General features: G+C 67.6%; 1 protein-coding gene across 2 annotated transcripts; it reads right to left on the bottom strand.

The window, feature by feature from the left end:
- Positions 1–5,342: 5,342 nt before the first annotated feature.
- CCDC136 (coiled-coil domain containing 136) lies at positions 5,343–44,932 on the bottom strand. Of its 2 annotated transcripts, XM_075924911.1 has the most exons (9): positions 44,673–44,932; positions 39,408–39,602; positions 39,038–39,112; positions 22,117–22,437; positions 13,589–13,706; positions 13,106–13,367; positions 12,880–13,023; positions 9,354–9,456; positions 5,343–6,713 (listed from the first exon to the last, which is right to left on the bottom strand). In XM_075924911.1, exons 1-8 carry the CDS (start codon positions 44,707–44,709, stop codon positions 9,364–9,366), a joined length of 1,245 nt encoding a protein of 414 aa, XP_075781026.1. In that variant the 5' UTR covers positions 44,710–44,932; the 3' UTR covers positions 5,343–6,713; positions 9,354–9,363. The 2 variants fall into 2 exon arrangements, with proteins under 2 accessions (XP_075781026.1, XP_075781018.1); XM_075924903.1 differs by lacking the exon at positions 9,354–9,456 and having other exon boundaries at positions 5,344–6,713; positions 44,673–44,928.
- Between the last annotated feature and the right edge of the window lie 17,312 nt (positions 44,933–62,244).

Raw genomic sequence — 62,244 nt, 5'->3', positions numbered from 1 at the left:
ACAGGCCAGGCCTGAGCCAGCCGCCGGGCGTGGGAAGAGGCTGCCCGGGCGGGAGAGCTGGCCACCCAGGGTTCCTGCCGCTCCTCTGCTTGGCAAGGCCTGTGAGCCCTGCACGGGCGAGGGAGGGGGCCCGGGTGCGGGGCGTGGGGCAGGGCTCAGGTGTCCCCGTCAGTTCCGGTCTCTCACTCAGCGGCTCGGATTGAAAGCGGCTCCGATGTCCGGGCCATGAATCATCCCCCGGTCATGCCTCGTTACCCGGCCTCTCCGGGCTCGCCGCCAGCCCCTGGAACCTTCCGCGCCACGGAGAGGCAGCGTGCGCAGCCGGCAGGGCAGGGGGCCGGCGGGGGTCAGCCCTGGGAGTGCCAAGGCGGGATAGGATGGGGGAGGGTTAGGAAGCAATGCAGGCGTGGGGGGAGGAGGCAGCGTAGAGGAGTGGTGAGAGCAGCGTTTTGCTGGGCTCTACCCGGGCTTGGGGAGGCGAGTGGTGTCCTATGGGGGGCCCAGCTCAGGATGCCTGGGTCCTATTCTCCACTCTCCCTCTGGGCAACTCCCCTGCCCGCTCGCTCTGCCTTGGTTTCCCCTGCAGGGATCCATCCGGCTGCCGCCCTTGCCCGGGCAGCGGATTGGTGACCCGGGGGGCCGAGCCCCTCTCTGGCGGGCGCCGGGGGCAGCCTGTCGTCTGTCAGAGCCAAGGTGACTCTCCCGCTGGTGCTACCAGCTCCATCGACCCAGCCGAGCACGGAGCCGGAACAAATCGGCAGCCGGCGGAGCACGCGGCCGGAGCGCCCGGCTCCGGGTGGAGGGGCAGCCCTGGGCGCGGGGCGAGAGCACCACCGGCTCCCCAGGCACACGCCAGATGCACAGGTGCTTAGCTCCCGGGCTATCAGCCAGCACTGCACTGGGGGTGGCCACCAGGGGCAGGCCGGGAGCAGACATGGTGACCAGGCAGGTGCTAGAGGAGCTGGGGAGCATCTGCCCAGAGGCCTCCCTGCCCTGGGCGAGAGATGCGCTGCCTCCCAGCCATGCCAGAACCGCGGAGCCTGCATCCTGCCCCGGCCCAGAGCAAGGGGGGCTGCCTGGGCGAAGGCCAAGGCTGGGGCTGGTCCTAGCCCTGGCCAGCGTGTACACAGAAGACCCTGCAGTAATCAGCCGGTGCCCCAAAGCCTGGGCAGGGACGGTTAGTGGGCTACACAGGTGAGCAGGGTGTCCCATGCCTGGCTTGCTGGGTGTCTTCCCGCAGGTCACCTCCCGGCCATGCCTCAGTTTCCCCCTCAGTAGTGGAGAGCTTGGCCTGAGCACCCCTGTCCAGGGATGACTATTGAGGGGGGGGGGGCTTTCTGTGGGAGGGGGGTGGGCAGGGAGGCACCAGGAGGCTGGACCGGGTCCCATGGAGCCACCCCACCAGGCCGCGTTACTTCCAGGCTGCCGTCCCAGCCCTGGCAGTGGGGGAGGGGGCGGGCCTCGGCTGCCTGGCTGCCTGGGATTCCTGAATGGCCGGGAAGAGAGGGAACTCGAGCCGGGGCCGCTATTAATACAGGGCCGAGTCAGAGCCGGCCAGGCATCAGCAGCCAGAAATACTCTGCGCCCTTTGCACATTCCCGCCAGGCACTGGGGACCGTCACCCCACAGGCTGCTGCGGCCTGTGGGCCGGAGCCGCGCCGGGCGTGCCCAGCCCCCTGCCTGCTGGGTGGAAACGTGCCCGGGTATCCCGCCGCGAGGGAGAGGGGGACAGGCGCAAGGAGAGTTCATGCAGCACCGTGCGGAGGTAGATGGGACAGACACTCAGCTGGGGTCTGTCTTGGCTTCCCTACGGCGTTTGACCCAGACAGCGTTTCCCGCGTGGCGTCCCGTGGAAGCCCGGGGTTCCACCAGAAAATTCCATTGGGGGCGTAGTGGGGGGGCTGTCTGCTCTGTAACCCGGGGTCCCCCTGCGCGGCGATGGGAGATTCCCACCGACTCACCCACATGGGTATTAACCCAGCCTCCCAGGGAGAGAGACAAAGGGAGACCAGCACGGGGCTGGGGGGAGGCCTTGGGGGGAGGCAGTTGCTGTCTAGGACGCATGGAGAGAACAGGATAAGCTGGGGGTTAGGGGTGATGGACCCTAACCCTAGGGACATGAGCCATCCTGCCCCCGGTAGCCACATCCTGTCTGTGCTGTGCCTTATTCTGCAAAATCAATCCACCCCTATTCTATTCTCTATTCTCCTGGCTGGTGGAGACTGGTCTGGGGCTCTGGGGGTGCAGGATCGGGGACACCCCAACGCGCCATCACACCGTTACAATAACGTTTTCCGATGTACAAAACCGTTGTACCCATTCAGGGTGATTTTTGTTTTTAACTATGTTGCAATTAAAGTGAAGGTTGAGCTCCTGACCTCGTTTCGCATTTGTTTATTACTTATTTGTGCTCTGCTTTCTCAGCTGCAGACGGGAGGCTGTTCTGAGGGGGTTCCGCGAAATTCTTTCCCGTTGAAAAGGGATCCGTGAGCGACTAAACCGGAGAAACGCTCACGAAAACAAAGGAGGGAAACCGCCTGGACGGAGCGACTCTCCGGAGGGCGCAGAACCTCTTGGAAAACTGTTCCCGGAGAGTAGTTATTAATGGCTCCTGGTCGTGCTGGAAGAGCAGAGTCCCGCAGGGCTGCGTTCTGCTTCCAGTTCTGTTCAATAGCCTCATCAATGATTTAGATAATGGCCCAGAGAACACACTTACCAAAGTTTGCAGAGGGGGCCAAGCTGGGAGGGGTTGCGGGTGCCTTGGCGCCCCGGATTAAAATAAAGCAGGACCTGGAGAAAGGGGCTGAGTCAATGGGACATTGTCAGGAGAAATGCCAAGTGCTCCACTTAAGAAGACACAATCCATTACACACATGCTAAATGGCAAAGGCCTGCCTGGGACGGAGGCGTCAGAGCGGCTCAGGAGCTAAATATGAGTCAAGAGTGTGACGGGGTTGCTAAAAAAGCCGACCTCGTTCTGGGACCCGAGCCGTCGTTCCCCCTCTGCTCCGTGCTGACGAGGCCTCGGCTGGAGGCCTGGGTCCCGCTGCGGGGCCACGTGGAGGGAAAGAGGGGGGCAAAGTGGAGAAAGCCCAGAGGAGAGCCAGGTCTAGAACCCGCGCGCCACGGGCAAGGTTGAACCGAGGGGGGTGTCGAGTCGGGAGAAGGGAAGACGAGGCAGGCGTGAGAACGGTTTTCCGGCACCGCTGAGGCTGGAGCAAGGGGCTGACGGGAGGAAGGGTGAGGTTGGGGTGTCGGGGGGGTTAGGCACTGGAATGGATTGCCTAGGGGGGTTGTGGACTCTCCATTCTCTGAGGTTTTTAGGAGCAAGTGAGAGGGGTGGCGCTGTGCCAGTGCCCCTCTGGCGTCTGCCCCATCTGCTATGGAGTGACCGCCCCAATTCCTGCCTCCCGCTGGGGTAGCAGGCGGTTCTGCCCACCTCTCTCTCCCTCCTTGTGCCCTACAGCAGCATCCAGGTCCTGCCTTAGGCTCAGCTGCGTGCTCCTTGCGGCCGAGCCCCATCCCACCGCTGACACCATCACCTTTCCCCCAGCCCACCGCCGCCACCATCACCCTGCCCTCCCACCAGCTCCGCCAGCCCAGGAGCACCCTGCCATCCCCACTGCTGGCGACACTCCCCCCTCCGGCGTATCGGCCCCTCTGTGCGTGGGCAGCACCGGGCGCCAGGAGCCTGGCCCTGACGGGGGAGGGGAGGGGAGGAAGACGATGGCTGCAAGTCTTGTACATGCTGAGCAGGGCAGGTCCTCTGGCTTTGTGACAGTGGGGAGAGACAGAACAGGGGTAGGTGTCTGTGTGTGGCCTGGGGCGGGGTGTGCACCCTCAGCCTTGCCACGGCTCTGCCCCCACAGAACTGACCCCCCCCGCTGGCAGGGGCCCAGGCCGATCCAGGCGCTCTGCTTGCTCCTCCAGGGGCGGTTGGGGCCCAGCTCCCCAGGGGCCACCGCCACCCCCTCGGGCAGGTGCTTCCAGGGCTCCGCCTGCTCCAGCCCCTCTGGGGAGCTCACCCAGGCAGCGGGCTGGGCAAAGCATCCCTCCTCTCCGGGCAGCCCCTCCCCCAGCCCGTTAGAGAGAGTCCCAGCCGAGGGCCAGGCGGGCTCTGCCCCAGCCGCCCGGGCACAGCCCCTGCGCGGCACCAGCCTACCCACCCCCGGGGAGCCATCTCTTCACCGCTCTGGGGCCGGTATCCCCCCAGCCACCGGCCCCCACTGAGCCTCCGTGGGCAGGGTCAGGGGGCCCTCTGCTCCCCCCCCCGGCTGGGCAGCTGGCTCTGGGGCAAGCCTGGCAGGTGGGGGTGCTCTGGGGCGATTGCTCCGGCAGTGGGGCACAGAGGGAAGCGGTTCAGCCAGTGAGCGTTAGGACCAGGCTGAGAACCGAGAGCCGGTTGTGGGGGCGACGCAGCCTGGGGGGGCAGCACGGTGCGAATTCTCATCCTGGGGGGCCCCAGCCTCTCACACTCAGCCCCCCAAGCCCTGGCGTGGGGGGGGGCCCAGCCCGGGAGCCTGGCACCGTCGGACACGCCCTGTGCCTGACCCCGGCAGCTCAATATAGCAGCTGAGCGCTGGCCCAAAGCACCCGGCGGCCGCGGGCCCGGCTGAGGAACACGCTGCCTGCCAGCGGCAGAGAACACGCTGTGCTGCGTGCGGTGCCAGGCCAGGTGGGCCCTCGCCCCCGCAGGGGGGCAGAGCCCGGGAGGGGGTTGGGGCTGGCGAGAGGCACTTTGCCAGCCGGCCATCCCCTCCGCAGCTGGCCCGGCGGGGGCTCCCTGAGCAGCCTCCGGCCACGGGGGGAGGAGTAGGGAGCTGGACGGGAGCCAGCGCTTCGTAGCCCAGCTGGCCCCGGTCCCCAGGCCCGCCCGGCTCTCCGCTGCGTGAGGGGCAACTGGCCAGGACCTGGCCTTGAGTCTGCACAGGAGGGGCTGGACAAGGCCAGGCCGGGCTAGGAGCCTGGGGCTGGGGGAAGCAGTGGCGGGGGACAGTTACGCCCGGAGGGGGTGATGCCAGGGTGCCTCCAGGTAGCTCCCTAATGGGCCCAGCAACACCCCCAGCCAGGAGCTGATGCCGGGTTTGGCTTTACGCTGCCTTAGCTGGTGCCCATCCCCACGGCATCTGGGCCATCGTGGCCACAGCCCACGCTTGCAGTTGGCAACGTTTCCCATCGACTTCCCCAGAGCAGGGTGCTGGCCCAGGGCTTCGGAGCAGCTGGAGGCTCCCCTGAAGGACAGACCCCCTCCCCAGAGGTCTGGTTCCCCCCCCCCCCCCGGCGCAGTGTGAGTCCGGCTCGGCCCCCACCCCGCCGCGGCGACCCCCAGGACAGATCCAGGGCTCCGTGGGTTTAGAAAGTTCTTTTACTAAGTTACAACGGAACAGCCACGCAGAGGGAGCGCCCGCAGGCCCGCCACTTGGGGGGCAGCCGCGGCCCCAGCCCTGACCAGAGAGCAGGGTGGGCAGGGACGGAAGTTGGCAGCTGGGGCAGCGGGCTCCCCCCCACCCCAGAGATCCTCCTTCCCTTCATAGGCCCTGCCCTGCCCATGTGGGCCAATGGTTCATGGGCCTCGTGGCACCAGTGAGTGTGCAAACGCCACCCCCAGCCAGCAGCCACGGCTTGCATGCGGGGGCAGATGAGTGCACCAGCCTGGCCAGGGACGTGACAGGGCAGGTCTGTAGGGGGGCCCTCGGGCAAAGGGGTGGCAGCCGCTGGGAAACGGTGGGGGGGGGGGCGCTCACTTAATTAAGGAATCAGTGGAAAGAAAGACAGAAGCTCTCCAGAGGGACTGGCGCCGGGGACGCAGCGCCCGCGTGGCGAGACAGATCGCAACTCTTGCCAGCTAACAGCTCGGGCCCAGCCCTGCCCCTGCCCCAAGCACCATGTGGCCCCCGGGGGTGCCCGTTTATTGCGGTGGGTCCCGCCAAGGCCGGGGCCCTGGGGCGTGCCGCCAGCAGAGGCAGGGTTTGTGGGAGAGGGGCTAGGGGGTGGGGGTGACTGGGGAGGGGCGGGGGTCTGTGCCCAGCCCAGGACACCTGGCACCACCCCTGGCAGACTGGTGCCTGTCCCGCCCACTCCCCGTCTGGGGGCTGCTCGCCCGAGGCCATGCTGCTCTGTGGCCGTGAGGGCCTGGCAGGGGATCCCAGATGCCCCGTGGCAGGGATGGGTGGGGGGAGGTGTGTGGGTCAGGGCGGGGCCAGATCTCCATTGGAGCAGGTTGTACTTGGGGAGCTGATGTGCAGGGACCCCTTGGACAACGCTCCCCCGCACTAGCCTGGTGCCATGAGCCAAGGGGGAGCCCCACGGAGCCTGCAGCCCACCCCCTCTATCAGCCACTCCCCATCCATGCACCCACAGAACAGCAACCTGGGCCCAGCGGTGGGGGCTTGAGTCTCCCTTCCCTGCCCCACAGACTGTCCCTGCCCCAGAGCGCTGATGCATGAGGGCAGTAACCCGGGGGGAGGAGGGGTACTGCCATGGCAGGGCTGGCCAGGGTGGGAGGCCTCCAGGTGCTGGGGGGGCTAGGACAGAGGTCTCAGCCCCCCCAGTTGCAGCAGGCTGTGGGGGCAGGGAGCGGGGCCTGTGGGCCCGGGCACAGCCCCTCAGGCTGGCATGGACCTCGTGCAGGACCTCTTCAGGCAGGGGTACAGGAGCAAGGCGGCGGCAATGGCTGCGAAGAGGATGATGGGCTTCAGCCCCCCGGCCGGGACCTGTGGGGCAGAGATGGGGGTCAGTGCCGTGCCCCGCAGCCCTCCCCCGCCTCCATGGACAGCTGCCCCCGGCCCCGCCTGGCCGCTCAGCGGCTGCAGGGTGGTGCCAGGCTGGGAGGTACCTGCTGGGGCCCCCATTCCAAATGCCCCCCGGGCCAAGCCAGCAGGCAAGCGGCTAACAGCTGGGGGGCGCCTTCCCTGGGGAGACAGGGTCTCTCGCTGTCACACTCCCCCTCCCCAGAGGCGGGCTGCCCGCCCCTGCCCTCGCCCAGCCCCCTGGCTCCCCGCCCTCTGGGATGCCAACGCTCTGTCCCCCGAGCTCCGGCGGGCACAAAGGCTGAGTCCTGGGAAGCCCCCATGGAGCGGTGGGAGGATGGTGAGGGGTCTGCAGCATGCGGGGGGCTTGGCTGCTTGGCGAGGGGGCTCCCGCTGAACTTCCCCCCCACCCCGCACCGGGCACTCAGCGGGCTTTGCCAGGGATGCCAACGCCTCTCCCAAGGGCAGGGCCCCCATGCTGGGCAGCTCTACCCTCTCCCAGGCCCCGGGCTGGGGAGCGCCTGGCACGCTGGCAGCCGGGCTGAGGGCGTCACCCCTCAGTACTGATGCCCCTGGAAGGCTCCCCCTGCACAGCGCCCCCTGCTGGCCACCCGGGGCACAGGCCCTGCTCAGCCGGGCAGGAAGAGCAGGGGTGGCCGCAGGGAAATGGTTACCCCAGCACCATGCACCCCCACGCAGGGGCAGTGCCAGGCTCCCACGGGGGCACCTACTGCCCTCAGCAGCGGGGGGGGGGGGGCGCCCTGCCTGTAGGGTCAGCCTAGGGATCCGGGGGGGGGGGCACCCCGCCTGTAGGGTCAGCCTAGGGATCCGGGGGGGGGGGTGCCCCGCCTGTAGGGTCAGCGTAGGGATCTGGGGGGGGCACCCCGCCTGTAGGGTCAGCGTAGGGATCTGGGGGGGGCACCCCGCCTGTAGGGTCAGCGTAGGGATCCGGGGGGGGGGGGTGCCCCGCCTGTAGGGTCAGTGTAGGGATCTGGGGGGGGCACCCCGCCTGTAGGGTCAGCGTAGGGATCCGGGGGGGGGGTGCCCCGCCTGTAGGGTCAGCGTAGGGATCCGGGGGGGGGTGCCCCGCCTGTAGGGTCAGCGTAGGGATCCGGGGGGGGGGACCCCGCCTGTAGGGTCAGCGTAGGGATCTGGGGGGGGCACCCCGCCTGTAGGGTCAGCGTAGGGATCCGGGGGGGGGGGTGCCCCGCCTGTAGGGTCAGCGTAGGGATCCGGGGGGGGGGACCCCGCCTGTAGGGTCAGTGTAGGGATCTGGGGGGGGCACCCCGCCTGTAGGGTCAGCGTAGGGATCCGGGGGGGGGGTGCCCCGCCTGTAGGGTCAGCGTAGGGATTCGGGGGGTGCCCCACCTGTAGGGTCAGCGTAGGGATCTGGGGGGGGCGCCCCGCCTGTAGGGTCAGCGTAGGGATTCGGGGGGTGCCCCGCCTGTAGGGTCAGCGTAGGGATCCGGGGGGGGCGCCCCGCCTGTAGGGTCAGCGTAGGGATTCGGGGGGTGCCCCGCCTGTAGGGTCAGCGTAGGGATCCGGGGGGGGCACCCCGCCTGTAGGGTTAGCGTAGGGATCTGGGGGGGGCGCCCCGCCTGTAGGGTCAGCGTAGGGATTCGGGGGGTGCCCCGCCTGTAGGGTCAGCGTAGGGATCCGGGGGGGGCACCCCGCCTGTAGGGTCAGCGTAGGGATTCGGGGGGTGCCCCACCTGTAGGGTCAGCGTAGGGATCTGGGGAGGGCGCCCCGCCTGTAGGGTCAGCGTAGGGATTCGGGGGGTGCCCCACCTGTAGGGTCAGCGTAGGGATCTGGGGGGGTGCCCCGCCTGTAGGGTCAGCGTAGGGATCCGGGGAGGGTGCCCCGCCTGTAGGGTCAGCGTATGGATCTGGGGGGGTGCCCCGCCTGTAGGGTCAGCGTAGGGATCCGGGGGGGGTGCCCCGCCTGTAGGGTCAGCGTAGGGATCCGGGGAGGGTGCCCCGCCTGTAGGGTCAGCGTAGGGATTCGGGGGGGGTGCCCCGCCTGTAGGGTCAGCGTAGGGATCCGGGGGGGGTGCCCCGCCTGTAGGGTCAGCGTAGGGATCTGGGGGGGTGCCCTGCCTGTAGGGTCAGCGTAGGGATCCGGGGGGGGTGCCCCGCCTGTAGGGTCAGCGTAGGGATCCGGGGGGGGTGCCCCGCCTGTAGGGTCAGCGTAGGGATCTGGGGGGGTGCCCCGCCTGTAGGGTCAGCGTAGGGATCCGGGGGGGGGGTGCCCCGCCTGTAGGGTCAGCGTAGGGATCCGGGGGGGTGCCCCGCCTGTAGGGTCAGCGTAGGGATCTGGGGGGTGCCCCGCCTGTAGGGTCAGCGTAGGGATCCGGGGGGGGTGCCCCGCCTGTAGGGTCAGCGTAGGGATCTGGGGGGTGCCCCGCCTGTAGGGTCAGCGTAGGGATCCGGGGGGGGCGCCCCGCCTGTAGGGTCAGCGTAGGGATCCGGGGGGGCGCGTGGGGCAGATGGAGAGCGGTGGGCGGGATCAGGCACAAAGCAGCGGAGGGAGCGGAGCAGCCGGCTCTGCCATGCAGGGGAGCCAAGCGGGGCCAGGCCAGGCAGGGGGACGGCGAGGTACCCGTACCTGAGCGGCATTAGGAGGCGGTCTCGGCCCACCAGCACCAGAGCAGAGCTACTATAACCACCAGTCCTATGAGGGGCAGGGAGATCTCGGGGGCGGGGCGGCTCTGGGGGGAGAGCGGGGAATGGGATGAGGCGGCAGCCGCAGGCCGGGGGATGGATGGAGAAGAGGGGAGAGAAAAGAGAGGTTACGTGGCAGGCTGGCTGCCCTCTGCCTCCCGTCTGCCCCGGCGGGGAGCCAAGCCGCATGGCCACGCGGGGCTCCTGCGGGGGGGACTGAGGCTTTGCCGGGGTGGGGGCTCGGCCCAATCGGCACCAGATGCTTCCCGCGCATCCACACGAGCCCCAGCTCCAGCGCAACAGACCAGCCATCTCCGTCAGGGGGCCAGGCAGCTCCTGCGCCCGGCTAGCAGCTCCCACGCCAGGGGCACTGGCTCCTGCCGTGGCCCCCCTAGCGCCCCTCCTCAGCTCGCCCGCAGGCTGCCCGCGGCCGCGCCCCCTGCGACGCAGACCGGAGCCTGCCTGGAGGGGTCCAGCCGCGGACGGGGCTGTGGGAACGTGGTGGGCACGGCTACCCCAAGCCAGGCGGCAGCGTGGCCTAGTATCGCCCACGAGGCCTGGCCCACGGGAGTGCAGCGTGGCCCTGCGGCTGTCCCTGCCTGCGGGTGTGCGGCCTCGCCCTGGCCCACGGGAGTGCGGCGTGGCCCCACGGCTGTCCCTGCCTGCGGGTGTGCGGCCTCGCCCTGGCCCACGGGAGTGCGGCGTGGCCCCACGGCTGTCCCTGCCTGCGGGTTTGCGGCCTCGCCCTGGCCCACGGGAGTGCGGCGTGGCCCCACGGCTGTCCCTGCCTGCGGGTTTGCGGCCTCGCCCTGGCCCACGGGAGTGCGGCGTGGCCCCACGGCTGTCCCTGCCTGCGGGTGTGCGGCCTCGCCCTGGCCCACGGGAGTGCAGCGTGGCCCTGCGGCTGTCCCTGCCTGCGGGTGTGCGGCCTCGCCCTGGCCCACGGGAGTGCGGCGTGGCCCCACGGCTGTCCCTGCCTGCGGGTGTGCGGCCTCGCCCTGGCCCACGGGAGTGCGGTGTGGCCCCACGGCTGTCCCTGCCTGCGGGTTTGCGGCCTCGCCCTGGCCCACGGGAGTGCGGCGTGGCCCCGCGGCTGTCCCTGCCTGCGGGTGTGCGGCCTCGCCCTGGCCCACGGGAGTGCGGTGTGGCCCCGCGGCTGTCCCTGCCTGCGGGTGTGCGGCCTCGCCCTGGCCCACGGGAGTGCGGCGTGGCCCCACGGCTGTCCCTGCCTTTGGGTGTGCGGCCTCTGCCCTGGCCAACGGGAGTGCGGTGTGGCCCCACGGCTGTCCCTGCCTGCGGGTGTGCGGCCTCGCCCTGGCCCACGGGAGTGCGGCGTGGCCCCACGGCTGTCCCTGCCTGCGGGTGTGCGGCCTCGCCCTGGCCCACGGGAGTGCGGCGTGGCCCCACGGCTGTCCCTGCCTGCGGGTGTGCGGCCTCGCCCTGGCCCACGGGAGTGCGGCGTGGCCCCACGGCTGTCCCTGCCTGCGGGTGTGCGGCCTCGCCCTGGCCCACGGGAGTGCGGCGTGGCCCCGCGGCTGTCCCTGCCTTCGGGTGTGCGGCCTCGCCCTGGCCCACGGGAGTGCGGCGTGGCCCCACGGCTGTCCCTGCCTGCGGGTGTGCGGCCTCGCCCTGGCCCACGGGAGTGCGGTGTGGCCCCACGGCTGTCCCTGCCTGCGGGTGTGCGGCCTCGCCCTGGCCCACGGGAGTGCGGTGTGGCCCCGCGGCTGTCCCTGCCTGCGGGTGTGCGGCCTCGCCCTGGCCCACGGGAGTGCGGCGTGGCCCCGCGGCTGTCACTGCCTGCGGGTGTGCGGCCTCGCCCTGGCCCACGGGAGTGCGGCGTGGCCCCGCGGCTGTCCCTGCCTGCGGGTGTGCGGCCTCGCCCTGGCCCACGGGAGTGCGGCGTGGCCCCGCGGCTGTCCCTGCCTGCGGGTTTGCGGCCTCGCCCTGGCCCACGGGAGTGCGGCGTGGCCCCGCGGCTGTCCCTGCCTGCGGGTTTGCGGCCTCGCCCTGGCCCACGGGAGTGCGGCGTGGCCCCGCGGCTGTCCCTGCCTGCGGGTGTGCGGCCTCGCCCTGGCCCACGGGAGTGCGGCGTGGCCCCACGGCTGTCCCTGCCTGCGGGTGTGCGGCCTCGCCCTGGCCCACGGGAGTGCGGCGTGGCCCCACGGCTGTCCCTGCCTGCGGGTGTGCGGCCTCGCCCTGGCCCACGGGAGTGCGGCGTGGCCCCGCGGCTGTCCCTGCCTTCGGGTGTGCGGCCTCGCCCTGGCCCACGGGAGTGCGGCGTGGCCCCACGGCTGTCCCTGCCTGCGGGTTTGCGGCCTCGCCCTGGCCCACGGGAGTGCGGCGTGGCCCCGCGGCTATCCCTGCCTGCGGGTGTGCGGCCTCGCCCTGGCCCACGGGAGTGCGGCGTGGCCCCGCGGCTGTCCCTGCCTGCGGGTGTGCGGCCTCGCCCTGGCCCACGGGAGTGCGGCGTGGCCCCGCGGCTGTCCCTGCCTGCGGGTGTGCGGCCTCGCCCTGGCCCACGGGAGTGCGGTGTGGCCCCACGGCTGTCCCTGCCTGCGGGTGTGCGGCCTCGCCCTGGCCCACGGGAGTGCGGCGTGGCTCCACGGCTGTCCCTGCCTGCGGGTGTGCGGCCTCGCCCTGGCCCACGGGAGTGCGGCGTGGCCCCACGGCTGTCCCTGCCTGCGGGTGTGCGGCCTCGCCCTGGCCCACGGGAGTGCGGCGTGGCCCCACGGCTGTCCCTGCCTGCGGGTGTGCGGCCTCGCCCTGGCCCACGGGAGTGCGGCGTGGCCCCACGGCTGTCCCTGCCTGCGGGTGTGCAGCCTCTGCCCTGGCCCACGGGAGTGCGGCGTGGCCCCACGGCTGTCCCTGCCTTCGGGTGTGCGGCCTCGCCCTGGCCCACGGGAGTGCGGCGTGGCCCCACGGCTGTCCCTGCCTGCGGGTGTGCGGCCTCGCCCTGGCCCACGGGAGTGCGGTGTGGCCCCACGGCTGTCCCTGCCTGCGGGTGTGCGGCCTCGCCCTGGCCCACGGGAGTGCGGTGTGGCCCCGCGGCTGTCCCTGCCTGCGGGTGTGCGGCCTCGCCCTGGCCCACGGGAGTGCGGCGTGGCCCCGCGGCTGTCACTGCCTGCGGGTGTGCGGCCTCGCCCTGGCCCACGGGAGTGCGGCGTGGCCCCGCGGCTGTCCCTGCCTGCGGGTGTGCGGCCTCGCCCTGGCCCACGGGAGTGCGGCGTGGCCCCGCGGCTGTCCCTGCCTGCGGGTTTGCGGCCTCGCCCTGGCCCACGGGAGTGCGGCGTGGCCCCGCGGCTGTCCCTGCCTGCGGGTTTGCGGCCTCGCCCTGGCCCACGGGAGTGCGGCGTGGCCCCGCGGCTGTCCCTGCCTGCGGGTGTGCGGCCTCGCCCTGGCCCACGGGAGTGCGGCGTGGCCCCACGGCTGTCACTGCCTGCGGGTGTGCGGCCTCGCCCTGGCCCACCTACCCGGCCGTCGGCGGGGCTGCAGCCTTTGAGTCTCTGGATTTCCGCCCGGCACTGCCTCAGCTCCTCCTGCAGCTGCTGCCGCTCCCGCTGGATGGCCTGGTACTGCCGCTGCAGCTCCTGCAGCTCGCTCTGCATGCTGTCGCACTGCCGGGCAGGGAGAGGCGCATGAGCGAGGCCGGGGCGGCTGGGGACGCAGGAGCCCGCAGGCCAGGCCTGGCTCCAGTACCTTGCTCTGGGCCAGGTGCACCTTCTCCTCCTGGCTCTGGATCTGGAAGCGCAGGCTGAGCTCGGAATCGGACTCCTCCTCCTGACTCGGGGGCTCCTTGCGGGTGGGGGCTCGGATGGTTTTGATGTCGTCCTCGGTCTTGAAGGAGACGCTGCCGCTCAGGCGGGGGCTGCCGCGCCGGGGAGACAGGGTCCGGCGCACCGGGAGATGGGCCACGTCCGAATCCGTCGACTTGTGAGACTCTTCCGACCTGCTCCTGGCTCTGGAACGAGAGCCCGGGGCCGGGCAGACTGCTGAGCCGCTCCTGGCCTGGCCTGGCCCGCGGGGGCAAGCGCCTAGCCCGGCCCAGAACAGCCCAGTGCTGCTCTGATATGGGGCCTGCCCCAAGCCTCGGCCATGGGGAGGAGGCAGGGCCTGAGCCCTGCGGTCGCCTGGGGTCCGAGGCTGGGCCCCCGGCACTGCTGCCCCTCCCTGCCCCATTACCTGTATCGCTGGGCCTCCAGGTTCTCCAGCTGGTGCACCAGGACCTTGTTGCCCTCCTGCAGGGTCTGGTACTCCTCCGACAAGTCCCGGTACCGGTCCCGCAGGGACAGCAGCTCCTCTGAAAACACACAGCCAGCATGGGCTGCAGCCCCCTTGGCCCTGCCTCACAGAGACCCACAGCGCCTCCCACGACCCTGCCTCGTGCTCACCCACAGCGCCTCCCACGGCCCTGCCTCGTGCTCACCCACAGCGCCTCCCACGGCCCCGCCTCGTGCTCACCCACAGAACCTCCCACGGCCCCGCCTCGTGCTCACCCACAGCGCCTCCCACGGCCCCGCCTCGTGCTCACCCACAGAACCTCCCACGGCCCCGCCTCGTGCTCACCCACAGCGCCTCCCACGGCCCCGCCTCGTGCTCACCCACAGCGCCTCCCACGGCCCCGCCTCGTGCTCACCCACAGAGCCTCCCACGGCCCCGCCTCGTGCTCACCCACAGCGCCTCCCACGGCCCCGCCTCGTGCTCACCCACAGCGCCTCCCACGGCCCCGCCTCGTGCTCACCCACAGCGCCTCCCACGGCCCCGCCTCGTGCTCACCCACAGAGCCTCCCACGGCCCCGCCTCGTGCTCACCCACAGAGCCTCCCACGGCCCCGCCTCGTGCTCACCCACAGCGCCTCCCACGGCCCTGCCTCGTGCTCACCCACAGCGCCTCCCACGGCCCCGCCTCGTGCTCACCCACAGCGCCTCCCACGGCCCCGCCTCGTGCTCACCCACAGAGCCTCCCACGGCCCCGCCTCGTGCTCACCCACAGCGCCTCCCACGGCCCCGCCTCGTGCTCACCCACAGAGCCTCCCACGGCCCCGCCTCGTGCTCACCCACAGCGCCTCCCACGGCCCCGCCTCGTGCTCACCCACAGCGCCTCCCACGGCCCCGCCTCGTGCTCACCCACAGCGCCTCCCACGGCCCCGCCTCGTGCTCACCCACAGAGCCTCCCACGGCCCCGCCTCGTGCTCACCCACAGAGCCTCCCACGGCCCCGCCTCGTGCTCACCCACAGAGCCTCCCACGGCCCCGCCTCGTGCTCACCCACAGCGCCTCCCACGGCCCCGCCTCGTGCTCACCCACAGCGCCTTCCACGGCCCCGCCTCGTGCTCACCCACAGAGCCTCCCACGGCCCCGCCTCGTGCTCACCCACAGCGCCTCCCACGGCCCCGCCTCGTGCTCACCCACAGCGCCTCCCACGGCCCCGCCTCGTGCTCACCCACAGCGCCTCCCACGGCCCCGCCTCGTGCTCACTCACAGCGCCTCCCACGGCCCCGCCTCGTGCTCACCCACAGCGCCTCCCACGGCCCCGCCTCGTGCTCACTCACAGCGCCTCCCACGGCCCCGCCTCGTGCTCACCCACAGCGCCTCCCACGGCCCCGCCTCGTGCTCACCCACAGCGCCTCCCACGGCCCCGCCTCGTGCTCACCCACAGCGCCTCCCACGGCCCCGCCTCGTGCTCACCCACAGCGCCTCCCACGGCCCCGCCTCGTGCTCACCCACAGCGCCTCCCACGGCCCCGCCTCGTGCTCACCCACAGCGCCTCCCACGGCCCCGCCTCGTGCTCACCCACAGCGCCTCCCACGGCCCCGCCTCGTGCTCACCCACAGCGCCTCCCACGGCCCCGCCTCGTGCTCACCCACAGAGCCTCCCACGGCCCCGCCTCGTGCTCACCCACAGCGCCTCCCACGGCCCCGCCTCGTGCTCACCCACAGCGCCTCCCACGGCCCCGCCTCGTGCTCACCCACAGCGCCTCCCACGGCCCCGCCTCGTGCTCACCCACAGCGCCTCCCACGGCCCCGCCTCGTGCTCACCCACAGCGCCTCCCACGGCCCTGCCTCGTGCTCACCCACAGCGCCTCCCACGGCCCTGCCTCGTGCTCACCCACAGCGCCTCCCACGGCCCTGCCTCGTGCTCACCCACAGCGCCTCCCACGGCCCTGCCTTGTGCTCACCCACAGCGCCTCCCACGACCCTGCCTCGTGCTCACCCACAGCTCCTCCCACGGCCCTGCCTCGTGCTCACCCACAGCGCCTCCCACGGCCCTGCCTCGTGCTCACCCACAGCGCCTCCCACGGCCCTGCCTCACGGACACCCAAAGAGCCTCCCACGGCCCTGCCTCGTGCTCACCCACAGCGCCTCCCACGGCCCTGCCTCGTGCTCACCCACAGCGCCTCCTACGGCCCTGCCTCGTGCTCACCCACAGCGCCTCCCACGGCCCTGCCTCACGGACACCCAAAGAGCCTCCCACGGCCCTGCCTCACGGACACCCACAGCGCCTCCCACGGCCCTGCCTCTTGCTCACCCACAGCGCCTCCCACGGCCCTGCCTCGTGCTCACCCACAGCGCCTCCTACGGCCCTGCCTCGTGCTCACCCACAGCGCCTCCCACGGCCCTGCCTCGTGCTCACCCACAGCGCCTCCTACGGCCCCGCCTCGTGCTCACCCACAGCGCCTCCCACGGCCCCGCCTCGTGCTCACCCACAGAGCCTCCCACGGCCCCGCCTCGTGCTCACCCACAGAGCCTCCCACGGCCCCGCCTCGTGCTCACCCACAGCGCCTCCCACGGCCCCGCCTCGTGCTCACCCACAGCGCCTCCCACGGCCCCGCCTCGTGCTCACCCACAGCGCCTCCCACGGCCCCGCCTCGTGCTCACCCACAGCGCCTCCCACGGCCCTGCCTCGTGCTCACCCACAGCGCCTCCCACGGCCCTGCCTCGTGCTCACCCACAGCGCCTCCCACGGCCCTGCCTCGTGCTCACCCACAGCTCCTCCCACGGCCCTGCCTCGTGCTCACCCACAGCGCCTCCCACGGCCCTGCCTCGTGCTCACCCACAGCGCCTCCCACGGCCCTGCCTCACGGACACCCAAAGAGCCTCCCACGGCCCTGCCTCGTGCTCACCCACAGCGCCTTCCACGGCCCTGCCTCGTGCTCACCCACAACGCCTCCTACGGCCCTGCCTCGTGCTCACCCACAGCGCCTCCCACGGCCCTGCCTCACGGACACCCAAAGAGCCTCCCACGGCCCTGCCTCGTGCTCACCCACAGCGCCTCCCACGGCCCTGCCTCGTGCTCACCCACAGCGCCTCCTACGGCCCTGCCTCGTGCTCACCCACAGCGCCTCCCACGGCCCTGCCTCGTGCTCACCCACAGCGCCTCCTACGGCCCTGCCTCGTGCTCACCCACAGCGCCTCCCACGGCCCTGCCTCGTGCTCACCCACAGCGCCTCCCACGGCCCTGCCTCACGGACACCCAAAGAGCCTCCCACGGCCCCGCCTCGTGCTCACCCACAGCGCCTCCCACGGCCCCGCCTCGTGCTCACCCACAGCGCCTCCCACGGCCCCGCCTCGTGCTCACCCACAGCGCCTCCCACGGCCCTGCCTCGTGCTCACCCACAGCGCCTCCCACGGCCCTGCCTCACGGACACCCAAAGAGCCTCCCACGGCCCTGCCTCGTGCTCACCCACAGCGCCTCCCACGGCCCTGCCTCGTGCTCACCCACAGCGCCTCCTCCGGCCCTGCCTCGTGCTCACCCACAGCGCCTCCCACGGCCCTGCCTCGTGCTCACCCACAGCGCCTCCTACGGCCCTGCCTCGTGCTCACCCACAGCGCCTCCCACGGCCCTGCCTCGTGCTCACCCACAGCGCCTCCCACGGCCCTGCCTCACGGACACCCAAAGAGCCTCCCACGGCCCCGCCTCGTGCTCACCCACAGCGCCTCCCACGGCCCCGCCTCGTGCTCACCCACAGCGCCTCCCACGGCCCCGGCTCGTGCTCACCCACAGCGCCTCCCACGGCCCCGCCTCGTGCTCACCCACAGCGCCTTCCACGGCCCCGCCTCGTGCTCACCCACAGCGCCTCCCACGGCCCCGCCTCGTGCTCACCCACAGCGCCTCCCACGGCCCTGCCTCGTGCTCACCCACAGCGCCTCCCACGGCCCCGCCTCGTGCTCACCCACAGCGCCTCCCACGGCCCCGCCTCGTGCTCACCCACAGCGCCTCCCACGGCCCTGCCTCACGGACACCCAAAGAGCCTCCCACGGCCCCGCCTCGTGCTCACCCACAGCGCCTCCCACGGCCCCGCCTCGTGCTCACCCACAGCGCCTCCCACGGCCCCGCCTCGTGCTCACCCACAGCGCCTCCCACGGCCCCGCCTCGTGCTCACCCACAGCGCCTCCCACGGCCCCGCCTCGTGCTCACCCACAGCGCCTCCCACGGCCCCGCCTCGTGCTCACCCACAGCGCCTCCCACGGCCCCGCCTCGTGCTCACCCACAGCGCCTCCCACGGCCCCGCCTCGTGCTCACCCACAGCGCCTCCCACGGCCCTGCCTCGTGCTCACCCACAGCGCCTCGCACGGCCCCGCCTCGTGCTCACCCACAGCGCCTCCCACGGCCCCGCCTCGTGCTCACCCACAGCGCCTCCCACGGCCCCGCCTCGTGCTCACCCACAGCGCCTCCCACGGCCCCGCCTCGTGCTCACCCACAACGCCTCCCACGGCCCCGCCTCGTGCTCACCCACAGCGCCTCCCACGGCCCTGCCTCGTGCTCACCCACAGCGCCTCCCACGGCCCTGCCTCGTGCTCACCCACAGCGCCTCCCACGGCCCTGCCTCACGGACACCCAAAGAGCCTCCCACGGCCCTGCCTCGTGCTCACCCACAGCGCCTCCCACGGCCCCGCCTCATGCTCACCCACAGCGCCTCCCACGGCCCCGCCTCGTGCTCACCCACAGCGCCTCCCACGGCCCTGCCTCACGGACACCCACAGCACCTCCCACGGCCCTGCCTCGTGCTCACCCACAGAGCCTCCCACGGCCCTGCCTCGTGCTCACCCACAGAGCCTCCCACGGCCCTGCCTCGTGCTCACCCACAGCGCCTCCCACGGCCCCGCCTCGTGCTCACCCACAGAGCCTCCCACGGCCCTGCCTCGTGCTCACCCACAGCGCCTCCCACGGCCCTGCCTCGTGCTCACCCACAGCGCCTCCCACGGCCCTGCCTCATGCTCACCCACAGCGCCTCCCACGGCCCTGCCTCGTGCTCACCCACAGCGCCTCCCACGGCCCTGCCTCGTGCTCACCCACAGCGCCTCCTACGGCCCTGCCTCGTGCTCACCCACAGCGCCTCCCACGGCCCTGCCTCGTGCTCACCCACAGCGCCTCCCACGGCCCTGCCTCACGGACACCCAAAGAGCCTCCCACGGCCCCGCCTCGTGCTCACCCACAGCGCCTCCCACGGCCCCGCCTCGTGCTCACCCACAGCGCCTCCCACGGCCCCGGCTCGTGCTCACCCACAGCGCCTCCCACGGCCCCGCCTCGTGCTCACCCACAGCGCCTTCCACGGCCCCGCCTCGTGCTCACCCACAGCGCCTCCCACGGCCCCGCCTCGTGCTCACCCACAGCGCCTCCCACGGCCCCGCCTCGTGCTCACCCACAGCGCCTCCCACGGCCCCGCCTCGTGCTCACCCACAGCGCCTCCCACGGCCCCGCCTCGTGCTCACCCACAGCGCCTCCCACGGCCCTGCCTCACGGACACCCACAGCGCCTCCCACGGCCCCGCCTCGTGCTCACCCACAGCGCCTCCCACGGCCCCGCCTCGTGCTCACCCACAGCGCCTCCCACGGCCCCGCCTCGTGCTCACCCACAGCGCCTCCCACGGCCCCGCCTCGTGCTCACCCACAGCGCCTCCCACGGCCCCGCCTCGTGCTCACCCACAGCGCCTCCCACGGCCCCGCCTCGTGCTCACCCACAGCGCCTCCCACGGCCCCGCCTCGTGCTCACCCACAGCGCCTCCCACGGCCCCGCCTCGTGCTCACCCACAGCGCCTCGCACGGCCCCGCCTCGTGCTCACCCACAGCGCCTCCCACGGCCCCGCCTCGTGCTCACCCACAGCGCCTCCCACGGCCCCGCCTCGTGCTCACCCACAGCGCCTCCCACGGCCCCGCCTCGTGCTCTCCCACAGCGCCTCCCACGGCCCCGCCTCGTGCTCACCCACAACGCCTCCCACGGCCCCGCCTCGTGCTCACCCACAGCGCCTCCCACGGCCCTGCCTCGTGCTCACCCACAGCGCCTCCCACGGCCCTGCCTCGTGCTCACCCACAGCGCCTCCCACGGCCCTGCCTCACGGACACCCAAAGAGCCTCCCACGGCCCTGCCTCGTGCTCACCCACAGCGCCTCCCACGGCCCCGCCTCATGCTCACCCACAGCGCCTCCCACGGCCCCGCCTCGTGCTCACCCACAGCGCCTCCCACGGCCCTGCCTCACGGACACCCACAGCACCTCCCACGGCCCTGCCTCGTGCTCACCCACAGAGCCTCCCACGGCCCTGCCTCGTGCTCACCCACAGAGCCTCCCACGGCCCTGCCTCGTGCTCACCCACAGCGCCTCCCACGGCCCCGCCTCGTGCTCACCCACAGAGCCTCCCACGGCCCTGCCTCGTGCTCACCCACAGCGCCTCCCACGGCCCTGCCTCGTGCTCACCCACAGCGCCTCCCACGGCCCTGCCTCATGCTCACCCACAGCGCCTCCCACGGCCCTGCCTCGTGCTCACCCACAGAGCCTCCCACGGCCCTGCCTCGTGCTCACCCACAGAGCCTCCCTCGGCCCTGCCTCGTGCTCACCCACAGAGCCTCCCTCGGCCCTGCCTCGTGCTCACCCACAGCGCCTCCCACGGCCCCGCCTCTTGCTCACCCACAGCGCCTCCCACGGCCCCGCCTCGTGCTCACCCACAGCGCCTCCCACGGCCCTGCCTCACGGACACCCACAGCACCTCCCACGGCCCTGCCTCATGCTCACCCACAGCGCCTCCCACGGCCCTGCCTCGTGCTCACCCACAGCGCCTCCCACGGCCCTGCCTCACGGACAGCCAAAGAGCCTCCCACGGCCCCGCCTCACGGACACCCACAGCGCCTCCCACGGCCTCGCCTCACGGACACCCACAGAGCTTCCCACGGCCCTGCCTCACGGACACCCACAGAGCCTCCCACGGCCCCGCCTCATGGACACCCACAGCGCCTCTCACGACCCCGCCTCACGGACACACACAGCGCCTCCCACGGCCTCTCCTCAGAGAAGACCCTCCCCCCCACTGCCAATGTTCCCTTTCATCTTTTCTATATGGGTGGATTTTTTCATGTGTGGAATAAATTTGATGTGCACCAAGCCGAGTGTGGATGTGCACCAGTAGAAACACACACTGCTGGCTGTGGGCAGTGCGGGCGCTTTGCTAAGCAGCTGGGCGGCATCTGAATCTCTCCTGGGTGGCTGCTCAAGTGTTCAGCCTACAGAGACCACCACCCACAATCCCCCCACCTCACAGAGACTCACAGTGCCCCTCCCCCAATGCCCGCTCCCCAGGCCTGCACCCACAGTACCCCCTCACAGATTCTGCCTCACAGGAGAGCTACACTCAGAGTGTCCCCCATGGTCCGACCCACACTCCAGAAGTGCCTCGCAGCTCACAGGAGACCTCTGCCCCATTCCCTGCAGCACAGCACCCCCTAGTGCCATGCAGGTAGCCTATGGGCCTGGACTGAATCAAGGGGTGAGCGCCCCCTGCTGAGCCCCCGTTGTCCCTGCACAGAGCCCTCTAGTGCCATGCAGGTAGCCTATGGGCCTGGACTGAATCAAGGGGTGAGCGCCCCCTGCTGAGCCCCTGTTGTCCCTGCACAGAGCCCCCTAGTGCCATGCAGGTAGCCTATGGGCCTGGACTGAATCAAGGGGTGAGCGCCCCCTGCTGAGTCCCCGTTGTCCCTGCACAGAGCCCCCTAGTGCCATGCAGGTAGCCTATGGGTGTGGACTGAATCAAGGGGTGAGCGCCCCCTGCTGAGCCCCCGTTGTCCCTGCACAGAGCCCTCTAGTGCCATGCAGGTAGCCTATGGGCCTGGACTGAATCAAGGGGTGAGCGCCCCCTGCTGAGCCCCTGTTGTCCCTGCACAGAGCCCCCTAGTGCCATGCAGGTAGCCTATGGGCCTGGACTGAATCAAGGGGTGAGCGCCCCCTGCTGAGTCCCCGTTGTCCCTGCACAGAGCCCCCTAGTGCCATGCAGGTAGCCTATGGGTGTGGACTGAATCAAGGGGTGAGCGCCCCCTGCTGAGCCCCTGTTGTCCCTGCACAGAGCCCTCTAGTGCCATGCAGGTAGCCTATGGGCCTGGACTGAATCAAGGGGTGAGCGCCCCCTGCTGAGCCCCTGTTGTCCCTGCACAGAGCCCCCTAGTGCCATGCAGGTAGCCTATGGGCCTGGACTGAATCAAGGGGTGAGCGCCCCCTGCTGAGTCCCCGTTGTCCCTGCACAGAGCCCCCTAGTGCCATGCAGGTAGCCTATGGGCCTGGACTGAATCAAGGGGTGAGCGCCCCCTGCTGAGCCCCCGTTGTCCCTGCACAGAGCCCCCTAGTGCCATGCTGGCAGCATCAGGGCCGGTACTGACAGAGAGGGGTGAGTGCCCCTGCTGAGCCCCCACCCCATTCCCCACAGCTGAGCGGGGCTCCCTGCCACGGTACCTTGGAGCTTGGCCACCTCGTCAGAGTGGCCCTCAGCCCGGCTGCCGTCCTTCATCTTGATCTCGGCGCGCAGCGTGGTGATCTCCGTCTCGTACTCGTTGCGCACCTGCTGGATGCGCTGCAGCTCGGCCTGCAGCCGGCACAGCTGCTCCTGCAGCGCGGCGATCTCGTTCTCGTGGATGGCCCCCATCTCCTCCGCCTCCAGCCGCAGGCTGTGGATCTCCTCGTTGGCCTCCCGCAGCTCCCGCTCCACCTGCTCCAGCTCCGACTCCTTCGACTCCTGCAGGGTGCTGAACTCGTCCTTCAGCGTGCGCATCTGAGCTGTATGGGGCGGGGGAGAGCCGGGTGAGAGCCGGGCGCCAGAGCGCCAGCACGGCCCCTTCACTTTGCCCTCTGCCTGGGGGACAACGGTGAGGGGCGTGTTCGAGAGCCTGCGTGCCCACCGCAGACATGCAGCCGCTTCTGGGGAGGGACATGGCAGCTGCTTGACAGCCCCGGTTTGGGACAGGAAGTCAGGCATAACCCAAGAGCCAACGGAATCTCTGAGCTGCACATCCCAGGAAGCAGGATCACAAGGGGGAATGACGTGGCCCTGCCGGTCCCCACAGAATGGCCAGGCCCAGAGAGACCCCACATACCCCAGGGTGTCCGCCTGCAACAATGCAAGGGGCTTTGCTGGCCACCACGGGGGCTCCTGCTAGCCTGAGCCAGCTCCCCCACTGGTCTGGCTACTGGTCCAGCCCGAGGAGCGCAATCCCTGGCCAGCCAACCACTGGGGCCTGCTCCCACCACCAGGCCAGAAACCGACAAGCACCGAGGAGCAAGGCCTAGGGGGACACACATGGGGGGTGGGGGTGCGAGCCGGGAGGACCTGTGCGGGTTGGGAAGCCCCGGGGAGAGTGGGGGCACTGTGGAGGGGGGTGATAAGCAGGGCAGGTTGTGGAGGCAAAGAGCTGGGGGAGACGACATGGCACAGGAGTGGTGGTGAGGGAGCCGTGGGACACACCTTTGGGACGAAGCGGGCGTGTCACGGGAAGGGAGCCACTGCACAAGTGGCGTGGGGCGTGCTGGGGGAGGGATCGGGGGAGGTGAAGGTAGGGGACCCAGGGGGATTGCTGGGGGGGTCTCTCAGTTGCTGTGGCTGGGGGGTACCCAGAGGGGGGATCCCATAGGGGTGATTGCTGAGGAGCCTGGGGGGTGGCCAGGCAGGGAAGTGGTTGCTGTGGGGTCTCTGCAGATTCTGGGGGAGAGCACGGGGGGCAGTTGATGAGGGAGCTCCCCAGAGGGGTGGTTGTTAGGGGTCATGGGGTTGGTTGCTGGGGATACCCAAGCAGTGGTTACTGGGGGCCAATGGGGGATCCCCAGGGTTGGTTGGGAAGGGGGGGGGGGACAGTCCCTGGTTCTCTAGGGTGGCAGTTGTTGGGAGAGACTCATGAGGATGGGCTGCTGGGGGGAAATTGCCCAGGGGTTCCCCAGGGTGGTTGTCAGGAGCATCAGGGCAGCTGCCGGGGCTTCCCAGGGGGCAGTTGCTGGGTGTTCTCAGGGGGTGGTTGCCAGGCGTTCCCGGGGGGCGGTTTCCCAGGGCCCTAGGCCAGTTGCCAGAGGTTCCCAGGAGGCAGTTGCCAGGGGCCCCAGGGCAGTTGCCAGTGTTCCCAGGGCGGTTGCCGGTGTTCCCAGGGCAGTTGCCGGTGTTCCCAGGGCGGTTGCCGGGGGCCCCGGGGCGTTGCCGGGGGCCCCAGGGCGGTTGCCGGGGGTTCTCAGGGCGGTTGCCGGGGTTCCCAGGGCAGTTGCCGGTGTTCCCAGGGCGGTTGCCGGGGGCCCCAGGGCGGTTGCCGGGGGCCCCAGGGCGGTTGCCGGGGGTTCTCAGGGCGGTTGCCGGGGGTTCTCAGGGCGGTTGCCGGGGTTCCCAGGGCGGTTGCCGGTGTTCCCAGGGCGGTTGCCGGGGGCCCCAGGGCGGTTGCCGGGGGTTCTCAGGGCGGTTGCCGGGGGCCCCAGGGCGGTTGCCGGTGTTCCCAGGGCGGTTGCCGGGGTTCCCAGGGCGGTTGCCGGTGTTCCCAGGGCGGTTGCCGGGGGTTCTCAGGGCAGTTGCCGGCGTTCCCAGGGTGGTTGCTGGAGGCCCCAGGGCGGTTGCCGGAGGTTCTCAGGGCAGTTGCCGGCGTTCCCAGGGTGGTTGCTGGAGGCCCCAGGGCGGTTGCCGGAGGTTCCCTGGGGTAGGTGGCCCGGGGTTCCCAGGGCGGTTGCCGGGGTCCCCAGGGCGGTTGCCGGGGTTCCCAGGGCGGTTGCCGGGGTCCCCAGGGCGGTTGCCGGGGGCCCAGGGCGGTTGCTGGGGGCCCAGGGTGGTTGCCGGGGGTCCCAGGGCGGTTGCCAGGGGTTCCCAGGGCGGTTGCCGGGGGCCCCAGGGCGGTTGCCGGGGGTTCCTGGGGCAGTTGCCGGGGGCCAGGGCGGTTGCCGGGGGCCCAGGGCGGTTGCTGGGGGCCCAGGGTGGTTGCCGGGGGTCCCAGGGCAGTTGCCGGGGGCCCAGGGCGGTTGCTGGGGGCCCAGGGTGGTTGCCGGGGGTCCCAGGGCAGTTGCCAGGGGTTCCCAGGGCGGTTGCCGGGGGTCCCAGGGCAGTTGCCAGGGGTTCCCAGGGTGGTTGCCGGGGGTCCCAGGGCGGTTGCCAGGGGTTCCCAGGGCGGTTGCCGGGGGCCCCAGGGCGGTTGCCGGGGGTTCCTGGGGCAGTTGCCGGGGGCCAGGGCGGTTGCCGGGGGCCCAGGGCAGTTGCCGGGGGCCCAGGGCGGTTGCTGGGGGCCCAGGGTGGTTGCCGGGGGTCCCAGGGCAGTTGCCAGGGGTTCCCAGGGCGGTTGCCGGGGGCCCCAGGGCGGTTGTCGGGGGTTCCCAGGGCGGTTGCCGGGGGCCAGGGCGGGGGCACTCACTGCCCACGGAGCTGGAGGGCCTGATCTCCATGGCTGCCTCCCCTGGCTCCAGGCCAGCCCCTGCGCGCAGCCCAGGCGACCCCGCGCGGTTCCAGCTGCGGAACTCGGGGGGGGGGGGGGCCGCCTGCTGACAGGGCCCGAGCCATCTCCCCTGGCTTGGGGCCCCACCCTGGCATGGCCCCCTAGCCTATGGGCCCCAGTGTGGCACGGCCCCTGGGGCCCCACCCTGGCATGGCCCCCTAGCCTACGGGCCCCAGTGTGGCACGGCCCCTGGGGCCCCACCCTGGCATGGCCCCCTAGCCTACGGGCCCCAGTGTGGCACGGCCCCTGGGGCCCCACCCTGGCATGGCCCCCTAGCCTACGGGCCCCAGCGTGGCATGGACCCTGGGGCCCCACCCTGGCATGGCCCCCTAGCCTATGGGCCCCAGCGTGGCATGGACCCTGGGGCCCCACCCTGGCATGGCCCCCTAGCCTATGGGCCCCAGTGTGGCACGGCCCCTGGGGCCCCACCCTGGCATGGCCCCCTAGCCTACGGGCCCCAGCGTGACACGGCCCCTGGGGCCCCACCCTGGCATGGCCCCCTAGCCTATGGGCCCCAGCGTGACACGGCCCCTGGGGCCCCACCCTGGCATGGCCCCCTAGCCTATGGGCCCCAGCGTGACACGGCCCCTGGGGCCCCACCCTGGCATGGCCCCCTAGCCTATGGGCCCCAGCGTGACACGGCCCCTGGGGCCCCACCCTGGCATGGCCCCCTAGCCTACGGGCCCCAGTGTGGCACGGCCCCTGGGGCCCCACCCTGGCATGGCCCCCTAGCCTATGGGCCTCAGTGTGGCACAGCTCCCATATGAACAACCAGACTGGGTCAGACCAAAGGTCCATCTAGCCCAGCGTCCTGTCTGAACAGTGGCCAACGCCAGGTGCCCCACAGGGAGTGAACACACCAGGGACCCATCAAGTGGTCCCTCCCCATCACCCATTCTCAGCCTCTGACAAACACAGGGCTGCGGACACCATTCGTACCCATAAAAAAGAAGGGAGAATAAAAAAGAGACGAAGCAGGACCTCTAGCACCCTAAGCCAGACTCAAACCCCTAGACCAACAAGCCACGCTGTAAGAAATATGGACTCCAGCGTCACGCAGCCCCTAGGCTATGTGCTCAGCACAGCACAGCTCTTTGGGCCTCACCATGACATGGCCCCTGTGGGCTAAGAGACCCACTGCACCCCAGCATCCAGGGCTTCAGAGCCCAGCCCGGCACCCATGAGTTATGGGTCCCAGAACGGCAGGCTTGTCTCAGCTGAACCCTGAGAAACTAGGAATGAGACTAAGACTTTGTTTGCTGGTCAAACTTACGGCAGGTTTGTGACTTGTCCATGTGAATCCCACTTGTAACATCAAGTACTTTTTGAAACTTAACACCGGAACTCACTTGTGTCTCTATGTTTACCTGCTTCGACCTTATATATGCAAAGTCATGTGCAGGTAAACATATGCAATGCAAGGGTGCCATGGAGGGGGGCTGGGGGAACCCCTAGATTTCATACTTGAGCTCTGCTAAAACTGAATGCCTAGCTCCAGAGGCAGGTCTTAAATGCAACAGAGTTTGAGCTGCTTGCAGCTTTGCTTTTGGGGCAGGGAGTCTGTTATAAAAAGAGGGTGGCGGCTGATTAAGAATAACAAAAGGCTGGGCATTCCAGTAATTGAAGGCTCGTTAGATCATAATGAAAACATTGCCAGGTACTTACAAGATAGCGGGGGAGGGGGAGAGTAGCCAAGAGTGTTGTGTTGCTGGGATCTGCATTTGGACCAGTGCTGTTAAACTTACAAATGTCCTTGTAAAAGGGATAAATAGTGAGGTGGGAAAATTGGAAGAAACTACACAATTACTCAGAGTAGTTACGTCCACAGCTGACTGCAAAGAGTTACAAAGGGATCTCACAAAACTGGGTGACTGGGCAACACGAGGGCAAATGGAATTCAGTGTTGCTAAAAGCAAAGCAAAGCAATGCATATGGAAAAATACAATCCCAACTATACGTACACACATGATGGGGTTTAAATTAGCTGTTACTGCTCTAGAAAGATCTTGGAATCATTGTGAATAGTTCCCTGAAAACATCTGCTCAATATGCAGTGGCAGTCAAAATTCATTTTAAAAATAACAATCTTACAGACTATTGGGAATCATTAGGAAGGGAATAGATAAGACAGAAAATATCATATTGCCTCTATATAAAGTCATGGTATGCTCACATCTTGACTACTGCATGCAGATCTGGTCACCCCACCTAAAGAAAGATCTATCTGGGAAAGGCACAGAAAGGGCAACAGAAAAGATTAGGGGTAAGGAACGGCTTGCATATGAGGAGAGATTAGCAAAACAAGGACTTTTCAGCTTGGAAAAGAAACGACTAAAGGGTGGGGCGATATGTTAGAGGTCTAGAAAATCATGAATGGCATGGGAAAATAGAATAAGGAAACGTTATTTACTCCTTCGCTAACATAACACAAGAAGCTCACCCCATTATATTTATAGGCAGCAGATTTAAAACAAATGATTTCCTCACAGTCAACCTGTGGAACTCTTTGCCGGGAGATGGTGGTGTGACGTAGTGGGGGGGAACTTGCTGGTTTCTATGGGTCTGTGGTAACCCCACTGGCTGCCGCCGGTATCACAGCCCAGAAGGACAGGGATGGGTCATTATGCAAAGAGGCCCTCTCAACCAGTCCGACCAGCTAACCCCCATGGAGAGGAACAAAGGAAGGTGAATGCTGCCCTGGCTGGGGGGCAGGGCTGGAGGAGAATGAGTTAGTTTCTGTCTGGGAGCATGGAGGAAGCAGCCTCAGCAACAGGCTGGGGGGTTTAGAAGCTGAGACCCCTGCCCCATATCAAGGGGGGCTGAGGCATCCTAGGCCTGCCCTGTAACCTGATGACATCTGTGCTTGGCTGTATACTGGAGAAGCAATAAACCACCTCTATTCTACTGGCTGGCGGAGTCTGTTCGTGCCATTTGGGGGTGCAGGAGACGGGGACCCCCAACACACCGTCACAGGTGGAAAGGCCCAAATTATAACAGGGTTCCAATATGATCAAAATAAGTTCAAGGAGGTTAGCTCCATCAATGGCTACTAGCCAGAATGGGCAGGGATGGTGTTTGCCAGAAGCTGGGAATGTGCGACGGGCATGCTCATTTGATGATTGCCTCTTCTGTTCATGCCTTGTGAAGCACCCGGCATTGGCCACTGTCGACAGACAGGACACTGGGTTAGATGGACCATTATAGAGCCCAATGTATCCGCCTCCTGCTGTAACCCACGAGACCCCACGCCACTTCCAGAGCTGAGATAGAACCCAGCAGTCCTGACGAGTCTCTCTCTCTCTCTGCAGTTAGTAAGAATATATAATATAATGCTAAGGCTAACCAGTGACTTGCCACAAGATGTCAGAATGTATTAGTGTTAGCGTTGAGTGGGTCTAATATTTATGTCAATGTTCTCTCTTTTATATAGGAACTAGCCAATTAGCCCGTCATAAGACGGGATTTTCAGGTCTCTCCCATAGGCGTGCGCACGGGGTGTGCGCACTGTGTCCAGTTCTGTGTCCAGTTCTGGGCGCCACATTTCAAGAAAGATGTGGAGAAATTGGAAAGGGTGCAGAGAAGAGCAACAAGAATGATTAAAGGTTTAGAGAACATGACCTATGAAGCCAGGCTTCATGAACTGGGCTTGTTTAGTTTGGAAAAAAGAAGATTAAGGGGGGACATGATAGCGGCTTTCAAATATCTAAAAGGGTGTCACAAGGAGGAAGGAGAAAATTTGTTCCTCTTGGTTTCTGAGGACAGGACAAGGAGTAATGGGCTTAAAGTGCAGCAGGGGAGGTTTAGATTGGACATTAGGAAAAAATTCCTAACTGTCAGGGTGGTCAAATATTGGAATAAATTGCCAAGGGAGGTGGTGGAATCTCCCTCTCTGGAGATATTTAAGAACAGGTTAGATAGACATCTGTCAGGGATGGTGTAGACGGGGCTTGATCCTGCCTTGAGGGCGGGGGGCTGGACTCGATGACCTCTCGAGGTCCCTTCCAGTCCTATGATTCTATGATTCTATGATTCTAATGTCTCGGGCCGGCTAGAAGGGGATTTGTGATGGGGCGCCGCAGCCCCTCAATTTAAATCCCCTGCGGCCATCGACAGGGCACTGTGGGGTAGAAAGAGTGCACGTGCGGCGTCCTCAAACACCGCGCAACAGGTTAGGGGGAGACGCCCGGGCGTGGCTTTAAAACCGCGCTGCCCAGCTCCAGAGGCAGCTGGGGCCCGACTACACACGCCGGCCTGAGACATTTTTGCGGCCCGGGCCCCTGCCTGGCCCAGCAGCAGCACGTGGCCCCCTGAGGCGTCCCCGCCCGGCCCAGGCTATAGCCTGCTCGGCCTGTAGTTTGGGCCAACTCTGACTCCAGCCCCGCAAGCTGGAAGGCAGAAGCTAAAGGTAAGGTAAGGGAGGGGAGGGGGGAAAATAAGGGAGGGGAGAGAGAGGGGAGGGGAAGGGGGGGAAATAAGAGGAGGGGGGGGGGGCAGGTCAGCAGAAGAAAGGGGAAGGCACCAAGGGACGGGGTAGAGGAGACACAAATGCCAGGGGGCCAAGTGGAGACAATGAGGAAAAGGGCAGGAGGGGAGGTGTCAGTGGGAGGGGGACAGGGTGATGCTGGGAGAGGAGAGGGGAAGGGCACTGGGGGTTAGAGAAGGTGCTGGGAGAAGGCTTGAAAGAAGGGATGGGCATGAGGAAGGCAGGGATGGAGCAAGTCATGTGTGAGGGCACAGAGGGGCAGGAGGGGAAAGGGGCAGAGAGTGGTGAGGGGGAGGGCATCAGGGAAAAAGAGGGCAAAGGGGGCAGGGGCAGTGAGGGAAGGGGGGGCACCAGGAGGGTGCAGGGCTAAAGGAAGGTGTGGATGCCAGGAGATTCTGGGGGTGAAGCAGAAGGGCAGAGACCTGCAGGGAGGGACCAGCACCAGAGGAGAGAGGCAGGGCAGGTGTGTAGAGGGAGGTGTTAGGAGAGGGGATGAGGAGGGGTAGCTCACATGATCAGAGTGGGGCTACTGGAGGAGTGGGCATGGGGGGGAGAGAAGGGCTGGTGGAGGGGGGGCAGGTCGCAGGAGGGCTGAGGGCAGTAAGAAGGGCAGGTGTCAGGACAGCAGAGGAGGGTGAGGGGCTGGGGGGCAGCAGACCCCAGGGGAGCTGATGGAGCAAGGGGAGGAGACGTGGCAGCAGAGGGAAAAGGTAGAGGTTTGAGATATGTATTAATAACTTGGGTGCCACAGTGGCACATCCAAACAAGCCCCATGAACTCAGTGCTGGTGCACAACACAAAATTCTTTCTGCTCATGGGAGGAAACTCTTGGAGGGAACACTTAGGGTTGCATGAGAGGGGTTTGGTGGGGAACAAAGTAATCCCTGTTGGTAGGAGGATGGTGGGAAAAGTCCGAGGGGGTGTGTGTCACATGACACCTTTTACTTCTGGTCATGTGTCCATCTTGCCCTGAGACTGTTACCTCCAGAGGTGTGGCCAATGGGGCTCTAGGGTGAGGCCAATGGGGGTCAAAGTGCATTTAAAAAAAATTATTTGGGTGCACACCCTAATGAAATGTGCTGCGCATGCCTATGGTCTCTCCTCCACGTTGGTCTTCTCTCCTGAGCCTCCAGTCTCTCGCTCCGTCTCTCTCTCTCTCCTCTTCCTACTGCCTCCCCCCTCTCTCAGCTCTCCTCCGCCTCCTGCCTCTCTCTCCGTCTCTCTCTTTCTCTTCTCCTCCCCTTCCTGCCTCTCACTCGGGGGACCGCGGAGCCCAAATGGCCGTTTGGGCTCCACACTCCCCGTGCTGCACGGGGCGCACGGAGCCCAAACAGTCGCTTGCGCCACTAGCTCCCATGAGGCGGCCCAGCTGAGCAGCGCAGAAGTCAGCCGAGCACCATGGCGGGAGGCGAAGGGGGGCGGGGAGGTGACGTTCATGGCCAGGGGGCGGGGCCTGGAGCCGCTGTCATGCCGCACGTCACCACCCCGCCCCCCGTCGCCTCCCACCGTGGCACTCGGCTGACTTCTGCGCCGCTCAGCCGGGCCACTGTGGAAGAGCAAGCGGCACAAGCGGCTGTTTGGGCCCCGCACTCCTCATGCAGCACGGGCCGCCCAGAGGGAACAGCCAGCATTTCAACAACAGCGCCCCACAGAGGGAACAGCCAGCATTTCAACAACAGCGCCCCCAGAGGGAACAGCCAGCATTTCAGGCAACAGTGCCCCCCAGAGGGAACAGCCAGCATTTCAACAACAGCACCCCCCCAGAGGGAACAGCCAGCATTTCAGGCAACAGCGCCCCCCAGAGAGAACAGCCAGCATTTCAGGCAACAGCGCCGCCCAGAGGGAACAGCCAGCATTTCAGGCAACAGCGCCCCCCAGAGAGAACAGCCAGCATTTCAGGAAACAGCGCCCCCCAGAGAGAACAGCCAGCATTTCAGGAAACAGCGCCCCCCAGAGAGAACAGCCAGCATTTCAGGCAACAGCGCCCCCCAGAGGGAACAGCCAGCATTTCAGGAAACAGCGCCCCCCCAAAGGGAACAGCCAGCATTTCAACAACAGCGCCCCCAGAGGGAACAGCCAGCATTTCAGGCAACAGTGCCCCCCAGAGGGAACAGCCAGCATTTCAACAACAGCACCCCCCAGAGGGAACAGCCAGCATTTCAACAACAGCGCCCCCAGAGGGAACAGCCAGCATTTCAGCAACAGCGCCGTCCAGAGGGAACAGCCAGCATTTCAGCAACCGCGCCCCCCAGAGAGAACAGCCAGCATTTCAACAACAGCGCCCCCAGAGGGAACAGCCAGCATTTCAGGCAACAGCGCCCCCCAGAGAGAACAGCCAGCATTTCAGGCAACAGCGCCCCCCAGAGAGAACAGCCAGCATTTCAGGCAACAGCGCCCCCCAGAGGGAACAGCCAGCATTTCAGGCAACAGCGCCCCCCAGAGAGAACAGCCAGCATTTCAGGCAACAGCGCCCCCCAGAGGGAACAGCCAGCATTTCAGGAAACAGCGCCCCCCAGAGAGAACAGCCAGCATTTCAACAACAGCGCCCCCAGAGGGAACAGCCAGCATTTCAGGCAACAGTGCCCCCCAGAGGGAACAGCCAGCATTTCAACAACAGCACCCCCCAGAGGGAACAGCCAGCATTTCAGGCAACAGCGCCCCCAGAGGGAACAGCCAGCATTTCAGGCAACAGCGCCCCCCCAAAGGGAACAGCCAGCGTTTCGGCGTTACAGACTCTCAGACACTGGGCTACTATATATATGATATATGATTAGATACAGTGCTCCTACCAGCTCATTGCTAAGTTATCTGCCAAAATATCAACAACCCCACCCTAGAGTTTTCCAGTGCCTTAGCAGCCCTAGACAGAAGTGATATGAATGTGGGGGGAGAGTGAATGGAATCACCCCCCCCACAATTTGCTGTTTGGCTTGTATGGAGCATGCTCAGTAACACTGCTGAAACCACTGTCCTCGGTCTCCCCCCGCCCCCCCGCCCTCTCGGGCTGAGATCTTCGGAGACAACCTGATTAGCGCCGTGATTCTTGGTGCAAGGGACCGAGGCGGGGGCGAGACAGATCAGAGCACGCCCGGGGACCGTCTGTGACTCCAGGGGGAGGCCGAGGCGTTTACACTTTGCATCAGACACAAGGCTGTACAATGACCCCGGCCCGCGTTCAATGGGTTAGCAGCCGGCTCACGGACAGGTCTGAAAACAGAACCATAAATGTGGGTGCATCGTGGAATGGGCACGTTTCTGGGGGGTCCCTCGGGGAGCTGCTCTGGGCCCAACACTGGCTCTATTGCTGCCCCGGAAGAAAGGCGAAAGCCTCGTGGATGCAGTTTGCAGGTGGCACGGGCCTGGGGCGGTGGGAAATGACTCAGCAGACAGGTCCCTGACTCAGCGGATTACGTGGCCAGCTGGGCACATGGTAACCACACGCATTAGAATACGGCCACATGTCAGCCACATGTCGAGGAACAAACCCCACGGGCCAGACGTCCAGGCCAGGGGTGGGAGCAACTGGGGATTTGCTGAGATCGTTTCTCACCCTGCAAGAGGGGCTGTGCCAATCCCTCCTGGCAAGGCGAGGGTTAACAAACTGCGCTGCGCCCGGACAGCTGTTCGAAGCAGGACAGCTCAGCGGAGGAGGAGAGCCGGCCGGAAGCTGCTGGGGTCATGCCTCTGTGCCACGCCACGGGAGCCAGTCTGCCGTGGGAACCCAAGGGGGTGACTTGCTGTAGCTAGAAGGGGAGATTCCGGCCGCTACCCTAGATGCTGCCAGAGCGGGTGGAGCAAGGGTAGGAAGTGACCCAGGGAATGTGCTTGGGGGTCCTGTGCACCGGATCAGAACTCCGTGGAGTAAGGTGGGCCCTACTTTCCCTCACCACTAGGCAACGCTACCCCCTGAACTGCAGCCACTAGGTGGAGCGGCCTTGGGACTTGACAGTGGGCGACACTGCTAGGAGCTCTTGCCAAAGGGCCCTTTAGCCGCTCCACTCAATGGTTTATCCCAGAGTGTTGCCATTAGGCAGCGCTGTCTGCCTGGAGCCCTCAATGCACCGCCAACACACGGATGGGTGCCTCAGTTTCCCACATAGGCTGCATGGTTACCCGGTGGGGGGAAGGGACTGGTCAGCTGCCAAACGGGCCGGGCGACAGGAGGCGAACGTCGCCCAGCTGCCTGAGCGCCCACACCCGTGGAGCATGCTCGGAGACAATGGAAACTGAGGCCTGGCAGCCACCACCACAGTCCCATCAGCCCCTGCGGAGCCATATGACCACCCCCATAAGCTGGGGCAGAGCTGGAACAACCCCCCCCCCCCGCCCCAGACCCCGCCTCTCCCTGCCCTCCCTCCTGGCCATGGCATGTGGGAGTATGTGTTCCCCCCAGGCATCGCCTCTGCGTGTGGTCGACACTGGAGGGCGACTAAGACCCCTTGTGGGGGGGCTGGCCTCTTGGAAGGGGCCCTCCTAGAGACCGTTCCTAAGCTGGGCTGTGACATGCTTGGACTGTAATATGAACAAACAAGACACTGTTGCAACGACTGTTCTATGCGTGCACCAACTCTGGGACAATGTGGGCCCAGCGGGGTGTCTATGGAAAGCAAACGGTTCGCTGGTCCTGCTCCCACTGCTCCTAGGCGGAGAGCATTTGTGTGTTCGAAGCCATGCGGGCTCCGGGCTGGCTTGCTTCTGGGGGACACCAACAGGCTTGGCCAGCCTGAGGTGGAAGGGCAGCCTGACTGACAATGGACCGAACGTGGTGCCACTCCACAACGGAGTCCACAAAGGTCCGCCCAGCCCACTGTCCTGTCGGCCGACAGTGGCCAATGCCAGATGCCCCAGAGGGAGGGAACACAACAGGGAACCATCAAGTGATCCCTCTCCTGTCGCCCATTTCCAGACAAACAGGCTAGGGACACCTTTCCTACCCATCCTGGCTAATAGCCATTGATGGACCTAACCTCCATGAATCTATCTAGCTCTTTTTTGAACCCCGTTAAAGTCCTGGTCTTCCCAACATCCTCCGGCAAGGAGTTCCACAGGTTGGCTGTGCGCTGTGTGAAGAAAAACTCCCTTTTGTTTGTTTTGAACCTGCTACCTATTCATTTCATTGGGTGACCCCTAAAGGATGGATTCCAGGGACTTACAAGATAGCAGATTGATCCACCTCTGCTACAAGCCAGCACCAGGGACCTTGCGATCAGATCGTGTAATGTGATTCCTTTAACCATTCTACTCTCAACCTTTTCTTTCTTTTATCAATAACCCTTTCGGGGACTGTGACAGGAGACTTCTCCCCTGGGAAGCAGAGACTCTGCAAAAGACGGTGTGTGTGTGTGGGGGGGGGGGTCACAGAGGGCAGTCACCCAAACAGGAGCGCTCAAGACACAGCTGTGGTAGAAAAGGGCTCATAAGATGCAGGGCAGGGTACATCAGCAGAGGCCTCTCGAGCAGAAGGGAGGTTCTATCACCTCCGTAGGGAGCACGGGAACAACCTCTGCCAGGACCCCGTGCCCACAATTCCAGGGGGCCGTTGGTAAATCGGAGGGGGGCAGAGCAGAGCTACGAGAAGGGGTAAGGGGCTAGAAACGCAGCCTTCCAGCGCAAGACTCCAGGTGCTCCCTCTGTCCAGCCCGACAGAGAGGAGGGGTGCGTCGATTGCAGCCAGTGAGTACCCACATCGGGGCAGAGATGGGGGAACAGCGGGATCTCGTCAAGCAAAGGTCTAACAGGCCCCACGGGCCGGAAGCTGAAGCGAGGCAAATTCAGGCAGGGAAGAAAGTGCAATTTTAACACTGAGGGTAACTCACCTTTGGGCCAATTTACTGACCGTGTTCCTATCTGGGTTGCTTGTTTTTCTGAAAGATCTTCCTTCTTTCAAAGCGGAATTAATTCTGGGCAGTCCTCAGTGACACAGGAAATCAGACCACAGCAACCCCCATGTTCTTCTGATCGATGAATCTTGGCTCCCCAGGGTCCGGGAGGTAGCTATTCGGCACAGAGATGCTTTTGGGCTACAGTTGTCACAATTCTACCTCCACGCAGGACTTCACATTTGTCGCCACGTGGCACACCAGGGTCTTCCTGGGAGCAGTGGGGATGGAGCTCAGACCTGGCCCTCGCACTACGTGAGCTAAAGAAGAATCCCTGCCAGCGGCTAGCAGTGTAGGGGCTATGAAACACACCTGAGCAATTCTGATTCCACCGGGGAGAGCACAGTGGAGCTGTCTCGCTGTCACACACGAGCTGTGATTTCTGTCTCATTCTTAGCTCCGGGGAGAAACTTCACTAGCTGAGGCTCTGCAGACCGAGAAGGTAAATATTCCTCTGGGCAGGCACCGTGGGGACCACCTGCCCCTTATTTCAAGGGACCATCGCCCTGTTCGTTAAGTCCAAAGCCTGCTGCGAAGAGTTCCAAAGGGATCCAAAACTGGGTGTGCCGCAGTGGGGGCCGTATTCACTCCTGTATTCACTGTTTTGTGTTCGCTCTGTTTGCTTTGTTGTGTTGTGTGTGACTCTACTGGCCCGTGCTGGTCTGTAGTAACTCTGTGTGTACATGCGTGCCTCAGTTTCCCTGGGCACTGCAATAGTATCTGGGTGAGGAAGGGGAGGCTGAGCACGACTCACCGTGGAAGTATGTCAAAAGTATGTCAATTTCACAGGTCCTGAGGACCAGCTGACAGCAGATAACACCTTAGGAGACAGGACAAAGGAGGAGGCAGGGCTGCCAGAGGGTTGAGACCAGTTGCTAAGTGTGTGAGTTTATTTTTAGGCCGGTTTGGGGGGCCCGGCAAGGGCCCAGGGCTCTCGCTTTGGGCCCCCTTATCCTAAGATGGGTTGTACTGACTGTTCCTGGTTCCTGTGACCACAAGTCTGTGCTAAGCTGTGTCTTTGTCAATGAAATAAACCTTCTTCTTCTACTTGCTGGAGGAGAGTCACATCTGGCTCCGGACAGGGGGTGCAGGGCCTGGTGGCTCCCCCACACTCCATGAACTGGGCAACAGAATGGCAGAATAAAAGATCTGTTGATAAATGCACGTTGGAAAGCATACTCCCAGCAAGGGACGTAAGAGGTGAACCGGGATCCCGCGGAGCCCTTGGAACCGGGTAGCCGATGGAACTGTAATCGGTTACACGGTGAGTATGTTTCAACCGTTTTAACATCCCTAACCCCGACGACACACAGAGAACAACGGGGGCAGCGGCGGCCAGAGACGCAGACAGAGTGCCAAGTAATGAGGGAAGGGTGTGATCATCAGACAGAACACACGGCCATGGCTCTGCCTAAGCCCCCGGGGCGCCCAGGCCTGGTGGGGCGCAGGCAGGTCTGGTCACGTCCCCGCGGGAGAGACCCGGTCGAAATGGAGAGACCCGGCGGAGGGCCAGGAGAATGGTGAAGGGGCTGGAGCGGCTTTCGCACGAGCAGACCGGGCCGGCGTCGCTCGGAGGAGATGCCTGAGGGGGGTGTGACGGGCTGCGATGGAGCTCAGCTGGAGGCAGGCGTGTTTGCCCTGGAGCGTTACCGGCCCTTTTCCCTACAAGCAGAGAAGGGGTCCCCTCTGGTCAATTTGGGACCCCTAAGGGTCGCCTGAGTCCTTTGCCCCTCTCCCCTCCGATGAAGGGCAGGGAGAGGAGTCCCTTTGTTTTGCGTGGGAATCGTTGGGGTTCTTCCTTGGGTCGGCAGAGGGATGCTGCTTGGGCCTAGCCCGAGGCCTGCCTGGAACATATGGGGAAATACACTTCCCCTGTGAAGTGGGAGAGCAAACGCCATCGGGAGAGGGGCTGACTTCCTCCCAGCCCCCTGCCCTGGGGGAGTGCAGAGCCTGCCATGGCAGCGGTGGTGACTTGCCACGGGGGCTATAAAATCTGGGCTGGAGAAAGAGAATAGGAAGGTTATTTACCCCTTCCCAGAGCACAAGCACCTGGGCTCACCCAAAGAAATCAATAGGCAGCAGATTTAAAGCAAACGCCAGGAAGCAGCTCTTCACACAATGCACAGCCAACCTGTGGAACTCCTCGCCGGGGGATGCTGTGCAGGCCGAAGGTATAACAGGGATTACCAAGACCCAGACCAGTCCCTGAGGGCAGGTCCATCAATGGCTACATTAGCCAGGATGGGCAGGGCTTTCCCTTTGTTTCCATCCCACACGGGACCGCCCTAGTGCTGCGCTCAGCAAGGACAGACAGGGACAGACCACAGGAGCTGGGAGAGAACAGCTCTGACCATGTCTGGCGGGGAGCCCCATCGGCGGGGAGACCCGACTGCGCACAGCACAAGCAACAAACACATCGGAGGGATTAATTTTGCACTGCCTGTGGGAGGGGCCCCGGGCAGCAGACACGTGTGCGTGCGTGCGCACGAGTGCGTGCGTGTCCGTGTCCGACAGTGCAAGGGCTATTTGCAGCTCCACGGCACAAGCGTGCACACACAGATAGCAGGCAATAGACACAGGGCGAGAAATAACAGCAGAGGGAGCCCGGTCACACGCTCGCAGGGAACCGGAGCCCCAGTCCAGTCTCCCGGCAGTCGCAGGAACGGGGGATGTCTGGGGACTTAGGGTCGCACTGACCACAAGACAAAGGTGCCAGCGAGTGACCAAGCGGAGCCGTCAGCTATCACATCACCGATTGTTTTAGGAGTTTGGCAGCCGCTCGATGGGGAGCTGGCAAAGTGCCCTGCCCCACGAGCCTGCAGTAGGGTGGGGAGGCTGCGGGGAAAGAAAGGGTTAAATGATCCTGAAGGAGAACTGCCAAGCCCAGCGATCACGGGGCCAAGCAGTGATGGGCAGCCGCTGCTGGGGGGGCGCCCGGCAGCTGCTCACAGGCACAGGGCAGCCGTTCGGGACAAGAGCGGGGGACAGAAAGCGCGAGAAGGGAATTGCTTGAGCTGGGATGTGGGCTATACACCGGCCTGCCTGTGGGGGGAGCCCCTCATGGCAGGGTCTAGGCATCCGCAGCTGCAAAAAGTCCCAGGAGAGCCCATTCGCTCAGGGAAAGCCCCAGCCAACGCCCCCCTGCTTGGTGCTCCCAGCGCGGGGAGAGGCGCGCACCACAGCATGCCAGTAAAGCCACTGGAAGCCAAGGAAGCAGGATCATCCCCAGCTTGGGCAGCGATTAACCTGCGGAACTCACTGCTGCAGGCCAGGCTGGAGGAAAACCATTGACTAAAAGTCCACTGCAGAATGAGATCCACATAGGAGCATAAGGGGCATCTAGGGTGACACCCGTGAGGATCAGACTCACAAGGGCTCCCCATTGTCATGCATCAGGCCTCGGGCTGCCCCCCAGTTGGCTGCACCTTGCCGGGCAGGGGTCTCCTTTTGGGGGACAGTGCCCCCCACGTGGGCACCCCCGGAGCCAGGGCTAGACAGACCATCCCTTCCCCTCCCATCCCGGGGGCTGCTCAGGCCCCTGCTAACTCGGGCAGGCGGGGGCTTACCTTGCAGCCTCTGGATCTGTTTGGTGAAGATCTCAGCCTGCCGGGCGCTGGCCAGACGCTCGTCCTCCAACAAGCCTGCGGCAGAGCAGGTGAGGTCAGCAGGGAGCACGCTGAGACCCCTCCCCCCGGCCACGCTGATCAGCTGATCTCCCCCGTGAGCGAGAGCGAGAGGGAGAATCACCCCCAGGCACCCCGCGAGCACAAACGCCTCGGATCCCACGGTGCTCACAAGAGCGCACAAGGCCCCCTCGCACTCAGCCCGCAACCCGGGGAGCTGGAACATGCACCGTGCCAGGAGTCCACGTGAGCGGACGCCCCGTGCACACGAGTGGCCTTCCCGTGGGCTTCTGCCAGCGCGCGCCGCCCTCACCCTGCAGCTCCAGCGAGTCGTCCTCGTGTTTCACGGCCAGCTCCCGGGTCTCCTCCAGCTCCTCCAGCAGCTGCAGCACCTGGGCCCTCAGCTCTTCCATCTCCTGCTCTGTCAGGCCCAGCTCCTTCTCGTCCTCCTCCACGGAGCCCTCGTCCCCCACGTCCTCCTCTTCCTCCATCAGGGCATCCGCCTCACCTGGGGGGGAACGCTGCATGAGCCCCCCTGCCTCGCTGCACCAGGAAGCCAGGGCCAGGGCCAGGTCTCGGAGCCTTGCACGGGGAAACCTCACAGGCACTGCGCCCTGGCCTGGCGTGTGGGACTCGCTGGCTCCCCCGAGGGCACCGGGCAGAACCACGCCACAGACTACCTCACGGAGAGGCGGCCAAGGCCCATCTGGCGCGGACTCAGTGGGCTCGGAGAAACGGCTCGGCTGGAGAACTGAGGGGGCTTCCCCTCATTAGCATTCGGCCCCCCATGGCGCGGCTGGCGGGAAGGGGGAGTGTAGGGGAGCCTGGACAACCTCGTCTTGACCAGAATAATAACCCTGCATGGACCGGACTAGCGACGGCTGCCTTGACCTAAGTGAGGCTTCTAACACGGCAAACCAGGCCCGAGTTGAGCCTAGCGCATGACGTGGGCCTGGCCGACGGTTGACCGTTGACAGTCAGGAGTGCGTGAAACAACAGTGCGCTGGGAGCACTGGTATAGAGACACCGCGCCAGGAACACTGGGAGTGACCCGGTGCGGGGGCCTAACCACGCGAATGAGCAAAATCACTGACGCAGCCACAGAACGCTCAATGAAGTAGAGTAGTTGGACTAGCAGAGTGTGTCCAAAAGGGGCATGCGCAACCCAGAATTCATTGGTGGATTTCACTAGACCGACCACCTCAAGCTTTGCTTTGCTATAAAAGTAGGTGTAGAAAAGACAGTCGGTGGAAGGGATTGGGTAAGGGGACCCCACGACCTTACTCGCTGCAACTAGAGGCTGTGCCTGTTCCTACCGACTGATGTATTGTGGGTGTCTCTGTGCGTTGGAAACGAGGCCACGACCTCCCGTCTGACAGTCATCTGAGAATCATCCAGTCATCTAACCATTTGATAATTGTAAGGTCTTGGTGGTGGAACTCTGTGTGTGTGTGTGATTTATAGAAATGTGTGTGTGTATGTGTGATTTATAGGTGTGTGATTTATAGAAATAAGTGTGTGTGTGAGATTTATAGAAGTGTGTGTGTGCATGTGTGTGATTTAAAGAAATAAGTGTGTGTGTGATTTTTAGAAATGTGTGTGTGTGTGCGATTTATAGAAGTGTGTGTGTGTGTGTGTGATTTATAGAATGTGTGTGCGTGTGTGTGATTTATAGAAGTGTGTGTGTGATTTAAAGAAATAAGCGTGTGTGTGATTTTTAGAAATGTGTGTGTGCGTGCGATTTATAGAAGTGTATATGTGTGTGTGTGATTTATAGAATGTGTGTGTGTGTGTGTGTGATTTAAAGAAATAAGTGTGTGTGTGATTTTTAGAAATGTGTGTGTGTGTGTGATTTATAGAAATAAGTGTGTGTGTGTGTGTGTGTGTGTGTGTGTGTGTGTGTGTGTGTGTGTTTGTGTGTGTGTGTGTGATTTATAGAAATAAGTATCCTTAAAATCAAGTCTCTTGGGTATTGCCCTAGGTGTAGGTGTTCTATTATTGCCTGTACTAACTCCCCCGTGTATTGCAATGTAGCGGTGTACCCTTGCACTGCTTTCCTTTACTGTTCTGTGTAAAATAAAGTTAACAAGCGTTTTTACTGGCTCCTCTCGTAGCGAAAAGCCAAACCCCACGACAGGGAGTCACTCCGGCCTAGCTGCTGCTCCCCCGCCCCCTCCGCCAGGCACCGCAGGAACACTGCTCTGGGGGCCACAGGCAGGCATTGCCCAGGGGCAGGGGACCCCCAAAGTGCCCCATTCTCCACCCCTCCAATGTCACTAGTGCCCCCCCACAGCCCCATGTACTGCAGCTTGGGCTTGCTGGGCAGACTCCTGGCCCGTGGGCCCCTGCTAACTCCCCTCTCAGTGACGCCCAGTCAGACAGCCCATGCTGCTGGGGCCACCGGGGGCCACCGGGGCCAGAGACTCACCGCGTGGGTGAGCTCAGCCGGCCAGAGATGGGCCAAGCCGGGGGGAGCCAAGCAGGGCCGGGGGGAGCCAAGCAGGGCTGGGGCGGCCTGAGGTCTGAACAGCTTCTCTGGAGAGAAAATGCCCCACGTTGGGCCCTGCACTCTGACTCCAACCCCACTCGCTGGCAGGGGTCCAGCCTGCGATCTGGACCACGTGGCTCTGCGAGCCAGAAGATTTTCTCGGGTGGCATCTTGTTGCTGCAGAATCTACAGAATCTACAGCTTTACAGCTTGGTTGAAAACCAGCTGACCCTCAGGCCTGGCGGAGGCCAAGGGCAGCTTGGCAGGACAGGTACCATCACCAGGGTACCACCATTAGCCCGCCTCACGGGGCACTGACTCTGAAACCTACTGATGGCAGGGCCCCAAGCTGCTGGCTCACTCAGGCACAAGTGGGCGGGGTTTGCACCATGGGTGGAGCTTGGGAGAGTCCATCCCAGCAAGGGGGCAGTGATGGCTGTTCAGCCTGGGCCAGGCCCCAGAGGCCACCCCTAGCGGCTGCAGGGCCCTGAGACAACCACTTCTGCCCCAGGTTCTGCTCCTGCTCCTGCCCTGCCCCCATTCCCCACTCTTGCTTGCCCCAAACCCCCAGCCATCCTGGGAGCTGGGGCAATCGACCCGCCTCCACATCCTGCTGAAGCCTGGGGCAACCACCCTGAACCATCCAATGGACAGGACAGCTCTGAGCCCCATGGATTGTTCCTTCTCCCCCAGCAGGACGGGGCAGTCCAGACAGCGAGCACCCCACACTGGTCCCCGTCAGGGTCCCACCCCCACTGGCCCTGTGGGCTCCGCGACCGTTCCCAGGCACCCCCAATCTGCCCTCTCCCGCAACACACACGCGCTCTAGGGTTCTGCCCCCAGCTCTGGGCAGGCAGTAGGGTCTAGTGGCTAGAGCAAGGGGGGCAGGAAGCTGAATGTCTGTGCCTGCAACCACCTGGACAGAGCAACCTAGTGTCGCCGGACAGCCTGAGAACTGGGGGCATCTGCCCCCCTCTCAGTGGCCAGGACAGGCTCACCCCCAACAGCGTTTTTTTTCCAGGGGTCTGGCCCTCACCAGATGGGGTCCCCCACAGACCCATTCCAGCTAGAGATGGGCCCCTCCAGCATCGCCTCCCCTCCTGGCTGCAGCATTCGCCCCCAATCCAGTCTGCTCCTCACGTTGCATTGCCAAGTTAATTACATAACTGGGTCAGGTGGCATGCCCAGGGGAGGGGAAGCAGCCAGGCACCGGGAGATCCCAGGGACAGAGGGGAGCAGCACAGAGCCGTTGCCTGGCCAGGTTGGGGAGTGTCTGATATCACCCCCACCCCCACTACAGCCAACAGGCACCCGGCCCCCACCATGGGGACACAGGACTAGAACCCACGGCCCTGTGCACCAACCAGCTGGGCTGTGCCCACAGGAGCTGAGGGAGCGCTCCCTCCAGGTGTGCAAGCAGTTGGACCCTTATCCTCGCCCAGGCAATGCCCACGGATGTGTGGCATGGCCTTCCCCACACTGCTCAGCCCGGGTGCCCCTCGGTGCCCATCCCCACACCGGCAGGGCAGGCCCATCCAGAGAGCGCCCGTGCGGGACAGCCTGGCCCCAGGACAGAGCCGGACGTCCCTGGTCCCTGCCCAGCCCCCAATCCGGGTCAGGTACTCGGGGCGCTGTCAGCCCTTAAACAGCTGGGCTCTGCTCCCCAGCCTCCCCCCCCCAGCCAGTCACACCCAGGGCTGCTGCAGCTCTTGCTCCGGCAGCGCCTCCCTGAATCAACACAGCCCCTGGCCCCGCCACTCCCTTCCCCAGTGGGGTGAGGGGGGGCAGCCCAGCAGGAGGATGGAGCCATGTGGGGATGGAGAGATGCAGGCGTAAGGGGGGCAGCCTGGTGCGGGAGGGGCTGGAGGGGGCAGCAGGGGGAGGGTCCAGTGGGGGGGGGAGGAGTCATGTCAGACATAGGGGGGCCATAGAGGGGATGGAGAGATGAAGGGGGGCAAGTTTAAGCCTAACCCTAAGGGGGAGGAAGGGTCCTGTGGGGAGAGGGAGAGATGCTGGAGGGGGCGGGTCCGGCGGGGGGAGGGGTCTGGCGGCGGGGGATGGGGGACCCGGCGGGAGGGGGAGAGATAGGGAGGGGGGGCGACCGTAGGGAGGGAGAGATGCAGGGCTGCGGGTCCGGTGGGGGGGAGGGAGGGAAAGATGCGGGGGGTCGGCGGGGGGAGGGAGAGATGCGGGGGGGGGAGAGATTGGGGGGCGGGCTCGGCCCGGCGGGAGATGGGGGTCCGGAGGGCCTGGCAGAGGGGGAGGGATGCGGGGGGACGGGTCCAGCGGGGGGGGGAGAGATTGGGGGGGCGGGCCCGGTGGAGAATGGGGGTGCGGAGGGGGAGGGGGAGAGATGTGGGGGGACGGGTCCAGCGGGGGGGCGGGCCCGGCGGGGGATGGGGGTGCGGAGGGGGAGGGGGAGAGATGCGGGGGGACGGGTCCAGCAGGGGGGCGGGCCCGGCGGGGGATGGGGGTGCGGAGGGGGAGCGGGAGAGATGCGGGGGGACGGGTCCAGCGGGGGGGCGGGCCCGGCGGGGGATGGGGGTGCGGAGGGCCTGGCAGAGGGGGAGGGATGCGGGGGGACGGGTCCAGCGGGGGGGGGGAGATTGGGGGGGCGGGCCCGGTGGAGAATGGGGGTGCGGAGGGGGAGGGGGAGAGATGTGGGGGGACGGGTCCAGCGGGGGGGGCGGGCCCGGCGGGGGATGGGGGTGCGGAGGGGGAGGGGGAGAGATGCGGGGGGACGGGTCCAGCGGGGGGGGCGGGCCCGGCGGGGGATGGGGGTGCGGAGGGGGAGGGGGAGAGATGCGGGGGGACGGGTCCAGCGGGGGAGCGGACCTGGCGGGGGATGGGGGTGCGGAGGGGGAGAGATGTGGGGGGACGAGCCCGGGGGGGGGGGGAGAGATTCGGGGGGACGGGTCCAGCGGGGCGTGGGGTGTGGAGGGGGAGGGGGAGAGATGCGGGGGGGCGGGCCCGGCGGGGGATTGGGGGGGCGGAGGGGGAGGGGGACGGATGCGGGGGGACGGGTCCAGCGGGGGGGGAGATTGGGGGAGGGGCCCGGGGGTCCCGGCGGGGGGCTGCAGCCCCACTGACCTGTGCGCTCCTCCCTCCGGCCCGGCTGCTGCGCCATGGCCGCTCCCCGAGCCGCTGTGCGGAGCCGGGGCGGGGGGAGCCGGGGGCGGAGCAGGGTCCCCCCCCAGCCTGGGGGCGGGGATGCAGCCGGGCCCCCGCGGAGCCTGCCGCAGCGAGACCCCCCAGGGGCCGGACGCTGCCCCCCCCCCCCCCGGCCGGGCTGCTCCGCTCCAGCTGATGGGGGGGGGCTCGCCCCGCGGGGGCTTTAACCCTTCGCCTGCCGGGCGCTGCAGACTCCCCAGGACCCCAGGACCCGCTGTAAGAAGCGCAGCGCAGCCCGGCAGCCGCTTAGCGCTGGGCTGGGGGCAGGCTGGGGGGGGGCGCCCCCTACCGGGCCCTGCCCCACTCCCTGTAGGACAGCGCCCCCTACCGCCCTGCAGCCGCCAGGCTGAGCGCTGGTACCGGCCCATCACTGCGCCCTGCAGCCGCCAGGCTGAGCGCTGGTACCGGCCCATCACTGCCCTGCAGCCGCCAGGCTGAGCGCTGGTACCGGCCCATCACCGCCCTGCAGCCGCCAGGCTGAGCGCTGGTACCGGCCCATCACCGCCCTGCAGCCGCCAGGCTGAGCGCTGGTACCGGCCCATCACTGCCCTGCAGCCGCCAGGCTGAGCGCTGGTACCGACCCATCACTGCCCTGCAGCCGCCAGGCTGAGCGCTGGTACCGGCCCATCACCGCCCTGCAGCCGACAGGCTGAGCGCTGGTACCGACCCATCACCGCCCTGCAGCCGCCAGGCTGAGCGCTGGTACCGGCCCATCACTGCACCCTGCAGCCGCCAGGCTGAGCGCTGGTACCGGCCCATCACCGCCCTGCCGCCGCCAGGCTGAGCGCTGGTACCGGCCCATCACTGCACCCTGCAGCCGCCAGGCTGAGCGCTGGTACCGGCCCATCACTGCGCCCTGCAGCCGCCAGGCTGAGCGCTGGTACCGGCCCATTACTGCCCTGCAGCCGCCAGGCTGAGCGCTGGTACCGGCCCATCACTGCCCTGCAGCCGCCAGGCTGAGCGCTGAAACCGGCCCATCACTGCCCTGCAGCCGCCAGGCTGAGCGCTGGTACCGGCCCATCACTGCACCCTGCAGCCGCCAGGCTGAGCACTGGTACCGGCCCATTACTGCCCTGCAGCCGCCAGGCTGAGCACTGGTACCGGCCCATCACTGCCCTGCAGCCGCCAGGCTGAGCGCTGGTACCGGCCCATCACTGCACCCTGCAGCCGCCAGGCTGAGCGCTGGTACCGGCCCATCACTGCCCTGCAGCCGCCAGGCTGAGCGCTGGTACCGGCCCATCACTGCCCTGCAGCCGCCAGGCTGAGCGCTGGTACCGGCCCATCACTGCACCCTGCAGCCGCCAGGCTGAGCTCTGGTACCGGCCCATTACTGCCCTGCAGCCGCCAGGCTGAGCACTGGTACCGGCCCATCACTGCCCTGCAGCCGCCAGGCTGAGCGCTGGTACCGGCCCATCACTGTGCCCTGCAGCCGCCAGGCTGAGCGCTGGTACCGGCCCATCACTGCGCCCTGCAGCCGCCAGGCTGAGCGCTGGTACCGGCCCATCACCGCCCTGCAGGCGCCAGGCTGAGCGCTGGTACCGGCCCATCACTGCCCTGCAGCCGCCAGGCTGAGCGCTGGTACCGGCCCATGACCGCCCTGCAGCCGCCAGGCTGAGCGCTGGTACCGGCCCATTACTGCCCTGCAGCCGCCAGGCTGAGCACTGGTACCGGCCCATCACCGCCCTGCAGCCGCCAGGCTGAGCGCTGGTACCGGCCCATCACCGCCCTGCAGCCGCCAGGCTGAGCGCTGGTACCGGCCCATCACTGCCCTGCAGCCGCCAGGCTGAGCGCTGGTACCGGCCCATCACTGCACCCTGCAGCCGCCAGGCTGAGCGCTGGTACCGGCCCATCACTGCGCCCTGCAGCCGCCAGGCTGAGCGCTGGTACCGGCCCATTACTGCCCTGCAGCCGCCAGGCTGAGCGCTGGTACCGGCCCATCACTGCCCTGCAGCCGCCAGGCTGAGCGCTGATACCGGCCCATCACTGCCCTGCAGCCGCCAGGCTGAGCGCTGGTACCGGCCCATCACTGCACCCTGCAGCCGCCAGGCTGAGCACTGGTACCGGCCCATTACTGCCCTGCAGCCGCCAGGCTGAGCACTGGTACCGGCCCATCACTGCCCTGCAGCCGCCAGGCTGAGCGCTGGTACCGGCCCATCACTGCACCCTGCAGCCGCCAGGCTGAGCGCTGGTACCGGCCCATCACTGCGCCCTGCAGCCGCCAGGCTGAGCGCTGGTACCGGCCCATCACTGCGCCCTGCAGCCGCCAGGCTGAGCGCTGGTACCGGCCCATCACTGCCCTGCAGCCGCCAGGCTGAGCGCTGGTACCGGCCCATCACTGCCCTGCAGCCGCCAGGCTGAGCGCTGGTACCGGCCCATCACTGCACCCTGCAGCCGCCAGGCTGAGCGCTGGTACCGGCCCATCACTGCCCTGCAGCCGCCAGGCTGAGCGCTGGTACCGGCCCATCACTGCCCTGCAGCCGCCAGGCTGAGCGCTGGTACCGGCCCATCACTGCACCCTGCAGCCGCCAGGCTGAGCACTGGTACCGGCCCATTACTGCCCTGCAGCCGCCAGGCTGAGCACTGGTACCGGCCCATCACTGCCCTGCAGCCGCCAGGCTGAGCGCTGGTACCGGCCCATCACTGTGCCCTGCAGCCGCCAGGCTGAGCGCTGGTACCGGCCCATCACTGCGCCCTGCAGCCGCCAGGCTGAGCGCTGGTACCGGCCCATCACCGCCCTGCAGCCGCCAGGCTGAGCGCTGGTACCGGCCCATCACTGCCCTGCAGCCGCCAGGCTGAGCGCTGGTACCGGCCCATGACCGCCCTGCAGCCGCCAGGCTGAGCGCTGGTACCGGCCCATTACTGCCCTGCAGCCGCCAGGCTGAGCGCTGGTACCGGCCCATCACTGCCCTGCAGCCGCCAGGCTGAGCGCTGGTACCGGCCCATGACCGCCCTGCAGCCGCCAGGCTGAGCGCTGGTACCGGCCCATGACCGCCCTGCAGCCGCCAGGCTGAGCGCTGGTACCGGCCCATTACTGCCCTGCAGCCGCCAGGCTGAGCGCTGGTACCGGCCCATCACTGCCCTGCAGCCGCCAGGCTGAGCGCTGATACCGGCCCATCACTGCCCTGCAGCCGCCAGGCTGAGCGCTGGTACCGGCCCATCACTGCCCTGCAGCCGCCAGGCTGAGCGCTGGTACCGACCCATCACTGCCCTGCAGCCGCCAGGCTGAGCGCTGGTACCGACCCATCACTGCCCTGCAGCCGCCAGGCTGAGCGCTGGTACCGACCCATCACTGCCCTGCAGCCGCCAGGCTGAGCACTGGTACCGGCCCATCACTGCCCTGCAGCCGCCAGGCTGAGCGCTGGTACCGGCCCATCACTGCCCTGCAGCCGCCAGGCTGAGCGCTGGTACCGGCCCATCACTGCACCCTGGAGCCGCCAGGCTGAGCACTGGTACCGGCCCATTACTGCCCTGCAGCCGCCAGGCTGAGCACTGGTACCGGTCCATCACTGCCCTGCAGCCGCCAGGCTGAGCGCTGGTACCGGCCCATCACTGCACCCTGCAGCCGCCAGGCTGAGCGCTGGTACCGGCCCATCACTGCGCCCTGCAGCCGCCAGGCTGAGCGCTGGTACCGGCCCATTACTGCCCTGCAGCCGCCAGGCTGAGCGCTGGTACCGGCCCATTACTGCCCTGCAGCCGCCAGGCTGAGCGCTGGTACCGGCCCATCACTGCCCTGCAGCCGCCAGGCTGAGCGCTGGTACCGGCCCATCACCGCCCTGCAGCCGCCAGGCTGAGCGCTGGTACCGGCCCATCACTGCACCCTGCAGCCGCCAGGCTGAGCGCTGGTACCGGCCCATCACCGCCCTGCAGCCGCCAGGCTGAGCGCTGGTACCGACCCATCACCGCCCTGCAGCCGCCAGGCTGAGCGCTGGTACCGACCCATCACCGCCCTGCAGCCGCCAGGCTGAGCGCTGGTACCGGCCCATCACCGCCCTGCAGCCGCCAGGCTGAGCGCTGGTACCGGCCCATCACCGCCCTGCAGCCGCCAGGCTGAGCGCTGGTACCGGCCCATCACCGCCCTGCAGCCGCCAGACTGAGCGCTGGTACCGACCCATCACCGCCCTGCAGCCGCCAGGCTGAGCGCTGGTACCGACCCATCACCGCCCTGCAGCCGCCAGGCTGAGCGCTGGTACCGGCCCATCACCGCCCTGCAGCCGCCAGGCTGAGCGCTGGTACCGGCCCATCACCGCCCTGCAGCCGCCAGGCTGAGCGCTGGTACCGACCCATCACCGCCCTGCAGCCGCCAGGCTGAGCGCTGGTACCGACCCATCACTGCCCTGCAGCCGCCAGGCTGAGCACTGGTACCGGCCCATCACTGCCCTGCAGCCGCCAGGCTGAGCGCTGGTACCGGCCCACCACTGCCCTGCAGCCGCCAGGCTGAGCGCTGGTACCGGCCCATCACTGCACCCTGGAGCCGCCAGGCTGAGCACTGGTACCGGCCCATTACTGCCCTGCAGCCGCCAGGCTGAGCACTGGTACCGGTCCATCACTGCCCTGCAGCCGCCAGGCTGAGCGCTGGTACCGGCCCATCACTGCACCCTGCAGCCGCCAGGCTGAGCGCTGGTACCGGCCCATCACTGCGCCCTGCAGCCGCCAGGCTGAGCGCTGGTACCGGCCCATTACTGCCCTGCAGCCGCCAGGCTGAGCGCTGGTACCGGCCCATTACTGCCCTGCAGCCGCCAGGCTGAGCGCTGGTACCGGCCCATCACTGCCCTGCAGCCGCCAGGCTGAGCGCTGATACCGGCCCATCACCGCCCTGCAGCCGCCAGGCTGAGCACTGGTACCGGCCCATTACTGCCCTGCAGCCGCCAGGCTGAGCACTGGTACCGGCCCATCACTGCCCTGCAGCCGCCAGGCTGAGCGCTGGTACCGGCCCATCACTGCACCCTGCAGCCGCCAGGCTGAGCGCTGGTACCGGCCCATCACTGCGCCCTGCAGCCGCCAGGCTGAGCGCTGGTACCGGCCCATTACTGCCCTGCAGCCGCCAGGCTGAGCGCTGGTACCGGCCCATCACTGCCCTGCAGCCGCCAGGCTGAGCGCTGGTACCGGCCCATCACTGCCCTGCAGCCGCCAGGCTGAGCGCTGGTACCGGCCCATCACCGCCCTGCAGCCGCCAGGCTGAGCGCTGGTACCGGCCCATCACTGCCCTGCAGCCGCCAGGCTGAGCGCTGGTACCGGCCCATCACCGCCCTGCAGCCGCCAGGCTGAGCGCTGGTACCGGCCCATTACTGCCCTGCAGCCGCCAGGCTGAGCGCTGGTACCGGCCCATCACTGCCCTGCAGCCGCCAGGCTGAGCGCTGGTACCGGCCCATGACCGCCCTGCAGCCGCCAGGCTGAGCGCTGGTACCGGCCCATGACCGCCCTGCAGCCGCCAGGCTGAGCGCTGGTACCGGCCCATTACTGCCCTGCAGCCGCCAGGCTGAGCGCTGGTACCGGCCCATCACTGCCCTGCAGCCGCCAGGCTGAGCGCTGATACCGGCCCATCACTGCCCTGCAGCCGCCAGGCTGAGCGCTGGTACCGGCCCATCACTGCCCTGCAGCCGCCAGGCTGAGCGCTGGTACCGACCCATCACTGCCCTGCAGCCGCCAGGCTGAGCGCTGGTACCGACCCATCACTGCCCTGCAGCCGCCAGGCTGAGCGCTGGTACCGGCCCATCACCGCCCTGCAGCCGACAGGCTGAGCGCTGGTACCGGCCCATCACTGCCCTGCAGCCGCCAGGCTGAGCGCTGGTACCGGCCCATCACCGCCCTGCAGCCGCCAGGCTGAGCGCTGGTACCGACCCATCACCGCCCTGCAGCCGCCAGGCTGAGCGCTGGTACCGACCCATCACCGCCCTGCAGCCGACAGGCTGAGCGCTGGTACCGGCCCATCACCGCCCTGCAGCCGCCAGGCTGAGCGCTGGTACCGGCCCATCACCGCCCTGCAGCCGCCAGGCTGAGCGCTGGTACCGGCCCATCACCGCCCTGCAGCCGCCAGACTGAGCGCTGGTACCGGCCCATGACCGCCCTGCAGCCGCCAGGCTGAGCGCTGGTACCGGCCCATGACCGCCCTGCAGCCGCCAGGCTGAGCGCTGGTACCGGCCCATTACTGCCCTGCAGCCGCCAGGCTGAGCGCTGGTACCGGCCCATCACTGCCCTGCAGCCGCCAGGCTGAGCGCTGATACCGGCCCATCACTGCCCTGCAGCCGCCAGGCTGAGCGCTGGTACCGGCCCATCACTGCCCTGCAGCCGCCAGGCTGAGCGCTGGTACCGACCCATCACTGCCCTGCAGCCGCCAGGCTGAGCGCTGGTACCGACCCATCACTGCCCTGCAGCCGCCAGGCTGAGCGCTGGTACCGACCCATCACTGCCCTGCAGCCGCCAGGCTGAGCACTGGTACCGGCCCATCACTGCCCTGCAGCCGCCAGGCTGAGCGCTGGTACCGGCCCATCACTGCCCTGCAGCCGCCAGGCTGAGCGCTGGTACCGGCCCATCACTGCACCCTGGAGCCGCCAGGCTGAGCACTGGTACCGGCCCATTACTGCCCTGCAGCCGCCAGGCTGAGCACTGGTACCGGTCCATCACTGCCCTGCAGCCGCCAGGCTGAGCGCTGGTACCGGCCCATCACTGCACCCTGCAGCCGCCAGGCTGAGCGCTGGTACCGGCCCATCACTGCGCCCTGCAGCCGCCAGGCTGAGCGCTGGTACCGGCCCATTACTGCCCTGCAGCCGCCAGGCTGAGCGCTGGTACCGGCCCATTACTGCCCTGCAGCCGCCAGGCTGAGCGCTGGTACCGGCCCATCACTGCCCTGCAGCCGCCAGGCTGAGCGCTGGTACCGGCCCATCACCGCCCTGCAGCCGCCAGGCTGAGCGCTGGTACCGGCCCATCACTGCCCTGCAGCCGCCAGGCTGAGCGCTGGTACCGGCCCATCACCGCCCTGCAGCCGCCAGGCTGAGCGCTGGTACCGACCCATCACCGCCCTGCAGCCGCCAGGCTGAGCGCTGGTACCGACCCATCACCGCCCTGCAGCCGCCAGGCTGAGCGCTGGTACCGGCCCATCACCGCCCTGCAGCCGCCAGGCTGAGCGCTGGTACCGGCCCATCACCGCCCTGCAGCCGCCAGGCTGAGCGCTGGTACCGGCCCATCACCGCCCTGCAGCCGCCAGACTGAGCGCTGGTACCGACCCATCACCGCCCTGCAGCCGCCAGGCTGAGCGCTGGTACCGACCCATCACCGCCCTGCAGCCGCCAGGCTGAGCGCTGGTACCGGCCCATCACCGCCCTGCAGCCGCCAGGCTGAGCGCTGGTACCGGCCCATCACCGCCCTGCAGCCGCCAGGCTGAGCGCTGGTACCGACCCATCACCGCCCTGCAGCCGCCAGGCTGAGCGCTGGTACCGACCCATCACTGCCCTGCAGCCGCCAGGCTGAGCACTGGTACCGGCCCATCACTGCCCTGCAGCCGCCAGGCTGAGCGCTGGTACCGGCCCACCACTGCCCTGCAGCCGCCAGGCTGAGCGCTGGTACCGGCCCATCACTGCACCCTGGAGCCGCCAGGCTGAGCACTGGTACCGGCCCATTACTGCCCTGCAGCCGCCAGGCTGAGCACTGGTACCGGTCCATCACTGCCCTGCAGCCGCCAGGCTGAGCGCTGGTACCGGCCCATCACTGCACCCTGCAGCCGCCAGGCTGAGCGCTGGTACCGGCCCATCACTGCGCCCTGCAGCCGCCAGGCTGAGCGCTGGTACCGGCCCATTACTGCCCTGCAGCCGCCAGGCTGAGCGCTGGTACCGGCCCATTACTGCCCTGCAGCCGCCAGGCTGAGCGCTGGTACCGGCCCATCACTGCCCTGCAGCCGCCAGGCTGAGCGCTGATACCGGCCCATCACCGCCCTGCAGCCGCCAGGCTGAGCACTGGTACCGGCCCATTACTGCCCTGCAGCCGCCAGGCTGAGCACTGGTACCGGCCCATCACTGCCCTGCAGCCGCCAGGCTGAGCGCTGGTACCGGCCCATCACTGCACCCTGCAGCCGCCAGGCTGAGCGCTGGTACCGGCCCATCACTGCGCCCTGCAGCCGCCAGGCTGAGCGCTGGTACCGGCCCATTACTGCCCTGCAGCCGCCAGGCTGAGCGCTGGTACCGGCCCATCACTGCCCTGCAGCCGCCAGGCTGAGCGCTGGTACCGGCCCATCACTGCCCTGCAGCCGCCAGGCTGAGCGCTGGTACCGGCCCATCACCGCCCTGCAGCCGCCAGGCTGAGCGCTGGTACCGGCCCATCACTGCCCTGCAGCCGCCAGGCTGAGCGCTGGTACCGGCCCATCACCGCCCTGCAGCCGCCAGGCTGAGCGCTGGTACCGGCCCATTACTGCCCTGCAGCCGCCAGGCTGAGCGCTGGTACCGGCCCATCACTGCCCTGCAGCCGCCAGGCTGAGCGCTGGTACCGGCCCATGACCGCCCTGCAGCCGCCAGGCTGAGCGCTGGTACCGGCCCATGACCGCCCTGCAGCCGCCAGGCTGAGCGCTGGTACCGGCCCATTACTGCCCTGCAGCCGCCAGGCTGAGCGCTGGTACCGGCCCATCACTGCCCTGCAGCCGCCAGGCTGAGCGCTGATACCGGCCCATCACTGCCCTGCAGCCGCCAGGCTGAGCGCTGGTACCGGCCCATCACTGCCCTGCAGCCGCCAGGCTGAGCGCTGGTACCGACCCATCACTGCCCTGCAGCCGCCAGGCTGAGCGCTGGTACCGACCCATCACTGCCCTGCAGCCGCCAGGCTGAGCGCTGGTACCGGCCCATCACCGCCCTGCAGCCGACAGGCTGAGCGCTGGTACCGGCCCATCACTGCCCTGCAGCCGCCAGGCTGAGCGCTGGTACCGGCCCATCACCGCCCTGCAGCCGCCAGGCTGAGCGCTGGTACCGACCCATCACCGCCCTGCAGCCGCCAGGCTGAGCGCTGGTACCGACCCATCACCGCCCTGCAGCCGACAGGCTGAGCGCTGGTACCGGCCCATCACCGCCCTGCAGCCGCCAGGCTGAGCGCTGGTACCGGCCCATCACCGCCCTGCAGCCGCCAGGCTGAGCGCTGGTACCGGCCCATCACCGCCCTGCAGCCGCCAGACTGAGCGCTGGTACCGACCCATCACCGCCCTGCAGCCGCCAGGCTGAGCGCTGGTACCGACCCATCACCGCCCTGCAGCCGCCAGGCTGAGCGCTGGTACCGGCCCATCACCGCCCTGCAGCCGCCAGGCTGAGCGCTGGTACCGGCCCATCACCGCCCTGCAGCCGCCAGGCTGAGCGCTGGTACCGGTCCATGACCGCCCTGCAGCCGCCAGGCTGAGCGCTGGTACCGACCCATCACTGCCCTGCAGCCGCCAGGCTGAGCGCTGGTACCGACCCATCACTGCCCTGCAGCCGCCAGGCTGAGCACTGGTACCGGCCCATCACAGCCCTGCAGCCGCCAGGCTGAGCGCTGGTACCGGCCCATCACTGCCCTGCAGCCGCCAGGCTGAGCGCTGGTACCGGCCCATCACTGCACCCTGGAGCCGCCAGGCTGAGCACTGGTACCGGCCCATTACTGCCCTGCAGCCGCCAGGCTGAGCACTGGTACCGGTCCATCACTGCCCTGCAGCCGCCAGGCTGAGCGCTGGTACCGGCCCATCACTGCACCCTGCAGCCGCCAGGCTGAGCGCTGGTACCGGCCCATCACTGCGCCCTGCAGCCGCCAGGCTGAGCGCTGGTACCGGCCCATTACTGCCCTGCAGCCGCCAGGCTGAGCGCTGGTACCGGCCCATTACTGCCCTGCAGCCGCCAGGCTGAGCGCTGGTACCGGCCCATCACTGCCCTGCAGCCGCCAGGCTGAGCGCTGATACCGGCCCATCACCGCCCTGCAGCCGCCAGGCTGAGCGCTGGTACCGGCCCATCACTGCCCTGCAGCCGCCAGGCTGAGCGCTGGTACCGACCCATCACTGCCCTGCAGCTGCCAGGCTGAGCGCTGGTACCGACCCATCACTGCCCTGCAGCCGCCAGGCTGAGCCCTGGTACCGGCCCATCACTGCCCTGCAGCCGCCAGGCTGAGCGCTGGTACCGGCCCATCACTGCCCTGCAGCCGCCAGGCTGAGCGCTGGTACCGGCCCATCACTGCACCCTGCAGCCGCCAGGCTGAGCACTGGTACCGGCCCATTACTGCCCTGCAGCCGCCAGGCTGAGCACTGGTACCGGCCCATCACTGCCCTGCAGCCGCCAGGCTGAGCGCTGGTACCGGCCTATCACTGCACCCTGCAGCCGCCAGGCTGAGCGCTGGTACCGGCCCATCACTGCGCCCTGCAGCCGCCAGGCTGAGCGCTGGTACTGGCCCATTACTGCCCTGCAGCCGCCAGGCTGAGCGCTGGTACCGGCCCATCACTGCCCTGCAGCCGCCAGGCTGAGCGCTGATACCGGCCCATTACTGCCCTGCAGCCGCCAGGCTGAGCACTGGTACCGGCCCATCACTGCCCTGCAGCCGCCAGGCTGAGCGCTGGTACCGGCCCATCACCGCCCTGCAGCCGCCAGGCTGAGCGCTGGTACCAACCCATCACTGCCCTGCAGCCGCCAGGCTGAGCCCTGGTACCGGCCCATCACTGCCCTGCAGCCGCCAGGCTGAGCGCTGGTACCGGCCCATCACTGCCCTGCAGCCGCCAGGCTGAGCGCTGGTACCGGCCCATCACTGCCCTGCAGCCGCCAGGCTGAGCGCTGGTACCGGCCCATCACCGCCCTGCAGCCGCCAGGCTGAGCGCTGATACCGGCCCATTACTGCCCTGCAGCCGCCAGGCTGAGCACTGGTACCGGCCCATCACTGCCCTGCAGCCGCCAGGCTGAGCGCTGGTACCGGCCCATCACTGCACCCTGCAGCCGCCAGGCTGAGCGCTGGTACCGGCCCATCACTGCGCCCTGCAGCCGCCAGGCTGAGCGCTGGTACCGGCCCATCACTGCGCCCTGCAGCCGCCAGGCTGAGCGCTGGTACCGGCCCATCACTGCCCTGCAGCCGCCAGGCTGAGCGCTGGTACCGGCCCATCACTGCCCTGCAGCCGCCAGGCTGAGCTCTGGTACCGGCCCATCACCGCCCTGCAGCCGCCAGGCTGAGCGCTGGTACCGGCCCATCACTGCCCTGCAGCCGCCAGGCTGAGCGCTGGTACCGGCCCATCACTGCACCCTGCAGCCGCCAGGCTGAGCGCTGGTACCGGCCCATCACTGCCCTGCAGCCGCCAGGCTGAGCGCTGGTACCGGCCCATCACTGCCCTGCAGCCGCCAGGCTGAGCGCTGGTACCGGCCCATCAGCACCCTGCAGCCGCCAGGCTGAGCGCTGGTACCGGCCCATCACTGCACCCTGCAGCCGCCAGGCTGAGCGCTGGTACCGGCCCATCACTGCCCTGCAGCCGCCAGGCTGAGCGCTGGTACCGGCCCATCACCGCCCTGCAGCCGCCAGACTGAGCGCTGGTACCGACCCATCACTGCCCTGCAGCCGCCAGGCTGAGCGCTGGTACCGACCCATCACTGCCCTGCAGCCGCCAGGCTGAGCGCTGGTACCGACCCATCACTGCCCTGCAGCCGCCAGGCTGAGCGCTGGTACCGGCCCATCACTGCCCTGCAGCCGCCAGGCTGAGCGCTGGTACCGGCCCATCACTGCGCCCTGCAGCCGCCAGGCTGAGCGCTGGTACCGGCCCATCACCGCCCTGCAGCCGCCAGGCTGAGCGCTGGTACCGGCCCATCACTGCCCTGCAGCCGCCAGGCTGAGCGCTGGTACCGGCCCATCACTGCACCCTGCAGCCGCCAGGCTGAGCGCTGGTACCGGCCCATCACTGCGCCCTGCAGCCGCCAGGCTGAGCGCTGGTACCGGCCCATCACTGCGCCCTGCAGCCGCCAGGCTGAGCGCTGGTACCGGCCCATCACTGCCCTGCAGCCGCCAGGCTGAGCGCTGGTACCGGCCCATCACTGCCCTGCAGCCGCCAGGCTGAGCTCTGGTACCGGCCCATCACCGCCCTGCAGCCGCCAGGCTGAGCGCTGGTACCGGCCCATCACTGCCCTGCAGCCGCCAGGCTGAGCGCTGGTACCGGCCCATCACTGCACCCTGCAGCCGCCAGGCTGAGCGCTGGTACCGGCCCATCACTGCCCTGCAGCCGCCAGGCTGAGCGCTGGTACCGGCCCATCACTGCCCTGCAGCCGCCAGGCTGAGCGCTGGTACCGGCCCATCAGCACCCTGCAGCCGCCAGGCTGAGCGCTGGTACCGGCCCATCACTGCCCTGCAGCCGCCAGGCTGAGCGCTGGTACCGGCCCATCACCGCCCTGCAGCCGCCAGACTGAGCGCTGGTACCGACCCATCACTGCCCTGCAGCCGCCAGGCTGAGCGCTGGTACCGACCCATCACTGCCCTGCAGCCGCCAGGCTGAGCGCTGGTACCGACCCATCACTGCCCTGCAGCCGCCAGGCTGAGCGCTGGTACCGGCCCATCACCGCCCTGCAGCCGCCAGGCTGAGCGCTAGTACCGGCCCATCACCGCCCTGCAGCCGCCAGGCTGAGCGCTGGTACCGGCCCATCACTGCCCTGCAGCCGCCAGGCTGAGCGCTGGTACCGGCCCATCACTGCACCCTGCAGCCGCCAGGCTGAGCGCTGGTACCGGCCCATCACTGCCCTGCAGCCGCCAGGCTGAGCGCTGGTACCGGCCCATCACTGCACCCTGCAGCCGCCAGGCTGAGCGCTGGTACCGGCCCATTACTGCCCTGCAGCCGCCAGGCTGAGCACTGGTACCGGCCCATCACTGCACCCTGCAGCCGCCAGGCTGAGCGCTGGTACCGGCCCATCACTGCGCCCTGCAGCCGCCAGGCTGAGCGCTGGTACCGGCCCATCACCGCCCTGCAGCCGCCAGGCTGAGCGCTGGTACCGGTCCATCAGTGCCCTGCAGCCGCCAGGCTGAGCGCTGGTACCGGCCCATCACTGCACCCTGCAGCCGCCAGGCTGAGCGCTGGTACCGGCCCATCACTGCCCTGCAGCCGCCAGGCTGAGCGCTGGTACCGGCCCATCACCGCCCTGCAGCCGCCAGGCTGAGCGCTGGTACCGGCCCATCACCGCCCTGCAGCCGCCAGGCTGAGCGCTGGTACCGGCCCATCACCGCCCTGCAGCCGCCAGGCTGAGCGCTGGTATCGGCCCATCACCGCCCTGCAGCCGACAGGCTGAGCGCTGGTACCGGCCCATCACTGCCCTGCAGCCGCCAGGCTGAGCGCTGGTACCGGCCCATCACCGCCCTGGTACCGGCCCATCACCGCCCTGCAGCCGCCAGGCTGAGCGCCGGTACCGGCCCATCACTGCCCTGCAGCCGCCAGGCTGAGCGCCGGTACCGGCCCATCACTGCGCCCTGCAGCCGCCAGGCTGAGCGCCGGTACCGGCCCATCACTGCCCTGCAGCCGCCAGGCTGAGCGCCGGTACCGGCCCATCACTGCGCCCTGCAGCCGCCAGGCTGAGCGCCGGTACCGGCCCATCACTGCCCTGCAGCCGCCAGGCTGAGCGCCGGTACCGGCCCATCACTGCGCCCTGCAGCCGCCAGGCTGAGCGCCGGTACCGGCCCATCACTGCCCTGCAGCCGCCAGGCTGAGCGCCGGTACCGGCCCATCACTGCGCCCTGCAGCCGCCAGGCTGAGCGCCGGTACCGGCCCATCACTGCCCTGCAGCCGCCAGGCTGAGCGCCGGTACCGGCCCATCACTGCGCCCTGCAGCCGCCAGGCTGAGCGCCGGTACCGGCCCATCACTGCCCTGCAGCCGCCAGGCTGAGCGCCGGTACCGGCCCATCACTGCGCCCTGCAGCCGCCAGGCTGAGCGCCGGTACCGGCCCATCACTGCCCTGCAGCCGCCAGGCTGAGCGCCGGTACCGGCCCATCACTGCGCCCTGCAGCCGCCAGGCTGAGCGCCGGTACCGGCCCATCACTGCCCTGCAGCCGCCAGGCTGAGCGCCGGTACCGGCCCATCACTGCGCCCTGCAGCCGCCAGGCTGAGCGCCGGTACCGGCCCATCACTGCCCTGCAGCCGCCAGGCTGAGCGCCGGTACCGGCCCATCACTGCGCCCTGCAGCCGCCAGGCTGAGCGCCGGTACCGGCCCATCACTGCCCTGCAGCCGCCAGGCTGAGCGCCGGTACCGGCCCATCACTGCGCCCTGCAGCCGCCAGGCTGAGCGCCGGTACCGGCCCATCACTGCCCTGCAGCCGCCAGGCTGAGCGCCGGTACCGGCCCATCACTGCGCCCTGCAGCCGCCAGGCTGAGCGCCGGTACCGGCCCATCACTGCCCTGCAGCCGCCAGGCTGAGCGCCGGTACCGGCCCATCACTGCGCCCTGCAGCCGCCAGGCTGAGCGCCGGTACCGGCCCATCACTGCCCTGCAGCCGCCAGGCTGAGCGCCGGTACCGGCCCATCACTGCGCCCTGCAGCCGCCAGGCTGAGCGCCGGTACCGGCCCATCACTGCCCTGCAGCCGCCAGGCTGAGCGCCGGTACCGGCCCATCACTGCGCCCTGCAGCCGCCAGGCTGAGCGCCGGTACCGGCCCATCACTGCCCTGCAGCCGCCAGGCTGAGCGCCGGTACCGGCCCATCACTGCGCCCTGCAGCCGCCAGGCTGAGCGCCGGTACCGGCCCATCACTGCCCTGCAGCCGCCAGGCTGAGCGCCGGTACCGGCCCATCACTGCGCCCTGCAGCCGCCAGGCTGAGCGCCGGTACCGGCCCATCACTGCCCTGCAGCCGCCAGGCTGAGCGCCGGTACCGGCCCATCACTGCGCCCTGCAGCCGCCAGGCTGAGCGCCGGTACCGGCCCATCACTGCCCTGCAGCCGCCAGGCTGAGCGCCGGTACCGGCCCATCACTGCGCCCTGCAGCCGCCAGGCTGAGCGCCGGTACCGGCCCATCACTGCCCTGCAGCCGCCAGGCTGAGCGCCGGTACCGGCCCATCACTGCGCCCTGCAGCCGCCAGGCTGAGCGCCGGTACCGGCCCATCACTGCCCTGCAGCCGCCAGGCTGAGCGCCGGTACCGGCCCATCACTGCGCCCTGCAGCCGCCAGGCTGAGCGCCGGTACCGGCCCATCACTGCCCTGCAGCCGCCAGGCTGAGCGCCGGTACCGGCCCATCACTGCGCCCTGCAGCCGCCAGGCTGAGCGCCGGTACCGGCCCATCACTGCCCTGCAGCCGCCAGGCTGAGCGCCGGTACCGGCCCATCACTGCGCCCTGCAGCCGCCAGGCTGAGCGCCGGTACCGGCCCATCACTGCCCTGCAGCCGCCAGGCTGAGCGCCGGTACCGGCCCATCACTGCGCCCTGCAGCCGCCAGGCTGAGCGCCGGTACCGGCCCATCACTGCCCTGCAGCCGACAGGCTGAGCGCCGGTACCGGCCCATCACTGCCCTGCAGCCGCCAGGCTGAGCGCCGGTACCGGCCCATCACTGCCCTGCAGCCGACAGGCTGAGCGCCGGCACCGGCCCATCACTGCCCTGCAGCCGCCAGGCTGAGCGCCGGTACCGGCCCATCACTGCCCTGCAGCCGCCAGGCTGAGCGCCGGTACCGGCTCATCACTGCCCTGCAGCCGCCAGGCTGAGCGCCGGTACCGGCCCATCACTGCACCCTGCAGCCGCCAGGGTGAGCGCTGGTACCGGCCCATTACTGCCCTGCAGCCGCCAGGCTGAGCGCTGGTACCGGCCCATCACTGCCCTGCAGCCGCCAGGCTGAGCGCTGGTACCGGCCCATCACTGCGCCCTGCAGCCGCCAGGCTGAGCACTGGTACCGTCCCATTACTGCCCTGCAGCCGCCAGGCTGAGCACTGGTACAGCTCAGCGCCGCGTGGGCAGCCCCTGGAGAAACGGGTTCCCAGGGTACTTGCATTTTCAAAGGGATGGGCGTCGTATTGCATGGGCGCTTTCTGATTGCAGGGTCTCTCCGGAGCCCTGGGCTCTGGTTTGTTATTGTAGGGTTGCCAATAGGCCTGCAGTTGCTGATGATGCTGACAATGAGAGAGGCCTGCCCCATTTGGTAGTGGTGACAAGGGGCCTGCCATGGGACACACCCTGGTGCGGGGAACGGCTCCGCACCGCTTCCTGGAAAACCACCTAAAACCCCACGTCCCCTTCCCACCGGGGCTTAAACAGGCCCAGCTCTGAACTGCACCCCCCCTTCCAACCCACAGGAACCCCAAACCTTTCGCTCCCTGGTTGCTGCCAATGCAACTCGCCGGCATGCAGCCACCTCTGGGGTGGGGCGGGGGAGCCGCTGAGCAGTGGCCAGTAAGGCCACGCCACAGACTCAGAGGACATGGAGCAAGTGCCAGCAGAAGCCGGATGGGCCGGTTTGTCAGCGCAACGAGGAGCTATCAGGGGGGAGTCCGGACGGGGCCCCCCAAGCCTGGCAAAGGATCCCAGGGATCTGTACCCTACTCGGGCCTTGTCTTTATCACACGCCGTGTTGCCACGAGGTGGCCTGGCTAGCAGCACACTGGGGCACAGGCTCAGCACCAAGTCAGCCGGGGCACCTTTCGTGAGCCCCCCAACTTGCTTCCTTCAAGAGCCCCTTAGCTACAATGGGACACCAGCATGAGCACTGGGGCAGAGGGGAGACTGCCCCCCCTACAGAGCTCCGCCGCCCTGCAGCATAGCGCCCCCTAGGGCCGTACCTGGGTATTTGGCTCAGGCCTGCGGGAGCAACCTCTACAGAGCTACGCCCCCCCCTGCAGCACAGCGCCCCCTAGGGCCGTACCTGGGTATTTGGGCCAGCCCTGCGGGAGCAACCTCTACAGAGCTCCGCCCCCCCCGCAGCACAGCGCCCCCTAGGGCCGTACCTGGGTATTTGGGCCAGCCCTGCGAGAGCAACCTCTACAGAGCTCCGCCCCCCCCCCCCGCAGCACAGCGCCCCCTAGGGCCGTACCTGGGTATTTGGGCCAGCCCTGCGGGAGCAACCTCTACAGAGCTCCGCCCCCCCCGCAGCATAGCGCCCCCTAGGGCCGTACCTGGGTATTTGGCTCAGCCCTGCGGGAGCGACCCCTACAGGGCTCTGCATCCTGCCCCCTGCAGTGCAGCACCCCCTAGAGCCATACTGGGGTATTTGGCTCAGTCCTGCGGGAGCAACCCCTACAGGGCTCTGCACCCCACCCCCTGCAGTGCAGCGCCCCCCAGAACCAGGCTGGGTTTTGGGGTCAGCCCTACAGGAGAGACTCCTACTGAACTGTGCATCCCACCCCCTGCAGCGCCCCCTACTGCTGTGCTGGGGTATTTGGCTCAGCCCTGCAGGAACCCTAGAACTGCCCTGAGGCCCCTGGCTGGGCACACACTTCTCCCAACAGCCCCAGGGTCTATGAAGCACTCACCCAGGAGGGCAGACCCAGCTCCTGGCCCTCTGTGCGGGTGCTTCCCGCCGCTTGGCTTGCCTGCAGCCGGGGGCCTGGCTCGGGTTGTAACATCCTCACGCAATGCCC

The sequence above is a fragment of the Pelodiscus sinensis genome, chromosome 1 (assembly GCF_049634645.1).
Source record: "Pelodiscus sinensis isolate JC-2024 chromosome 1, ASM4963464v1, whole genome shotgun sequence".
Taxonomy (NCBI): domain Eukaryota; kingdom Metazoa; phylum Chordata; order Testudines; family Trionychidae; genus Pelodiscus; species Pelodiscus sinensis.
Note: the sequence above shows the minus strand (reverse complement) of the source record. Positions and strands in the feature narration are given on the sequence as shown.

Coding starts and splice junctions, on each gene's coding strand:
- CCDC136 (XM_075924903.1), bottom strand. CDS start 44,709: ATGGCGCAGCAGCCGGGCCGGAGGGAGGAGCGCACAG. Junction 22,438..39,037: donor ACAGATCCAGAGGCTGCAAG/GTAAGCCCCCGC, acceptor CGCCCCATACAG/CTCAGATGCGCACGCTGAAG. Junction 13,707..22,116: donor CGAGGTGGCCAAGCTCCAAG/GTACCGTGGCAG, acceptor GTGTGTTTTCAG/AGGAGCTGCTGTCCCTGCGG.